The 72,089-nt window shown below is 42.4% G+C and overlaps 1 long non-coding RNA gene across 2 annotated transcripts; it reads right to left on the reverse strand.

Moving 5' to 3' along the window:
- Nucleotides 1–28,529: 28,529 nt before the first annotated feature.
- Nucleotides 28,530–59,338, reverse strand: LOC137379858 (uncharacterized). 2 transcript variants are annotated; one of them, XR_010976928.1, is made up of 3 exons: nucleotides 59,260–59,337; nucleotides 41,472–41,576; nucleotides 28,530–31,524 (listed from the first exon to the last, which is right to left on the reverse strand). It is a non-coding gene; the product is annotated as an uncharacterized lncRNA (long non-coding RNA). The 2 variants fall into 2 exon arrangements; XR_010976927.1 differs by lacking the exon at nucleotides 41,472–41,576 and having other exon boundaries at nucleotides 59,260–59,338.
- Nucleotides 59,339–72,089: the final 12,751 nt, after the last annotated feature.

Raw genomic sequence — 72,089 nt, forward strand, 5'->3', positions numbered from 1 at the left:
GTTTTAGTTATAGAGATATAGCACTGAAACAGGCCCTTCGGCCCACCAAGTCTGTGCCGACCATCAACCAGCCATTTATACTAATCCTACACTAATTCCATATTCCTACCATATCCCCACCTGTCTCCATATCTCCCTACCACCTACCTATACTAGGGACAATTGCTAATGGCCAATTTACCTATCAACCTGCAAGTCTTTGGCATGTGGGAGGAAACTCCACACAGGCAGTACCCAGAATTGAGCCCAGGTCACTGGAGCTGTGAGGCTGCAGTGCTAACTACTGCGCCACTGTGCTGCCCTGTCCCAGCAGCATCCTTGTAAATCTCCTCTGTACATTCTCTAGTGCAATTACATCCTTTCTGTAATGAGGTGACCAGAACTGCACATCTTTAGATACATGGGTTGTGATACTGGAGAATTGGAAATGTTACACCCTTGTTCAAAAAAGAGTGTAAGGATAAACCCAGCATCCACAGACCAGTCAGTTTAACCAAGGTGATGGGACAGCTTTTAGAAACAATAATTCTGGATAAAATTAACAGTCATGTGGACAAGTGTGGATTAACTAAGAAAGCCATCACAGATTTATTAAAGACAAATCATGTTTAACTAAGTTGATTGGGGCTTTAGATGAGGTAACAGAGAGGGTAATTCACAAAACTTGGAGGAATTGTGAATTGTGAGGAAGATAGTGATGGACTTCAAGAGGACATACACAGGCTGGTGGAATGGACGGATATGTGGCAGATGAAATTTAATGCAGAGAAGTGTGAAGAAATACAATTGGTAGTAACAAGGACAGGTGATATAATCTAAATGGTACAATTCTAAAGTGGCTGCAGGAGCACAAAGGCCTGGGTGTATATGTGCATAAATCATTAAAGGTATAAGGACAGGTTAAGAGAGCGCTTAATAGAGCATACAGCATCCTAGGCTTCATTAATAGGGACGTAGAGTACAAAAGTAAGGAAGTTATGTTAAACTTGTATAGAACATTAGTTCGGCCTCAACTGGACTATTGTGTCCAGTTCTGGCTGCCACACTTTAGGAAAGCCATGAAGGCATTGGAGAGAGTGCAGAAAAGATTCACGAGAATGGTTCCAGGGATGAGGAACTTCCGTTACGTGGATAGATTGGAGAAGTTGGGACCAGTTTTCCTTGGAGAAAGGAATGTTGAGAGGAGATTTGATAAGGTTTCAAAATCATGTGGGGTCTGGACAGAGTAGATAGGGAAAAATTGTTCCCATTGGTGGAAGGATCGAGAACATGAGAGCATAGATTTAAAATAATTGGCAAAACAAGCAATGGCAACATGAGGAAAATCTTTTTCACGCATGGAGTGGTTAGAATCTGGAATGCACTGCCAGACAGTGTGGTGGAGGCAGACTGAGTCAAGGCATTCAAGAGGGAATGGATTATTATCTGAAAAGGAAGAACATGCAGGATCATAGGGAGAAGGCAAATTGCTCCTTCGGAGAGCCAGTACAGACACGATGGGCCAAATGGCCTCCTGTGCTGTAACAATTCTGTGATTTTGTGAAGTATAGCCACATGTCTATGACTGTGATGCTTCCTCTCACCATCTGTCATACAACTGACGCTTCGATGCACTGAGTCATGCCTCTTCTGCCCCTTTTGCCTGATGCCTCCATCTTCCTGCTGCTGTTTCGTGGTTCAAACTCATGGATACGCATTACAGGGACCCAATTTAAAAAAAAAATACATCTGACCTCACATTTACGAATCCCTCATTCCTCTAAGATTCTTCTTGGCCAAAATCAGACCTTGATTTGCCTATTATTGAGCACAAAACAGGTCCACAAGTAGCCAATTTTAGTCACCGAATGTGTGTGACCGAAACGTACTTTGATTTTCTGAAGAATAAATTTGCAATTTTTTGTCAATTTCATTCACAAACACGTAATGCAATGACATAAGCCTCATTGAAATACCTTACTGCATTCAATGACATTACCATATAACTTGTGTTACTTTATCACAAAAAAATGCTGATTTTTGCTCCAGTTCTGCAGTGATAAAGATATAATAACTCCTTTAAATAGATGTAAAATCACAAGTACACTGAAGTATTTCTCATTTTGTCGTGAAATCTGGGAAAGGACCTTACCTTACCTGAACACTTTTTTCAGGGCAGGTACCCTTATTTGTGCTGATGTTCCTTCACTTTATGAACGTCCTCCCACACCATTCACCTTCTATGTCCCACTGTTGATGTGAGTCATTGCTGCCCACCAGAAGACCATCCTTCTTTCACTCTGTACTGCTGAATGTTCATTTTGCATTACACAGTTGTATCATACCATCTTTTTCATCTCATTCTTATCCTATTTCTTTTTGTGGATTTGATCGAAATGATCCAATACATCGATCAGTGCCATTCTCCAACCAGTTTCTAGTAGGTGTATGAAAAAATGCACTTTTATTTTTTTGATTTACTTCATAGCCAGGGCATTAACATTCCAGTGTGACGTCTGTTTGGAAAAATATCAACAATTTAATTACTGTTTTTCAACATTTACCTTCTTTCTCTTCCTGTCCTGAAGGTGCCAACTCTTGTAGGTGTGCAGTTCAATGGGCGGCAGCTGCCCTCCATCACCCCATTCAAGTAGCTTGGATAGTAAGCGTTAGCACGCAATTCAACCATAGTGGGCATCACAACTGAGCCTGATGCTATCCTTGCTCAACATCTACAAATGCAAGTTTTCATTAATACTTCTTTAACAGTAACTATTGCCATGGTTGAGGTATCAGTTATTTTCCTTTTTTATTATTGTTGCAGAAAAGGGGTTAAACGAAGGCATATTTAAATTGTGAGTACTTGATTGCAAGAGCAGAACGCAGCACAGAAACTGGCTCAGTATTTTCAACAGTAATCAAAATGGGAGTTGCCAGCTTTTAAAATGAGGTTTCCAGGGTAGAAATTACAACAGGAGTAGGAGACAAATACATCATATAAGGCTGTATTAAGAAACTATGTACAGTGAAATGTGCACGGCCTTACAGATTTCACAGAAGGGACACCTGCACTAATCCTCGTATTTTGTTAACAAAGGCTATGCACACTCTGAAAACCTTTAGAAGAGGTGCTGACAAGGTGATATACAACTAGGATTAAAAACATTCTTGGGCGTCCTTATACATGCCATGGTGTGAAAAATGAGTCATCTTAAATTATAGGTGGGGAGAAAAATTCCCAAAAATGCCACAAATGTGAGGTGCTGTCCCTTTTTGCTGAAGGGCCATGGGAATAGGAGGGCCAGAGGATGGTACCTTTGTGTTCCTTACAGGCACCTCCCTTGCAGCCTGAGGCTGTGCTAATTGAAAGAGATTTACTGGTTGTGATTTGACCCATCCAAAGCCTGTTCATGGTATTAACCCCCAACTGAGTCCCAGGGCCAGACTGAAAGGATCTGAATAATCAGCTAACTCAATGGTTGTGTTAAACAGGTATTTACACCTAAAGTACGGAAAAGAGTGCCCATCCTTAGCTTTAAGCTCAGGCAGTGGACATGCATCCTAGGGAGAAAATAACGAATGCAACAGTAGCTGCTACTTTTACCCACCCAGCAATAAGTCTTTTAAGCTGCTTCCACTTTCCAGACTAGGCAACAGGGTTGCAGTGACACAAGGCAATGTACATGCAGTACTACCAGACTTCTAAATTGAATTGTACTTAGATTATTTGTCATGGCATAATATGAAAGGTAATGCCAGCATGTTCCTAGGTCCAGCACTGGTATACTGAGTGATTTTTAAAAATTCAGTCATGGGATGTGGGCATCGCTGGCTAGGCCAGCATTTATTGCCCATCCCTAATTGCCCTTGAGAAGGTGGTGGTGAGCTGCCTTCTTGAACTGCTGCAGTCCATTTGGGGTAGGTACACCCACAGTGCTGTTAGGAAGGGAGTTCCAAGATTTTGACCCAGTGACAGTGAAGGAATGGCGATACAGTTCCAAGTCAGGATGGTGTGTGACTTGGAGGGGAACTTGCAGGTGGTGGTGTTCCCATGCATTTGCTGCCCTTGTCCTTCCAGTTGGTAGAGGTTCCGGGCTTGGAAGGTGCTGTCTAAGGAGCCTTGGTGCATTGCTGCAGTGCATCTTGTAGATGGTACACACTGCTGCCACTGTGCGTCGGTGATGGAGGGAGTGAATGTTTGTAGATGGGGTGCCAATCAAGCGGGCTGCTTTGTCCTGGATGGTGTCGAGCTTCTTGAGTGTTGTTGGAGCTGCACCCATCCAGGCAAGTGGAGAGTATTCCATCACACTTCTGATTTGTGCCTTGTAGATGGTGGACAAGCTTTGGGGAGTCAGGAGGTGAGTTATTTGCCTCAGGATTCCTAGCCTCTGACCTGCTCTTGTAGCCATGGTATTTATATGGCTACTCCAGTTCAGTTTCTGGTCAATGATAGCCCCTAGGATATTGATAGTGGGGGATTCAGCGATGGTAATGCCGTCAAGAGGAGATGGTTAGGTTCTCTCTTGTTGGAGATGGTCATTGCCTGGCACTTGTGTGGCGCGAATGTTACTTGCCACTTATCAGCCCAAGCCTGGATATTGTCCAGGTCTTGCTGCATTTCTACATGGACAGCTTCAGTATCTGCAGAGTCGTGAATGGTGCTGAACATTGTGCAATCATCAGCGAACATCCCCACTTCTGACCTTATGATTGAAGGAAGGTCATTGATGAAGCAGCTGAAGATGGTTGGGCCTAGGACACTACCCTGAGGAACTCCTGCAGTAGTGAACTCCTGAGTGAGAGAGAATTTAAAATGTAAAAGGTGCCTAAAGGTGCAGTCATACATGGTCACATTTTAAAAGTTAAAAGCACAATCTTCCCCTTCAACTGCCCTTTATCCATTGATGCAAATGCCTGAGGCTTGCAGCAGCCATTTTCCTGCCTCCACCCAAATCAGGTGAGAATTCCCAATAGGAGCTCATCAAAATCATGCAAATGAAACAGACCCTGGAATATTCTCCACTATCAGTGGCGGAGAAGGTGCAAATCCTAAAAACAGCTTTAAATTCATGTGCTTGCTCAGTTTTATTAATAGTCCTTGACTATTTTTTCCGTATATTGATCCACATTATCCTTCACTTGAGACAGTTTATAGTATTGGATGATTTGTGCTTTATCCCTAAAAGAAAGACTTACATTTATATATTGCCTTTCACAGCCACCAAAGCACTTTGCAGCCAATATTTTTGAAATGTAGTCACTGTTGTAAAGAAGGAAACACAGCAGCCCATTTGTGTAGAGCAAACTCCCATAAACAGCAATGTGCTAATGACTAGATAATTTGTTTTTCTGATGTTGATTAAGGGATAAATACTGACCAGGACACCGGGGATAACTCCCCTGCTCTTCAAAATAGTGCCATGGGATTTTCTACATCCACCTTGTGAGAGCAGATGGGGCCTCAACAAAAGGGCAGCACCTCCAGCAGTGGAGTATTAGCCTTGATTTTTATGTTTAAGTCCTGGAATGGGACTTGAACCCACAAGCTCCTAATTCATAAGCAAGAATGCTACCCACTAAGCCACAGTTAACACATAACAAAGGCCTTATCACACTCAGGCCTTCCTTTCCTACTGTTTTATTGATGACGTCTCAAACCTCCAAAAAAAGCGCAGAAAGTACAAAGCCATAAGGTAAAGCTACATATCAAAGTACAAAAATGAGTGTGTAATTTACAAATTCAATAGACAAATTAATACAGGCTACATGTAGCAGCAGGTATGGTTGATGAAATTACAATAGTTGTAATTTTTTGTTTTAATTTTAATTTCTTTGTTGCCCATGAAAACTCACTGCAAATATCAGTAATGTTTTAGTACTTCCACATCATAAATCAAAGAAATATGTGCACAAAAATAGATTCTGATTCTAAAAGTCAAACATTTGGTATCCATTCTCTTTTTAAGAATTTCTGGAGGATATATTCAAAAGCCAAAACTGAGTGCCATCCTCTCTGTGAAATTCTGGGTCCTTTGAGTGAAGTGCAGAGAACAGACCTAACTTAAAATATTCCCAAATCATTGAAACTTGACATTGTGAATTATTGCAGAATGCCATTTTTCATTCTTAAACACGAAGAGGTCTATTTTAAAAGTTATGGCTATGCTGTCACAGTTTTGTACAATTGTGTATAATTGTTCTTTCAGAAAGGTTATGGTCATTTTCACAATTGCAGACAATAGTGGCAGATTAATCAATATTCTATTTCTGTGGAATCGACATATTAGGGGGTAAATGTGTCATTTGTGTGTCAAAGTAATTAGGAAATGTCAAATTTGAACGATGCTTGAAAATGACATTTTGCAGAAAAAAATGAAAATCAGTGGTGAATTCCCTGCAAGTCAATTTCAGTTGAAAATATCCCATACGAGAAGAAAGCTTTTTGTACCTGAGTCTCCAAACATGGTAGATGTGCAGACAATTCCAAAATAGCAGCATTATGGTAATTATTTCCTTCATTCTAATAAGGTTTACCAGATATAGTTTGTATGTTTTATAATCCAATGAATTTTGGATATATATGATACATAAATATAATAAAATAAATATAATAAAATCCTTAAGTTGGTAATGCTGTCAAACTCCCCCAGTCTACTGAAACCAATGGGCAATGCTGTAATAGTAACTGTTGAAATTCTTACTTCCTCCAGATGCGGTGCTACAACCTGCATATTCAAAATAAAATGAGGACCTATGAGCAGTTCTAATGAAGGGTCACTGACATGAAACGTTAGGCTGAATTTTAGTTCCAGGGTCCCAATCCAAACACCGGGCTAGATTTCAGGTCAGCAGCCCAGAGGTGGCCGTGGTGGGACACGGGAGCAGATTTTTGAGGAGGCAGCCAATTAAGAGGCCACCTCTGGGAGCCCCGCCCAATTAGGATGTTGGGCGAGCTCTGCAACCAGGAGGGCCAATAGGTGAGGTGAGGTGGGCATTGCCTCTGTAGGATGGAGACCACGAGGACGTCTCAAGGTGGAGGTGCCCTCTGAAGACTTGTAAATGGATCAAAATATCCTGTGGCCACAGCTGCCAGGCCATCATAGTGGAGGGGGATCTCCTCCACAGGGTGGCCTGTGGCTGCCGCTGTGGCTCTTCCAGCCCAGCAGACCCATGCTGGGTTTGCAAGATGCGCCTCTGACCCTCCCCCCGGCCTGCTACCGGGAGGCCATCACCATGCCATCTACAGGCTGCAGCCACATCGGGGTAGGGGGGGCGGGCTGCCATCTGCTGTCTGGAAAATCTAGACAGCATGTGAAGAGTGCCCTCAATTGGCATTTCTAATTGGCAATCTGCTGCTGGCGGGTGGATAGCCATCAACCCCCCCCACCGCCCCCCCCCCCCACAGATGCTGCCTCCCTGAAAATTGGTCAAAGGCGGGAACATGCCAGCAGACCAGTATGTTAGCTGGTAGTGCAAAACTACTGGCACACACAAATCCAAACCCGCCTCCACCTCAGGATGAAAATTCAGCCTGTAAACTCTGTTTCTCTCTCCACAGATGTTTCCAGACGTCCTGAGTATTTCCAGCGTTTTCTGTTTGTATCTCAGATTTCCAGCACCCACAATACTATGCTCTTGTAATATGAGGATAATGCTTGTGATTCTTACTTGGTCTAGAAATGGAGCTGCCTCGCTCAGCCTGATGCAACAAACACAGTTAAGGCATGCCAGCAGCCTAGAAATTCATTGATGCACCGCTTCTTCCACATTATCCAATGTGATAGTGGCGCACACCCACCTAAACCACACCTGCCATATTGGATTGGTCTGCTCCATAGGTGTCCATGGCTTGTGCCACAAGTATTCAAAACAACATCAACTTGCATTTATATAGCGCCTTTGACATAGTAAAATATCCCAAGGTGCTTCACAGGAGAGTTATCAAACAAAATTTGACATTGAGCCACATAAGGAAATATTCAGACAGATGACCAAAAGCTTGGTTAAAGAGGTTGGTTTTAAGGAGTGTTATAGACATGCCAACCCCACTGTCTCATAAATCAAGAGACAAACTTTTAAAAATCAAGAGATTTGGTATAAAATTCATGTGTTTTTTTTCAAACATAAAACTATATAGTTTGACAGTTGGCTTATAAACCTTATTAGTGGCTTCTTTAATCTCTAACAGGTCAGAAATCTTTACAAAAACTATATTACTACATCTGAAAATGATTTACAAAATGTATTAAAAAAAATCCTACCTGTTATCTGGTTAATTGTGGTCCCACCTGAGGTGGAGGGGTCGAATGTCACATTCTCATCTCAGTGGTTAATGAGTCTGCAACAAAAGGCACTGGATGCAGAACTCAGGCCTCATTAGAATGATGTGATACCAAGGCAAGACCAGAGCCATAGAAACCAAAGAGGGCATGGGGAAGGAATGGGGACATTTTATTCTAACGATTCCAAGGCCCGTTTCTAGAAAGCTCCAGATGTTTCGATGTGATGAGGTGTTGTATATAATATTAATACATTCTTGTGTTGTATTGAACAGCAGGCTCTGAACCCTGAGCAGCAGTAACAAGGGCCTTGAGAGAGATGGCTTGTTTGGGTATGCTTTTACTTTATGTGCATGTAACATGTGCTGCCATATTATGCATATTTTACGCAAAATTTGGGTGTATGAAAATGTATAAACTATTCAGTAATTTTGATGCTGCAATTGTTCATATGATTAGTGTGTGCTGTAACAATAGCACACAATAGCGGAATACTGCCTCTTTAAAAGTGATGAGTGTTGTTTTGTAGGAAGCAATCCCTTGGCACGCTTCAAAGCTATGGCTTGAACATGAACGTCCGAGTCATGATGAGGAGAAAGAACGTGTGATCTGGGGCTAAGTGTAATATATTAAAAAAAAGGTCAGCAGCAACTTCAGGGACTTGCAGAGATGCTCTCTGTAACTAAGTCACCAAAGAGCAGACAGTCAGCAACACAGTCCAATCCGGCTTCCTGTGTAAATGTCAGCAGTAATCGAGAGGAAATCACTGGTAAATGCAGAGTGAGTAGCTACTAGCTCGTTTTCATTTCAGTTCTAACCCAGTGTAAAGATGTAGAGATTGTGCTGAAGTCAACACTAAACACCTTGCGTATGACAGGGGCTCGGCCTGAAACATCCAGTCTAAGCTTGCAACCTATACCTGAGCACTGACCCAATGCCACCGACAATCCAGGACTCTGTCTCCATGCTCCATCCAGGGCAGGAGCAGGGCGTAGAAGCCTAAAAAGGCACATTTTCGAATGCCTGTGAAAAATCCCGAGATTTCAGAGCCCCCTTGGGAGATCCCAAGTGAGGCTTAATTTTATTGAGAAATCACTGCTCTTGCAATAAATTTGTGAGAGTTGGCATGTCTGCTTAAAGGAAGTTTTGTAATTTTGTTTTATAATGCTCCTGTGAAGCACCTTGGAACATTTTATTATATTAAAGAAAATTTGTAAATACAAGTTGTTGTTGAAGGTAGAGAGATAGAGAGGTTTAGACAGGGAATTCCAGAGTTTAGGGCTTAATTAAATGGTAATTAAAATATTTAAGTAAGGCCCTATTCTTGTTGTATGACCCTTTCGTGAAACTAGGTTGCTGCAGATGCCATAGATTCCCATTGACTTGCATGCTCCCCATCACCATCCTGGTATATTTCTGAACAACAGGTGATTCCACTCCTTCAGCAAGAGGACGCTGCCACCAGAAATATCATTCAGCAGAGTCGACTTGCTCAAGGAATGCTTCCACTGTGTTAACTTTTCAGGAGCAGCTTTGCAATACAGCCCTGAGTGGTTACCCAGATTTGTGATCATCTGTTCTGTGTTCCATAACTTTGCCATCATGAGAGACCAGTCCTTACCACTACCTGGGTAGCAAAATGTAAAGCAGGAACAGGAGGACATGAGGAAGAGCAGCAGCATGAAAATGAGGGAGAGCAGGAGCAGCACTGGCCATCAGCCCTCAGAGAGCAGAGTGCTTCACTTGAACCATTCCACCTATCCCTTAGTTAGTCCTCACTTATGCTGGCCAGAGTGCTACAATGTCTGCTTTCAATTTGCTGTATTGCTGCTCTTCCTTGAATCTGGGGACTTGGAAACTCTTGACCTGGGAGTCCCCTGTCACTTCCTCTGATGGGTGGGAGCTGTTTGGAGTTGGCAGAGACTCTGCCCCAGACAAGGCCCTATGAAAGTGGTCAGAGAAGGACGACAACAATAACTTGCCTTTAAAAAGTGTCTTTAACATAGAAAAGCATCCCAAAGTAGTTCTCAGAGGCATAATCAGCCAAAAATGGATACTGAACCAAAGAAGGAGACATTGGGAGGAGTGTACAAAAGCTTGGTCAAAGAAGGTGGGTTTCAGGAGAGCCTTAAAGGCAAAGAGCCTTAGGGAGGGAATTCCAGAGTGTGGGACATAGTCAGCTGCAAATGGGGGACTTGGCAAATCTGGGACTCATCTTAACTTGTAGCCCTGTTGCCCCAGTCCTGCCGGATTTATGACGGAAGGCTCATGGATTTTTGGTCCATTTTGTTTGGAGTCCTAATCAATTGGATGACTGAGCTAGGAAGATTGAAAGTGTATATAATTTGACAGGGGTGTATGATTGTATGACATTGGTGCAAAGAATCAAAAATTGAGATTTAACTCGCAAATATTTTCTGGAGAGTTCCTCTGTCTGAGTTCTGCCCAGCTCCTATTCCATAAACCCATCGCTCAGAGTTGTCACATTAAATATCAGAGCATGAACACACTGGTCACAGTTTTCTTTTCAACACAGATTAAATGTGGCTACAAAGTAAACAAACAAAAGGTAAGTAGACCGAAACCCATTGTTTGTCACGTCAGTTGGGACCAGCAGGTCCTGATCGTCTCTTACTAAAACATTCTCTGGGTGCTCCCCTGCAGCTTTAGTCATGTAGAAACATGTTCCCATAGACAGACAAAATCTAAACAATAAATAATACTGTCAATTCTATGGCTAGTTCATTTATATTAGAAGGCCACGCTTAGATCTTGACTTTGTGCGATAATGTAAATTGGATGTCAAGAAGTCGGGATTTTATTTCCATTGAAGTCAGTGGAAATAAAAATCCAAAGAGATGTAAAAGAGGATGCCAACTCACTATCATCCATTTTATACTATCACACAAAGTCAAGATTTATGCCTTCTCTTCTAGATCACATGCTAGACATTTTCTCCTGAGTTGGAATTTTTACTTCTGTTGAAAAGTAGTTGGCTCAGACCATGGCCATAGCTGCTTACATGAAAATTTCCTTTTTCTGTTCAAGGGATTGCTTTATTTTTTTTATTTTAGAGCACTGAAACAGGCCCTTCAGCCCACCGAGTCTGTGCCGACCATCAACCACCCATTTATACTAATCCTACACTAATTCCATATTCCTACCACATCCCCACCTGTCCCTATATTCCCCTACCACCTACCTATACTAGGGGTAATTTATAATGGCCAAGTTACCTATCAACCTGCAAATCTTTGGCTGTGGAAGGAAACCGGAGCACCCGGCAAAAACCCACACGGTCACAGGGAGAACTTGCAAACTCTACACAGGCAGTACCCAGAATTGAACCCGGTCGCTGGAGCTGTGAGGCTGCGGTGCTAACCACTGCGCCACTGTACCACATGTTTTTGGTCAGACTGAACTCAGTGGGTACAGGTACACAGCTGAAAATTAATTCCAATGTGGTACAAATTGGCAACTTCACTAAAAGAGATTATAAGGATGGGTCGTATAAGGATGGAAAAAATTCTCACCGAAGCAGTGTTGGGTGGAACAAATTGACTTTAGTTTACATCTGTCCTCTGGTATACTTGACCAAGAGTGTCAATACTAGATGCAAGTAGTGGAAAAAATATTCCATTTCATGCCAATGATATGATTTTTGTTCTATTTTATTCATTTACAGAATATGGACATTACTGGCAAGAATGGCATTTATTACCAATCCCTAGTTGCTCTTGTGAAGATGGTGCTGAACCACCTTCTTAAACTACTGCAGTCCATGTGGTGAAGCTACTCCCACAGTGCTGTTAGCTAGGGTGTTCCAGGGGTTTGACCCAGTGGTGATAAAGGAATGGTGATATATTTCCAAGTCAGGATGGTGGTGACTTGAAGGGGAACTTGTTGAAGAAGCCTAGGAAAGTGTTCATTGTATATTAGTTGTGTTTAATTATATATAGGTGGTGGGCATTACTTTATGCCCTTTGGAACAAACTGAAACTGTGGTTGTGTGGTGAGGAGGTGCATGTTTGTAATGTGTATCTCTGTAATTGATACAGTGTAAAGATTGGCTCCAGTGCAATCCTTCATCATCTGGTTTTCTGGATTATAAGCGAGTCGCTACAGTGCATCTTGTAGACATAGTGCACTGGCAGTGGAGGGAGTGAATATCTAAGGTGGTGGATGGTTTGTCATTCAAGTGGGCAGCTTTGTCCTGGATTTTGTTGAGTTTCTTGAGTGTTGTTGGAACTGCACTCATCCAGGCAAGTGGAGAGTATTCCTTCACACTCCTGACTTGTGCCTTCTAGGTGGTGGAAAGGCTTTGGGAAGTCAGGAGATGGGTCACTTGCCACTGAATACACAGCCTCAGACCTGCTCTTATAGCTGAATATTTATGGTCCAATTAAGTTTCTGGTTGATGGTGACCCCCAGATGTTTGATGATGGGAGATTCGACGATGGCAATGGTCATTGCCTGGCACTTGTGTAGTGCGAATGTTATTTGCCACTTATCAGCCCAAGCCTGAATGTTGACCAAATCTTGCTGTATGCAGGCATAGACTGGTTCATTATCTGAGGAATTACGAATGGAACTACACATTGTGCAATCATCAGAAAACATTCTCACTTCTGACCTTATGATGGAGGGAAGGTCATTAATGAAGCAGCTTAAGATGGTTGGGCCTAGGACACTACCCAGGACACACCCCTGCAGCGATGTACTGGGGCTGAGAAAATTGGCCTCCAACAACTCCATTGTGCGAGATATGACTCCAGTCAGTGAAGAGTTTCCCCCTGATTCCCATTGCCTTCAATTTTCCTAGGGTGACGCCACACTCAGTCAAATGCTGCCTTGATGTCAAGGGCAGTCACTCTCACCTGGAATTCAGCTCTTTTGTTCACGTTTTAACCAAACTGTAATGAGATTTGGAGCCGAGCGGCCTTGGTGGAACCCAAACTGAGCATCGGTGAGCAGGTTATCATTGCCGTTTGATATTACTTTGTTGATGACACCATCAATCACTTTGCTGATGATTGAAAGTAGTCTGGCGGGGCGGTAATTGGCCGCTTGGGATTTGTCTTGTTTTTGTTAGATCTATTCTTAATCTAGCATGGTGCTTGTGCTTCACAACATGATGGAGGATGTTCTCAGTATGAAAACAGGATGCTGGATGTGAAATTTGGATCAGCAGTTCCACTGAAGATGGTGCTACTGAAGCTGATTGCCCTGCTGGGGGTGCACACTATGCTGCCATCTGCTTCTGGCATGTCCCGCATGGCACATCACCTTAAGAAGGGCACTTGTACGGGTGTCCTCTATGACCACTGGAAGCGACTGAATGTATACTATCATGATGGCACATGGCCCTACTGGTTGATTCAACAAATTCGCATGTCACTCACAAAAGATCAAGCGTTCAGCTGCAAGATTCTATGGCGTTTCTGTGGCCACAAACGTAACTCCAGAATGGTATATTGCCTCCCTGGTGCTAGGGACAAGGATGTCTCGGAGTGGCTGCAGGACATTCTGTAAAGGGGAGGGTGAGCAGCCAGAGGTCGTGGTCCATATTGGTACTAACGACATAGGCAGGAAGAGAGATGAGGTCCTGCAAAGTGAATATAGGGAGTTCGGCAGAAGGTTAAAAAGCAGGACCTCTTGGGTTGTAATATCAGGATTACTCCTGTGCCACGTGCTAGTGAGGGTAGGAATAGGAGGATTAGGCAAATGAATGTGTGGCTGAAGAGCTGGTGTAGGCAGGAGGGCTTCAGCTACTTGGATCATTGGGATCTCTTCTGGTGCAGAGGTGACCTGTACAAGGAGGACGGGTTGCATCTAAATTGGAGGGAGACCAATACCCTTGTGGGGAGGTTTGCTAGTACTACTCGGGAGGGTTTAAACTAGTCTTGCAGGGAGGTGGGACCCAAAGTAGGAGTCTCTCAGATTAGGTAGTTGAAGCAAATGTAGAGGTTAAAGCAAGCAAGTTCAGTAGGCAGGCCGGGCAGGGGCAGGACTGGGAGCGTGGAAGGTCTGGTAGGCTAAACTGCATTTACTTTAATGCAAGAAGCCTTACAGGTAAGGCAGATGAATTCAGAGCATGGATCGGTACATGGGATTGTGATATTATAGATATTACGGAAACGTGGTTGAGGGATGGGCAGGACTGGCAGCTCAATGTTCCAGGGTACCGATGCTTCCGGCGTGACAGAGGTGGAGGTAAGAGAGGAGGGGGAGTTGCACTATTGATTAGGGAGGACATCACGGCAGTACTTAGAGAGGATATCCCGGGGGGAATGTCCAGCGAGGCCATCTGGGTAGAACTTAGAAATAAGAAAGGGGTGATCACGTTGATGGGATTATACTATCGGCCCCCCAATAGTCAGAGGGAAGTGGAGGAGCATATATGTAGGGAAATCACAGATAGGTGTAGGAATTATAGGGTTGTATTAGAGGGTGATTTTAACTTCCCTAATATTGACTGGGACTGCCTTAGTGCTAAGGGATCAGATGGGGAAGAATTTGTTAAGTGTGTCCAGGATAGTTTTCTGAAGCAGAATGTGGATGGCCCTACTAGAGAAGGGGCTACACTCGACCTCCTCTTAGGAAATGAGGATGGGCAGGTGATTGATGTGTCAGTGGGGGAGTACTTTGGGACCAGTGACCATAACTCTATTAGCTTCAAGATAGTTATGGAAAAGGATAGGACTGGTCCTCAGGTTGAAGTTCTAAATTGGGGGAACGCTAATTTCAATGGCATCAGACAGGAACTCTCAAATGTTGAATGGGAGAGGCTGTTTACAGGTAAAGGGACATCTGGCAAGTGGGAGGCTTTTAAAAGTGAGATAGGAAGAGTTCAGAGCCGGCATGTTTATGTTAGATGGAAGGGCGAGGCTGGCAAGTTTAGGGAACCTTGGTTGATGAGGGATATTGAGAGTCTGGTCAGGACAAAGAAGGAGGCATATGTCAGGAATAGGCAGCTGGGATCGAGCGAGTCCCTCGAGGAGTATAGGGGATGTAGGACTACACTTAAGAAGGAAATTAGGACGGTGAAAAGGGGCCATGAGATCTCCCTGGCAGATAAGATAAAGGCGAATCCTAAAAGATTCTATAAGTATATTAAGAGTAAAAGGGTAGCTAGGGAGAGAGTAGGTCCCCTTAAGGATCAGTGTGGCAATCTATGTGTGGAGCCACGGGAAATGGGCGAGGTCTTAAATGAATACTTCTTGTCCGTATTTACCGTGGAGAAGGTCATGGGTGCTAGTGAGTTCAAGGGAGGGAAGAGCAATATGCTGGAGCATATCAACATTACAAAGGAGGAGGTATTGGAGGCTTTGAAGCGCATTAAGGTGGATAAATCCCCAGGGCCTGACCAGTTGTATCCTAGGATGGTATGGGAAGCATGGGAGGAGATTGCTGGGGCCCTGGCAGAGATTTTTGTATCATCGTTAGCCACGGGTGAGGTCCCGGAAGACTGGAGGATAGCTAATAAAAACAAGAAATGCTGGAAATACTCAGCAGGTCTGGCAGCATCTGTGGAGAGAGAAGCAGAGTTAACGTTTCGGATCAGTGACCCTTCTTCGGAACTCAAGTTTGAACTTGAGTTCCAAAGAAGGATCACTGACCCGAAACGTTAACTCTGCTTCACTCTCTACAGATGCTGCCAGACCTGCTGAGTATTTCCAGCATTTCTTGTTTTTATTTCAGATTTCCAGCATCCGCAGTATTTTTATTTTATTTTATTGGAGGATAGCTAATGTTGTGCCTTTATTTAAGAAGGGCAGCAGGGATAAACCAGGGAACATATACAGTGAATGGCAGGGCCCTGGGGAGTGTTGTTGAGCAGAGAGACCTTGGGGTGCAAGTACATAGTTCCCTGAAAGTGGCAATACAGGTAGACAGGGTTGTGAAGACGTTGTATGGCATGCTTGCCTTCATTGGCCGATGCATTGAGTACAAGAGTTGGGACGTCATCTTACAGTTGTACATAACGTTGGTTAGGTCACATTTGGAGTACTGTGTGCAGTTCTGGTCGCCGCACTACAGGAAAGATGTGATTAAGCTAGAGAGGGTGCAGAAAAGATTCACAAGGACGTTGCCTGGTTTGGAGGGTTTGAGTTATAAAGAGAGATTGGATAGGCTGGGTCTGTTTTCCCTGAAGCGAAGGAGGCTGAGAGGAGACATGATAGAGGTATATAAAATTAGGAGAGGTACAGATAGGGTAGATAGCCAGAGTCTGTTTCCCATGGTAGGGGTGACTAAAACTAGAGGGCTTTGATTTAAGGTGAGAGGGAGGAGGTTTAAAGAGGATCAAAGGGGTAAATTTTCACACAAAGAATAGTGAGTATCTGGAATGAGCTGCCTGAGGAGGTGGTGGAGGCAGGAACAGTAGCGACATTTAAGAGGCATCTGGACAGGTACTTGAATGAGCAAGGCATAGAGGGATATGGAATTAATGCAGGCAGGTGGGATTAGTATAGATAGGCATTATGGTTGGCATGGACGTGGTGGGCCGAAGGGCCTGTTTCTATGCTGTACGATTCTATGACTCTCTGACTCTAAGATGGGCCCTGCACGAGTGCTACTTAAAGGTCAGGCACCCAACTTGCAGATAAGGTAATATTAAAGAACTTCTGCTGTTGAAGGTGTCTGAGAGTACTCTGGAATGTTTTATGGAGGTATTGGTGAGTTACTGGATTTGGCAGTGAGTGTTGCTGCCAAATCACAGGGCACAGGATTAGATTGACTTGCCCACACAAAGGCCGCAATAGGTATGAGGGCAGCAGTGCCTCTGGGTCTGCTGCATGACAGGGAAATGGAGCAGAGAATGCCGAGAGGGCAAGCTCTATGTGATACCCTCTGCCAAGTTGGAGCTAGACTCCTCAATGCTCCTTGACAGTGATAGGAGGCTGCTGGGCAGGCCAGCCTATGCTCCCAACAGCTCAGTGCAAATGCCCATCAGGGTTCTCCTGTATGTCACCCCATCGAGGTCCTCAGCTGGCACACAAGCCATCCTTTACCTCTGGCCTGGCTGCAACCTAGCCATGCTCAGCAACTCAGCATTTGCTGATCCCAACTCTATACTAGCCTTTAAGATACACGCAGTGCCAAGACCTGAGCTGGTGGCTGAGTGCATCTGATCAAGTGAAGGTGCTACTTCATCAGTATTGCGCTCCTCCTACTGGGACTGCTGTGGCTGGGAGGGCAGCAGTTCTTGGGTGTCTGAAAGCAGAAAATCAGAAGGGGAAAATTGGGGTGAGGGAAGACAGGATGGCGTGAAAAACAAAAGGTCCATGGTCACACCATCAGCAGCTTGCTCGTCGTGCTAGATAGCAGGATGAGGGTGAGTTGGGGGTTGAGAAGGGGCATAAGGCAAGAACATTCCATTGTTCTCAATGTTCTAAGTGATTCCAGATGCCATGGGCTCTGTCGCAGCCAGCCCCATGATGTGGAGAGTCATTTCCTCTGTCGGGCTCAGGAGGTGCAGGGGTCCTTGTCCCCTGCTGGTTCTGCTCTGCTCCCTTCTGTTTCGTGCTATCTCATTTTGCAAAAGAGCGGGAAGAGGTCAGTGGTTGTGTGGCACTGTGTTTGGGTGTTTTTCCTCCACAACTGAATAGCTGGAAGCATGTGGAGATAATGAGAGGTGGATATGAGGCTGGCAGCATCAGTAGATCTGTGAGGGTGAGGTAGAGTACGTGGATGTTATGCGTGAGTCCTGAGCATCAGGGAGTGCTGATAGATGAATAATGGGAGTGTGGTGCATTGAGAAACATGAAAGGTTGTTGGTGTGGTGGGTAGATGTCATGTGAAGATGCATTCATTGACTTTGACCACCCATGTGAGGTCATTAGACTTCTTCTGGCACTGCTGCCAGATCACAAGTCCAGGAATTGACTTCCTTGTCCACCTGATCCTTTCTGAGGATTGTCCTTGAGGATCTTCTGCCATCCCATGGAATCATGGCATCTCCCCTTCCCTCCATCTCTACCACTAATGTCTCCAGCACCTCATCCATGGCCCTAGAGACCTCTCTTTTCCCTGGTGTTCCATTTTCCTTGTTGAGAATTACAGTAATAGTATTCAAAAGTAGCCTCCTGTCATTCAGTGTAACTTCCCATTAAGAGTGACAGACTATCTTTAAGAACAGAAGGCTGGTTGCACCATGTGCTATTAGCAAACGCTGCTCGGCTTCCTGCTAAGTGCAGAGGCAGCCAGCAGCGCAGGAGCCGCTCAGCCCAATGCTACTATCAGGTAAATAAGATGTCAGCACCAAATTTGCATGCCGCTACCTCCACTGGAACAGGCATAGGCAGGTCGTGAATTGTGCCCCCTGTGCATGAATAACGGCACAGATCAATTTTTAACCCTCTGTTTCCCCAAGGGCTGTACAGCGGTCACTCTTACCAATACTGTCATGGACAGTTGCGTCTGTGATAGGTAGATTGATGAAGACAAGGTCAAGTAAGTTTATCCCCCTTTTGCTGGTTCACCACCTGCTGAAAGCCCATTCTGGCAGTTAGGTCCTTCAGAACTCTGTCAGCTCTGTGAGCTACTGAGCTACTCTTGGTGATGGACATTAAAGTCTTCCACCCATAGCATTTTCTGTGCCCTTACCACCCTCAGTGCTTCTTCCAAGTGGTGTTCAACATGGAGGAGCACTGGTTCATCATTTGAGAAGGGTGGTCGGTGGTAATCAGTAGGAGGTTTCCTTGCCTATGTTTGACCTGATGCCATGAGACTTCATGGGTTGCAAAGTAAATGATCACTTAACTTAATGAGCACAAAATAAATCCCCAAACAAGAAAACGTTATTTTAAAAAATGTCTCAAAGACAGTGTGATTTAGTCATATGAAAATAACATAATGTACTGCAGTCTCACCACAGGTTAGGTAAACTATGAGGAAGTTAGGATATTAAAGGAATGGGCGAAATGGTCTTTTCCAGTTTTTGACCTTTCTAATCTAATATGCTGCAAAATTCAAAAATCTGATATCTAGTGACCTGGCACTTGTCAAATGACCGTGAAAGCAGCCAAATTGTTGTAAAAATCTAATTGGGTCACAGTGTCCTCGGGGAAGACCCACAACTCCCACCCAGGTCTGGTCTATATTTGAATCTGTTCTAATTGGTTGACCCTTAAATGACTTGTGGTTACCAGGAATTGGCAATAAATACTGCCTTGTCAGTGTTGCCTGCATCCCAAAAATTTCATTTAAAATTATATGCAGCTGAGAAAGGGATTAGATAACTTGGTTGTTATAACTAAGCCAAGTTGCTGCTATGGATCCCAATATAATAGTGAATTGTACCTCCACTGATAAATGTTGTGAATGCCTTTACTTTAAACATCCTTTGGTTATAATTATTATTTAATTTATGTTAATTGTAAATATACCATCTTGCACAAAAAAAAGAAAGAGAAAGGAACCTAATTTAGGACCGTTATGCATTAGACTGTTCTGCTGTGGTGATTCCAGGTAATATTCCAGGTAATAATGTTGCATGTTTGGGTACTCAGCAATTTAACTTATTATGGCAAAAAATCAAGGTAGCCATTCAGATGTTACTTGAAATCACTCACATTTACTATTTCAAGGAAGAGGAATGTGGTTTGTCTTAACGTAAGTAATATTACTGATCATCCTTTCAATTTCCTGTTCTGTTCTAACAGAAGGGCAGTGATCCCCAACAGCAGCGCACATTCGGACAATACATGCTGTCATGCAGACCCCCACCTGCCAAGAATGAGGCATATTAATTTTGTCATATGAACATTGATTTTAAACTGTTGCTGGAGCGAGGAAATGACTTGTTAAACAGATCAGCTGTGGCTGGAAAAAACATATACATACTAACAGACAGTGCTTTTGCAGACAAGGGACCATTCCCTGACACATTCAACCCATAATGGACTTTGATCACCAGACATTGAAGGTGAGGAAGTTCACATTCCAGGCAGACTGCTAAGATGGCCGAATCCACAAGCAGACATGGTCAAACCAGATAGTCACATGACTAACCTGCTGGGCAACCTGAGTTTTTTTGAATTGTACAAACAGCTTGAGAGAGAGACTGTTTTGCTCCTGGACTGAGAAGACCTCTCCTGTCTGCTCCCACCTCTTTCTCACAAGCCTCTGGACCCACTGAGGATACATGACACTCAAGAGAAAAAAGCCTTCACAAGCCATCGAACAAGGTTTAAGAAGAATACTGGGCCCCAACAAAAAGCAAGATTTACCTACAATCAAGGACTCTACAGCGAGCTCGAAGAACAGTAACCAAAACCATCTTCAGATATTGTCTCCAACTTTCTCCTTTATTTCTTCTGCTCTTTTCTGTCTCTATCTGCATGTGCATATCACATGTGTATGCTAGCGTGGGCAGGTCGCATATCCGTAGGCGTTAACCGAATTAGAGTTTAAGTTTAATAAAATTCAACCTTTCTTCTTCAAACCTAAGAAACCTGTTTGGCTGGTTTCTTTGCCTTATAATCGGAAAGCAGTAAACAAGGATTCACCAAGGGGGAGCTAAAAACACGGTGTGTTTAAAATTAAATTCTGTTACGGTAAGACCAGGTGAAGGCTAAGAGGGAACCCTAAACCCCTTTTCACCTGGTCGTAACAACCTTGATAAATTTTACCTTGCTGACTAGGTGTAAAACTGGAGTTGTGGGTAGGCCGCCATTATAGATGTGGCCTGGTTTTCATTGACATTGATTTTAATAGAAAAGAAAATGAGGCCATTCCTATAACGGGTGGCCGACCCACAGCACCAGTTTTGCACCTAGTCAGCAAGTTGAGAATCTAGAACAAAGTCTCCTCAGATTCTAAATATATGTGACATCAAGATTTTTAAACAAATTACCTGTAGAATTAAACAACATAAACCAAAAGCAACAACAAAAACTTCATATGCTAGAAATATGAAACAAAAATGGTGGATATACTCAGCAAGCCAGACAGCATCTGTGGAGCGAACAGATTAAAAAAAGAAAGAAGGTAAGACTTGCATTTATATAGCATTTTCAGGACCACTGGACATTGATATAAGTTAACATTTCAGATGTAAAGTTTGACAACCTATCCCAGAGTTTGATAGAGGAGGAATATCACCTCATTTATAAGGTCATTAGCAATGTCCATGGCATTTGGATGGGGCACAGTTGAGAGAGCAGGCCGGTTTACAAGTCTGGCAATGGCAGCACTCCTCTTAGCTGAAAGAAAGAAATATCATGTAATATGCTTGGTGACATTCTGAGGATGCGATATAATTGTAATTTCTTTAGTATTGCTGAAAATAGAGACATGTTGTCGAAGCTTTTCGTCTTGCACTCATCAGGACAATCCGCAAGAATACCAATGTAAGGGAAAACAACAACTTTATACTGTATGAGAAGAAAGTTCTGATTGGTTGGCAAGTGAACTCTGATTGGTAGAGGTGTTGCCATGGAGAATGCACAAGTTTACAAAGCTTGACAGTTGACTGCCAAGCTTTGTTTGAAATTTACACCAGGCAGCTTGACTCTGATTGGTCAAGGCATTGCCCTGAGAAATGAACCAGCGAATGGCTGTCACTTATCTTGTTTAGCTGAAACAGGCGCAATGTTTGTGCATGTTCTTTCTGTCTGCAAAGAACAGGGCCCTGTGTATTAATATATGTAGCTTCCAGTACTCGCAAATGCGCCACACTGCAAGCCCGACTGACAATCTTAAATTGGTTGTCAGTGTAATTCTTAGAACACTGAGCATTATTTAGCAAATGTTGTCCAATTGCGTAATAACATCTAATGTTAGACACTGTGTTTTGAGTTTTGCAAGCACGGGCTGGTTTGGTACGGCCTGTACCTTGCCCATTACGAACAGCAGAAGGGACATGTTGTTTGATACGATCCGCCAGTCTTTGGGACGCATGGCCTATATACCTAGAATCACACTGGCATTGAAATTCATATATCACATTGCTCATTTGTGTGATAGGCAGGACATCTTTTTGACTTGACGGCAGCATCCTGTTACTGGTGAATACCACATGTGTTGCTACTGCATAGTAGCAGTGTGAAACAGCTAGCTTCACCTGTTCTGTACTACCAAACAACTATTTGTAATTTCTTTCTTTACCTGGCAATGATTAGACATAATTGCTGTTGCAAGCCGTGAGTCAATATGAAACCAGTTGCAGAGCTGTGCCATCTTCTGCTAGAACACCTACAGGCAATCTCAGTAAAGGGCATTGTCTTTCTCAATTTTTCATCCTTGATCTCCTTTCAGACCAGCATTTCAGTATCAACTGCTGTATCAAACACATGACAGATGCATTATAACAATGGCTTCCACTTACATCTCTTTTTTCCACTGAGTTGCAACTGCAGCATGATACAGCTGTCCAATTTCATTGTACTATTATGTTATCCAACGTTCAAGGAGTCATGGATTGCAGCCACGTGGCAATCCAGGCAACAGATTCTTACTCTTCCTCTGCCAGCATCACTTTAAAAGAAAAAAAAGGCATAATTTTACCCCTTTATCTGTGCCTTGTAACTCCCCCAATGCTACCTCCTCAAACTCATTAACTGCGTCCTCTGAGCTGCATGTTGCTATGCTGGCAAGCAGTGCAGGTGCTGTGAGGAGTTGTCTTATTCTGAGCTACTGACAGTGCTGGTAGGCTGCTCTTCCAGGCCTATAATGACAGCAAAGTATACAGTTGATTTTGTGAATCATGCTACTGGTGGAGAGCCCCACCTGTCAGCCACCCACATTAGGAAATCATAATTATGTTGTCCATGATTTTCTCTCCACTTATTTTAACATTGATAATTGGTCTTTATGTTTGTTTACCTGTGCACATGCGAGTGAGAAAGGAAAAATAGAAGAACAAGACCTGGGCACAAACTTGGGGTGGTCTCTTGTTTCACCTTTCCCTATTCCCTCAGTGCTCTCAGAAACATAGGAACAGAAGCAGGCCATGTAGTCCCTCAAGACTCTTCTGCCCTTCAATGAGATCATAGCTGATCTGTGACCTCGAACTCTATATACCCGCCTTTGCCCCATATACCCTAATACCTGTGGTTGACAAAAATCTATCAGTCCCAGATTTAAAATCAACAATTGATCTAGCATCAACTGTCATTTGTGGGAGAGAGTTCCAAACTTCTACCATCCTTTGTGTGTAGAAATGTTTCCTAACTTCACTCCTGAAAGGGCTGGCTCTAATCTTTCGGCTATGACTGGAATCTTCCTGGTCCTTTAGAGACGGCTTTGGAAATGGTTGGTGGGGTGGGAGGTCGGGGACGGGGGGTGGTGGGGGGTTGGTACTGGGAAAGTAGTGGAAAACCCTATCGGGATGGCTCTTCTACATGGTTCCACTTCCAGGCAGGTTTCCCAGCAGTAGGCTGCCTCTGGAATCAGCAATCAGCTCACGGAGGTGGGTAGGCAGTCAATGTAATTAAGGCTTCAATCAAGGGCCATTTTCTGATATTAATGGCATTTTCCCAGTGTCGCATGTGCCCTCCGCTGTGCCAGGAGCCCAGCAACACATCAGAGCCAGCCTCTCAACAGGAGGTCAGAGGGCCATCAGAGGCTGAATGAAATGCTGGTATCAGGGAGCCGCAAGGCTCAGTAGTTCAATTGCAGCCACAGGCATTCTTGTGGAGGGGTGCCCCTTCACTCTGAGGCCTCTCACAGTTCTGGGCCTTGCTTTTTTAAACTGACTTTGGAACCTTGAGTGCCTCCATTTTGAGGCACCGCCAGGTCTGTCTCTTCTTCAGCAGTGGTCATCTCTCCTGGTGGGGCTGCCAGCTGGACATACTTGTAGGCTCTCCCATTGGCCTTCCCACATTCCTGGTCTCGGTGACCAAAAATATTATATGTGAAGAAGATTCTGCCCGTTGTCTCCTGGTCCTAGATTTACAAATGACATAAGGGGATATGAGGATAGTGTGGGAAAAAGGCACTCAAGTGGAAGATCAGCCATGATCATATTGAATGGTGGGGCAGGCTCGATGGGCTGAATGGCCTACTCCTGCTCCTATGTTCCTATGTCTCCTAATCGACAGAAATAGTTTCTCTATATCTACCCAATCAGTTCACCTTAATATCTTGAAAACTTCAGTCAAATCACCCCTTAAGCTTTTAAATTCCAGCAAATACAGCCTTAGTTTATGTGATCTCTCCTCATAATTTAACTCTTGGAGTCCAGATATCATTCTGGTAAATTAATGCTGCATTCTCTTCAAGGTCACTAAGGTGTGGTACCCAGAACTCCACAGAGTGTGATCTAGCCAGGGCTTTGTGTAGCAGTGGCATGACTTCTACCCCCTTGTATTCTAATCCTCTAGATATAAAGGCAAGCATTCCATTAGCCTTTTTGATTATTTTCTGTAACTGTCTATGTCATTTAAGGATCTATGTAAGTGGACACCAAGCCTCTTTGGACCTCCACTGTTTGCAGCTTTTCACCATTTAGAAAGTACTCTGATCTATCCTTTTTAGGTCTAAAGTGGATGACCTTACATTTGCGTGCTGTGACGGAAACTACAGCTGCCAAATGGAAACATATTAATTTCACCATATGGAACACTACTTGAAATTTATACTGGACATTGAACATAACTTGTTTAAAAGGACCACAGAGCTGAACAGCTAAAACATGGCTGCACATTTGCATTCCGAGAGACAGTTGCATAGAGAGACAATGGGAGTGTTCACTGATTCAATTAGTGAGATGGGTTTTGTCAATAGTGGTGATCAAAAGACATTGAGAACCACTGACTTTCTAAGAGACAAATCTCCACCCCTCCCCCACTGAGTGTGACTGAAGAACTTTTGAAATCAACAATCCTCGCAGACAATGCTGTTTCAAACAAAGAGCTGGTCACATGACTTACCTGTTGGTCAGACTGGGAATTGATTGAATTGTGCCTCACAGAAAGGTTTGGGGCAGACTGCAACTTGAAGACCAAAGAGAAGGACAGTCCCCCTCTCTCTCTCCCTGTCGCTCTCTTTCAAGCAACGTCCCACGGATCCACAGAAGCAGCTTAAGTCTCATGACAGAGGACCTCTTCAGCCTACTGGTACCGGCGAAACAAGTTTGAAAGTGTGCACTGGGCCCCCGCAAGAACTGCAAGATTTAACTCCAATCAAGGACATTACATCCAAACTAAATACAGTAACTGAATTCTATTTACTACTCCAAACACCCCCCTATATTCTTTCTCCCCCTCTTTATCTATTTGTATGTGTGTTATCTTGTATGCATGCTAGCATGGTTGCGGCGTGTATTTTTAGTGATTTTAACTGAGTTAGAGTGATAAGGTTAATAAACTTACACCTTTCTTGTTTAAACGTAAGAAAGCCTGTCTGATTGATTCATTTACAATTACAATTAGAGAGCAGTGTGTAAGGACACACTGAGGTGAAATTAAATCACTGTGTTTTTAAAAGTTGAACCCTATTACGGCCAAACCGGGAAAGGGGCCAGAGGGGAGCCTGAGACCCCTTCCTCACCTGGTCGTAACAGTGCACAGAAATCCATTTGCCCCAGTTTTGCCCATTCGCTTAATCTAATAATATCGCTTTGTAATTTTACGCTTCCATCTACACTGCTTGCAATGCCGCCTCTCTTTGTGGAATCGGCAAACTTGGATATGTGGCTTTCTATTCCATCATCTAAGTCATTAATAAATACAAAAAATAGTTGAGAGCCCAACATAGATCCTTGCAGGACACTACTAGTCACATCCAGTCAATTAGAGTACCTGCCCATTATCCCACTCTCTGTCTACTGCCACTCAACCAATTTCCTAACCAGGTCAATAATTTGCCTTCAATTCCATGAGTTTCACTTTAATATAACAGTCTCTTATCTGGGACTTTATCAAATACCCTTTAAAGGTAAGGAGTCTTTGGTAGGCTTCTCCAAGGGTGACAATATCTTGTAATTCCTGGGACCTCTTTGGTTTGGATTTGTTCCCTTTCAATTGTGCAAGGAGAAAAGTGATTTTGTAAGTTGAAGGAGGATGTACAATGATAGCTGTGGCCAATTTGCAGGCTATCCTCTGTGACAGTAATTGACAATAAAACACAAAACTGTGTTTTTTCAGAATGATTGGCTGTGTTAACTTGATTTAGAATATCAATATACCAAGATTTTCAATTGTACATTGAAGCTTGAATGTGTGCCTTTGTAGAATATGGCTATGCCTGGTAAACAATTAAAGAACTTTAAGGTTGTCTTTAAAGGTTGGCAGGGGCCAGCAGTGAATATATATATCATGGTGACAGACAGCACTTTGCGGCATGAATACTTGGGCCATTGAACTGGTATATGGTTATGTTGTATAGTTGTATCTTGACATTCCAAGGCATCAAGGCATTCCAGTATCTTCCTTGTCTGTTCCCAGATTCTACAGTACTGACACTGGATGCTTCCTGTCAGACACTCTCTGGGGAGGGTGCTCTGGAGTGCCAAAAACGGGCAATCTTGCTTGCACCCACTTCATGCAGCGGTCAATAACCAGGATGTTTGGGTGCTGGACCATTCCATCATTTGCCCACCAACTCTATTTTCTATCTGTACATTTCTTTTCCCCAAAACTAGTGTTTATCAGACACTGCTTTTGTCACATGTGGTCACATACTTTTAAGTGCCGGCATGGACATGATGGGCTGAATGGCCTCCTTCTGTGCCATAATTTTTCTATGGTTCTAAGTGGCTACATCTCTTTTTTAAACCTCAGCTACAGCCCTTTAAGGCTTGTTCTTGGGATGTGGGTGACAGTGACAGTATTTACTACCCATCCCTAGTTGTGGGCATTAAGAGTCAACTATATTGTGTGGGACTGAAGTCATATATGGGACAGACCAGGTAGGTTGGAAGGTTCCCTTCCCTGAAGGGCATTAGTGAAGCAGTTGGGTTTTTACAATAATCCAGCAGCTTTTGTGGTAATTAATTTTGATACTAGACCACAAATCAACAAATACATTAAATTTAATTTCGCAATTTGACATATTGGGATTTGAATTCATGTTGTCTGAGATGCAATCCTAGTACCAGAACCATTAATTTATCGTACTGGTCAGTTCTACCATTCATTTTGACAAGCTCTCAGTGCTTGAATCTAAATCCTAAATATTAAGTAAGAGCTGACACTGGAAGATCTGGTGGTAGTGGCCATTTCCAGCTTCTATGGGACTGCAAACTTTGCAGTGCATCAGCTTCAATACTGCAACTGGAAAAATGTCCTTTTCTTCATTGTGTGTGTTTATGTGTGTGTATGTAGATGTGCCTTAGTGCATATGTATGTGCTAAATCTGTAGGTTTCCATATATGTAGCTGCTGCAAACTTGTTCCAGAGTATCCAAATCATTACTTATTTGCACTTTTTTTTTTGAGTTGATCTGCCAAAGTTCATTGCTAGTTATCGTCTTTCTGGTCAAACTAAAATCCTAGAGGAAAGAAAATCTGAAACAGTTACCTTTTAGTGGAGTTAGCTGTCAGTAGGAGTGATAAGCGTATTTAACAGAGAATCACCTTGGAAAGAAGCCTTTAAACTCCTCATCCACACACAGGTGTCTTTGATGCCTATGGGACACACAAACTACTTGGAAACACCAATGCTGTGCATTGTCTCAGTTTTTTCTAAGCTTATGTTTACACGTTTCAACATTTTCCCCCAATAATTATAATAATGATCCACCACATTTGTTGATCTACAAGGATTTCACACTGGGCTTTTAAGTGAGACAAAAACAAAATCTAAACTATGGTGGCATTTGCATGCAGTGTCCTCAGGGCAACTACTGTGCATTATTTGAACAGCTGCTACCTTGGCACAATGTTTCCATGCAGCAAAAGTACTCTTTCAACACTGTGCATCTTGATTTCTTTTCTGAGGTGAGCATGTGCCAAACCTGTTTTCCTCTACTGGTAATAATTTTTTAAATTGCAGGTCATGGAGCTGTGAGCCTTTCAAGAGTTCAGTCTTTTTTTCAGGTCAATGCCACTGAAAGGGTCAAAGTTTCCTGAACTTGGAACCAGATCTGAACAACTACATATTTTCAGAGGTCAACCAGTAAGGGTTTCCACTTTATGTTTAAAAGGGCATTCTGTATTCTCTTTAAAACAGAAATAAGCCTTTTCCTTGACTTTTCATAAACTCTTACTGAAATTTGAAGAAATCATATGGGCAAAAAGTTGCTTATTACCAGGATTGTATTTTACAAGAACCACTATTCCATTCTACAACCAAGAGATAAATAATCTTGAAAAAGACTTGGGTCTATCAAGAATTGACTTTTATTGGATTTGCACACAAATGGATATCAATGTACAATATTCCCTGCTTGTCATTCTGCAATCATTTATTCAGAAATTTTTATTTTTTAATTTCTGCTTTTCTCCTCTATTATCCCCTTCTGTTCTGTGGGGGGATTGTTTCAGCCTCTGGTAGCCCACTTCAGTGGCCAGATTCTCCATGAATGCCACAGTGAATGTTGGTAGTGTATGGGAATGTGGAGGGCATCACAACCAAGTCCAATCTTAACTCAACTGTCATCTACACAGACGCACTTTCCATCACGGGGTAGCAGCATGGAGTGGGAGCAGACCAAATTTTGCTTTAATAAGATGACTTAAACTGTACAGTGTCCATTTCCTGTTTTACATCTTAATCATATCTAGTGTACAGATCATTTCTTGTCCAGACTCTGAATTTATGTAATTAATAAGAAGCTAACAAAAAGTTAAGTATACACCATCAAAGCTCCCTTGATAGTTCACTTGATTAAGACAGTTGAGCAACTGAGCCATGCAGATGGGGAAGATCCTAAGTTTTGTCTCCTGTCCATACTGAACCAGTGCAATTATATGCATTTAATAATTGTTCTCAGCAGCCCTGGGGAAATTCACATGGTTCCACTCCTAATCACTAGCTCATGATCCTGTTGGAGATACATCTGTAGGCATCAGTTGAGGACAAGCTTATATTCACTGTCTAGACACACCTATAAAGCATAGACATTGACTATTTTCTAGAGGGGGGGAGGCATCTGCGGAAGCATATCCCAGAAAAAAGTCAATATCATCCGGAAGGAGGAAAAGAATGGAAAAATAAGCTACAAAAGCACACAGCATTGTGCTAAGATAATTAAATGTCTATAGTAACATGAAATTAAACTAGAAAAGTGAGCACTTCTCATAGCAGTTGCCCAACTTCCTCTGTGTGAATCATATCTTCTTTTGGGCAGTAACAGAAGTGGACAACAGCTGCAGACTATTCTGGCAACATGGCAGGAGAGACAGTTGAGGCAGAAAAATGATGTAACTCATGCTAAGGAGGAGAGTACCTTTTCTGAATTATTTTATTTGAGGTCAAAATCATTCCTTTATGTTTCTTCAGTTTTCTTCCCGTTTTTCTCATTTCTTCAAGAGAATGAAATATGTTCCATGGATACCAACAGTCTTCCAGTACACCAGCTAAGTTAACCAGTCTTCATAGTTAATTAGTCCAATCGAACCATTCAGGAGATAGTTTTTTGCATGCCTAGCCTCAGGATAATGAGTCCCTGCTGAGATTAGCTAATTTATCACAAGATCATTAAATAACTATTTGTTCTATATCAATTCATCCCTTAAGTCCCCATTTCAGCATCCAATTGTTTCTCAAATGCATTTAGGGTTGTCGCTTGCTCCGCTCCACTGGGATAACCATTCCAAATGTTGATCACTCTCTGTGTGAAGGAGAACGCCCTCATTTCAGTCCTAAAGCTATCTTTGAGTAGGTTGAGCCTGTGTCTCTTTGACTTACTCCCATCATGTAAAGTAACATTCCAGCTTAACCTTTTCAAAACCATTTACTATCTTAGATATCTCTATAGGATCATGTCTCAAACATTTCCCTTCTAAGCTGAAAAGGCAGCGTCTCACCAGTCTTTCCTCATAATTCAGAGCTCTGACCCCAGGCATCAGCCATGTGGCCCTTCTCCACACTAGTTCCAAAACAACAACAACTTGTAAAGCATCTTTAAAGCATTAAAATGTCCCAAAGTGCTTCACAGGAGTGTTATCAAACAAAATCTGACACCGGGTTACATAAGAAGATACTCGGGTTGAAGACCAAAAGCTTGGTCAAAGACGTAGGTTTTAAGGAGCATCTTAAAGGAGGAAAGAGAGGTGGAGAGCTTTACGGAGGAAATTCCAGAACTCAGGCATGATTGCCAATGGTAAAGTGATTAAAATCAGGGATGCTCAAGAGGTCAGAATTGGAGGAGTGCAGATATCTCAGAGGATTGTAGAGCTGGAGGAGATAGGGAGGAGGGGGACCATGGAAGGATTTGAAAACAAGGTTGAGAATTCCAGTATTTGATGTCTCCCTTTGTCTCAGTTTCCAGAAGTAGGCACAGTCCTCAAGGTGTTGTCTGACTAGAGCAATGTACAGCTTGACAACTTTCTCTGACTAATATTCAACTGTTGTGACAATACATTTCAACATTTTGTTGCCTTTCTGGATTGGTGGTCTGCATTTGTTAGGCAGGCTTAGTGTTGCAGATACTAAGAATCCTTGGCCTGATTCCCTTTGATCATTAGATATTTTAACACCATTCATGGAGTATGTTTGTTGCTTATATTTCTATCCCATTTCCAGCACTTTGCATTAAAATTAAAATTGTTCTGCACGTATACTTATTTTGCCTAACTCACTGCAATTTCTGATCTGCTATTTCCACTTCTCTATTGAATTTGGTATCATAGAAAAAAGATAGAAACATAGAAAATTTATGGCACAGAAAGAAACCATTTGACCCATCATGTCTGTGCCAGCTCGTTAGTAGAGATATCCAATTAGTCCCACCCCCTGCTACTTTCCCCATAGTCCTGTAATGTTTTTATTTTCAAGTATTTAGCCAATTCCCCTTTGAAAATTGCCATTGAATCTGCTTCCACCATCCTTTCAGGCTGTGCATTCCAGATCATAACAACTTGCTGGTTTGTTCTGAGTTAACTAAGAGAAAATTCTTTTGGATCATGCTATTTTCATACAAAGCACTGTAGCTTTTTAACAGTATAACAAGAAAGGAATTACTGCCAATAAATAGTTATAGCTATTTTCTGAAATAATTGCTTTTAACAACAAGAGCAGCAGGGAAGAGTAATTGTGCAATGGGATGGTGGGGCACTGGAGATCTTGGTACTCTGCTAGACTGTTTACTAAGGTCAAAATATCCAAATGCTTTATTTTCATGTGTTCCTGGGTTTCTCAGATAAAATTTTTTGGTTCTGTAAGAGATAAAACAAACAATATTACCATCAAACAAACTAATGATAGACCGTATTAATGTCTTTAATCATAGCCTCCCTTACTGTCTGCTAAGTCATCACCTATGGCACACCTGCTAATGTATTTCACAGACATGACTTTTAACATATGTTTCCTAATTAATGGTTTTAATATCAACACAAAATTATTTTGGTGACATTGTAACATAGCACAAAAGATTCTTCCATGTAAGAAAGATTTATCTATCTTCAAACATAATTACAAACATACAGAAAGAAGAGTAATACGTCCTTGTTGGCCAAGACTACCTATTGATGAAGAAACATCCAGATTAATAAATTCATACACTTCCATGTAATTTTTGATATTTGCAACCTATGTATTATAGTTAGGATACTTACATAACAATATGAAAACATAGGAGTGTGCAAATAGTGGAGGGGGAAAGGACATGGGAGACATCTAACGTCCTTCACCTTGATGAGCACAAACACTTACAAGAAAGTGCTGGTGGATTTTACTCACAGTGAGGTAAAGGATATAAAAACAGAAAATGCTGCAAATACAGGCAGGTCAGGCAGCATCTGTAGTGGGAGAAACAGAGTGAACGATTCAGGTTGGTGACCGTTGATCAGAACTGGAAAAAGTTAGAGATGTGACAGGTTTCAAGCAAATACAGAAGCAAGGAACGGGGGAAAGAACAAAAGGGTAGATCTGAAATAGGGGACAGCAGGAGTGATTAAATGACAAAACGGATGATTGTCCAAGGCAAAAGGGGGTGGTAATGAGACAAGTAAAGAAACAAAAGATGGATCTAAAAGATGTGTAAAGGGGAAAAGCAGAATCATTACCAACAGTTGTGGTCTGACAAAATGGGGGAAGTGGTTATAATCTGAAATTATTGAACTCAATATTAAACCCAGAAGGCTGTGAAGTGCCTAATTGAAAAATGAAGTGCTGTTCCTTGAGCATATGTTGAGCTTCATTGGAAGAGTGAAGGAGATTGAGGACAGAGTGGGATGAAAAATAAAAATGGCCAGTGACCTGAAGCTCGGGTTCATGCTTGCGGACTCAATGGAGGTGTTCTGCAATGCTGTCACCCAATCTCACAGAATCACAGAATTGTTACAGCACAGAAGGAGGCCATTCGGCCTATCATGTCTGCACCAGCTCTCCGAATGAGCATTTCACCTAGTGCCATTCCCCCATCATCTCCTCGTAACCCTGCACATTCTTCCTTTTTATATAACTATCTAATTCCCATTTGAATGCTTCAATTGAATCTGCCTCCAACACACTCTCAGGCAGTGAGTTCCAGACTGTAAACACATGCTGCATGAAAAAGTTTTTCCTCATATCACTTTTGCTTCTTTTACCATTACGTTAAATCTGTGCCATCTCATTCTTGATCTTTTCATAAGCGGGAACAGTTTCTCCCTATCTGCTCTGTCCAGACCCCACATGATTTTGAATGTCTCTATCACATCTCCTCTCAGCCTTCTCTTCTCCAAGGAAAACAGTCCCAACTTCTCCAATCTATTTTCATAACTGAAGTTCCTCATCCCTGGAATCATTCTCGTGAATCTTTTCTGCACCCTCTCGTCCTTCCTAAAGTGCGGCGCCCAGAACTGGATGCAATATTCCAGCTGAGGCTGAACTAGTATCTTATACAAGTTCAACATAACCTCCTTGCCCCTATTAATAAAGCTCAGGATACTGTATGCTTTATTACCTGCTCTCTCAACCTGCCACCTTCAATGATTTAGTTTAGTTTAGTTTAGTTTAGAGATACAGCACTGAAACAGGCCCTTCGGCCCACCGAGTCTGTGCCGACCATCAACCACCCACTTATACTAATCCTACTCTAACTCCATATTCCTACCACATCCCCACCTGTCCCTATATTTCCCTACCACCTACCTATACTAGGGGCAATTTATAATGGCCAATTCACCTATTAACCTGCAAGTCTTTTGGCTGTGGGAGGAAACCGGAGCACCCGGAGGAAATCCACGCAGACACAGGGAGAACTTGCAAACTCCACACAGGCAGTACCCAGAATTGAACCCGGGTCGCTGGAGCTGTGAGGCTGCGGTGCTAACCACTGCGCCACTGTGCCACCCTAATATATGCACATATACACCCAGGTGCCTCTGCTCCTGCACTCTCTTTAGATTTGTACCCTTTATTTTATATTGTCTCTCTATGTTCTTCCTACCAAAATGTATCACTTCAAATTTCTCCGCATTGAACTTCATCTGCCACCTGTCCTCCCATTCCACCAACTTGACTATTCCTTTTGAAGTTCTACACTATCCTCCTCACAGTTCACAATGCTTCTAAGTTTTGTATCATCTGCAAACTTTGAAATTGTGCCCTGTACACCAAGGTCTAGGTCATTAATATATATCAGGAAAAGTCAGGCTCCCAATACTGACCCTTGGGGAACTCCACTACAAACCTTCCTCCAGCCCGAAAAACATCCATTAACTACTACTCTTTGTTTCCTGTCACTCAGCCAATTCCGTACCCAATGTTGCTACTGTCCTGTTTATTCTATGATCAATCTGCGTTTGGTCTCCCCAGTATAGAGGAGACCGCATTGTGAGCAGCAAATACAATATACTAAATTGAAAGAAGTATAAGTGAATCACTGTTTAACCTGGCAGAAATTTTTGGGGACAGTGGGGAGGGAGGAAGTAAAAGGGCAAGTGTTGCTTCTTCTGAGCTTGCATAGGAAGGTGTCGTGGAAAGGTAAGGGACTGTTGAGAGTGATTAAGGAGTGAACCCGAGTGTCGGGGAGGGAATGGTCCCTTCAGAATGCTGAAAGGAGAGGGGAGGGGAAGATGTGTTTGGTGGTGGCATCACATTGGAGGTGGTGGAAATAGCAGAGGATGATCCATTAAATGTGGAGGTTGTTGGGTGGAAGGTGAGGACAAAGGGATCCCTATTGGGAGGGAGGGAGGGGAAGGGATGAAAGCAGAAGTGTGGGAAATGGTTGGACACAGTTGAGGGTCCTGTGAACCCCATTAGAGGGGAATCCTCGAGGTAAAAGAAAGACATATCAAAAGCACTGTTATGGAAGGTGACATCATCAGAACAGATGCTGTAACTAGTGGCGTGCACAGTAACTAGTGGGGTGCCAAAGGGATCAATGCTGGGGCCTCAATCATTTACAATCGATATTAATGACTTGGATGAAGGGACCAACTGTATTGTAGCCAAATCTGCTGGCTATACAAAGATAGGAAGGAAAGCAAGTTGTCAGGAGGACACAAGAGTCTGCATAGATAGGTTAAGTGAGTGGCCAAAAATTTAGCCGATAGAGTATAATGTGGAAAAATATGAGGTTGTCCACTTTGGTGGGAAGAATAGAAAAACTGAGTATTATTTACGTGGAGAGAGACTGCGGAATGCTACAGCACAGAGGGATATAGGTGTCTTTGTACATGAATCACCAAAAGTCAGCATGCAGGTACAGCAAGTAATTAGGAAGGCAAATGGAATGTTGGCCTTTATTGCAAGGGGGATGGAGTATAAAAGTAGGGAAGTCTTGCTACAACTGTACAGGGCTTTGGTGAAACCACACCTAGAGTACTGTGTACAGTTTTGGTCTCCTTATTTAAGGAGGGATGTACTTGCATTGGAGGCAGTTCAAAGAAAGTTCACTAAGTTGATTCCTCAGATGAAGGGGTTTTCTTATAAGAAAAGGTTGAGCAGGTTGGGCCTTTACTCATTGGAGTTTAGAAAAATGAGAGGTGATCTTGTTGAAACATATAAGATTCTGCAGGATCTTAACAGGGTTGATGCTGAGAGGATGTTTCCCCTCATGGGGAATCTAGAACCAGGGAATAGAGTTTCAAAATAAAGGGTTGTCCGTCTAAGATGGAGATGAGGAGGAATTTCTTCTCTCAGAGGTTGTTAATTTTTGGAATTCTCTTCCCCAGAGAGCTGTGGAGGCTGGGTCATTGCATATATATTCAAGGCTGAGCTAGACAGATTTTTGAACTATACTGATTTTAAAGGGATATGGGGTGAAGGCACACAAGTGGAGTTAAGACCACATCAGATCAGCCATGATCTTATCGATTGGTGGAGCAGGCTCGAAGGGCCAAATGGCCTACTCCTGTTCCTATTTCTTCTGTTCTTATGCAACAGAGACAGGAAACCTTGGAGAATACAAACATACAAACATGGAATAGTCCTGACAGGATAAAGTAAAAGTTAATGGATATGCTATTTTATAAGGAGTCAGTAAGGCTGATAGTAAACAGAGGAATCTCAGATGAATGTATTCAGCCATTATTATTGCCAACAGTAATTTCTAGATTAATGTTTCAAATGGTAATATGGAGTTCAGGATGCAAATAGATACTGTGCAGTCCACTAGATAGGGAAGAAGGAGACACTATTGGCTAAAAGTTTCACTTTCCTGAGATCATAGATATAGTTATCACTTTAATTTTCTAGGGTTAGAAAACAGGACTGATGAAAGAACCCAATGTTGAAGATAGGGAACAGGAGTTCATGAAAGCTACAGTATGACTGACAACAGAGTCAATTTATCAGTGCTTAAAATGTCTCCAAGGAAATAAAAAACAGGTGTGCTGCATGTCATTTACTGTGATTGCTGTACCATAGAGAACCTACACTAAGAATTGGAGGGTAGCCTCAGTATAATGATCATTCCTGAGGAAATCATACTCCAGCATATTCATTAGTGCCATGATGCATTTCTATCCCAAAGTTGTAAACATTTAATCAATTCATTTAAATTAGAAAGTGGATTATGTATCCAGTTTTAGTATATTAAAAATTCTTAAACTGCATGTATTAAGTAATCTTTTCAGAACTTACTCTGAGTTTTGTAAGTGTATTCTACGAATACCTTCCAATTTCTCAATGCTTTCCAATGGCTAAATCATTTTATTGGATGCCTGGGCAAGAATTCACTGTGATTTACCACAGGAAAGAACTCAGGGCTGAGATCTATTATTAAGTACTTGAGAAGGGGACAGGTGATTTGTTCCCAGGGGGGGTAAATACGTACCAACATACTATATAGATGTCCAGAGGATACTACTGGCAATCCCAAGGTTTCAATCTTCAAAAAACAATAGTTATGGTAATCACTGTTGCAAGAGAATCTTTAACCTTCAGGGCTAAATAAGGGTGCTGTTAAAAGAGGTGGAACTGATCAGAGGTGCATAAGAGGGGTACAGCTTCATTCACCCTTTAATTGCCACTCCCTCTCTCTCTGGGAAAGGATTCTTCCCTTCCTCAGTAACTCAGCATGTGGGAAATTGGGAATAATCCATTTCTAACTACTGACTACTGCTAATGAGTTCGTAGCTCATTGACTAAGGTGCTGCTTGAAAATCTACAGTGGGGCAGTTCTGAACGTAACTCCTGAGAAAAGTTCACCAGGAATCTCCACCTGTTGAACTTGCCAGGAGGAGGTTACATAATTTGTGTCCCAATGGCCTATGTCCACACAACTGGGGACACATCTAGAGCACCCACTTGGAAGTCTGGCCAAAGATTGCTTAGCTAGGGGAGTGCTGGATCCCCGCTCCCACCCTGATATCAACAGGGAGGTGCCCCTGCATATCACTTTGTACTGCCAGGTGGTCCCCAAACTCACCAGTACTCAGGAAGTTACAGCTTGGCTGGACAGGCATACCTCTACTGACCATATGCCAGGTCCCACTGGAAGGGTAGGGCTTTCACTCTTAGCCCAGCATCTTGATACACCAATAACCATGTTTGGGACAGGTGGAGGCTCTATCCTCAACATGAAATAGAGAAATCCCTGATATAAGGGTGGGAGGTAGAGGGAAAGAACAAAAAGAAAATAAATTAAAGTGTATAGGAATGAACACTGTCGTTCAGCTGTGGTGAAACAGAGAGTTGGAGGAAAGCTTAGACAAAAAGATACATTTTAAGATAGTTTGTAATAGTGAAAACAGAAACAGAGAAGAGGGATGAATGGAAGGCAATTCCAAAGTGTAAGGTCAAGGCAGTTTTAGGTTTACACACTAATGGTGGAGTGAAGGGAAGGGGTGATGTACAAAAGGCCAGAATTGGAAGATGAGAAGGTGAGAGGGGTTTTAAGGCTGGAAAACGTTGCAGAGAAATGGTGAATGGGGTCATGGAGGGATTTGAAGACTAAGATTAGGATGTCACATTAAGTTAATTGGGGGATAGGTAGCCGATGTAGGTCAGCAAAGATGGATAGGCCAGTGGGATTTACTTTGTCATGGGAAACAGTTGGCTGAGCTTTGAACAAGTTATGGTTTATGGAGAGTGGAGGATAGGAAGCCAGCAAGGCGACCTTAGAGAAATTGAGTTTAGAGGATACAAAAGTATGGATAAATATTGGAATTGTGCTAGGGGCGGAGGCATAGAAGGTTGTGGAGCTGGAAATAAATTATCTTGTCGATAGATAGGATGTTAGGTTTGAAACTCGACTCTGGGAAAAATAGGATGCCAAGGTTTTATGCAGTCTGATTCAGCCTGACTGAGGGGTGGAGGGAGAAGGCAGAACCAGTGGCAAGAGAGCAGAGTTTATGTCAGAGATCAAAAATAATGACTTCATTCTTCCCAATGTTCTGTTGAAGTAACTTGTAACTCATTTGGGATTTGGTGAATGTCAGCTTGGCTCTGTGGTTGTACACTTGCCTGAAGACCTAGGTTTAAATCCTATTCCAGGACTTGAGATAGTAATCAGTGCAGTACTGAGGATGTGTTACATTATCAGAGCTGCTATCATTTCAATAAGGTATTAAACCAAGGCATTGTTGCATTTATCCCTCAACCAATATTACCAAAACAGAGTAACAGGACATTTGCCTTACTGCTCTCCACAGGATCTTGCTGTGTGCAAATTGTCTGCCATATTTTACCACCTAACAACAACATTTAGATTTCTAAAGTAATTTATTGGCTATGAAGCACTTTGGGATGTCCCAAGGACATGAAAGGTATCATATAAAGAGAATGACAAGGGATCATGGGAATAAGAGTTGTGTGTCATCAGCATGTGCTGAATCTAGTTCCATGCTGTGGGTGACGTCACCGAAGGGCAGCATGTAAATGAGAAAGTGGAGAGGCCGGATTGTCGAATTTATTGTTGCTGTCCTTTTTGTGTGGCTTGTTCTCCATTTAAGTTGAAACTTGAGTGGTCTGGTAGAATTGTTTCCAGAAGGCAACAGCGGGGTTGAGCTAAACTTAGCAAGTCACAGATATGGAGAACATTTCTCTCAGTACAGTATCGTTACATCTGTGGAGTTTATCAGATGTATATATGATATTGTTTGTATAAAAAAAAGCATGTGATTCCTCTGTAACAAGCAGTTTGTTCCAGTTCTCAATTAAAACCTTTTTTGAATAATCAAAAAAAGTTCTAAGAATATAAAGAGTGTCTATTGACATTTTGTGGCAATTTATAGATCTGATAAGTAGGTTTTTTAAGAACGAGAGTTGGGTTTGCAAGTGTTCCTGTTTCTGATCAGTGGTGATAGCTTTTTGTATCTGGCAGATATTTGAATAAATTGGTATGATTAACTAAATTTGCTAAAGCACTCAGAAAATCGTAAAAGATGATTTTTAGTGCTAGATGTGTGATATTTTAGTGTAATGTGTACATTGGTTTCATATGCTGGACTTTTAATTATATAGATGCCAAAATTTTAATAATTGCCAATTGTTATTAGCCTGTAGCTCTCACAGTCAATACATAGATAATAAGTTACTTAGGCAACTAGGCAAGGTACCTGGGCATTGTAATGTAATAGTCTCAAGAAATTCAATATTCCAGAGGTAAAGTTAACAGAGCAGGAAGGGAGGAGTGAAAGGAAAGGCAGTCTCATGGAGATTATGTGGTTGCTTTCTAACATAACATAGGATTAAGTATTTAACAGTCCACCAGAAATTATTAGTACCCTGGAAGCAAGTTAAAACAGTTTCTAGTGAACAGCACTAGAAGCATCACCAAAAAAAAAAGCATTGCATCAGGAGAAAAAAACTTTAAAAATTAATTTCAACAAATATATCAGAAGAATAAAATAGCAATTGAAAGACAGTGGGCGAATAAAGGAAACCAGGAAGCAAAGTTAAGAATTATTTTGAAAGATTAACAACATTAAAATGTTTAAATGACAGGCAATCACATGAAGACAAGTTGATGATCATTAAAATTAATTCTGGAACATGTAAAAATGAAAGGCAGCAAGAATCATCTGTGGAACTTTTTGCAGTTAATTACAAAGTAGGCAGAATGTCAAAGCTCAGCTAGGTCCCATAAATGGGATGTTAAATAGAAATGAGTTCAATAATTTAGGCTGAATAGGAAATCAGGAAATGGCAGATGTGTCAAATTAATTATTTATATCAGGCTTGGCAAATGAAAACTGGACAAATTCCAGATTCAGTCAAACTGGTTTGGGAAACTATAACATATGTGGAGGTCAGTAAAACATGTGTTGTGAAGAAACTTAAAGAATGTCCGCAGGGCACTAGGACCAGATGGGATTCGCTTTTGAATCTTTAGGGAAATGAGTTAAAGGAAAATGTGGGACGCTGATTAATATTTTTATGAGTTCCATTGATATGAGGGTGAACTTGAATGCTCGAGGATAGCAAATGTAATACCACCATGCAAAAAGAAAACAGATCAGTTGATTTGAACATGAATGCTGCAGAAATGCTCAAGACCATCCTATTGGACACTTTTTGCATTTGTTTAACTATCACAGCCTTATAATTAGTAGTTATATTGTTTTGAGAAGCAACAAGTTGTGCCTCATGAATTTACAGAATTGCTTTGAGGAGAGACCAAATTATTGATGAAGATTATCCAGTGGATTTAAAATATAAAGGACGATTTTAACCCTACCTGCCTGTTGAAAACGGGACCGACAGTTAAAATCAACTGGTGACTTATCTGTTGATGTCCCGCATACATCCTCCAATTTTCCTTTTTAACCTGCTCTTCTAAGCAGGTGACAAGGGCACCTGCCTGCAACTGATAGGGTCCTTCGTTAAATATGCAGATCAGGGTCTGATAATATAATTGGGCCCAATTAATCTTAAATCTGCTCGGATCGGATGGGCTGGATTTTATGGCCCTCTGAGGCGGGGTTGGAGGTGGGGGGGGCCCATAGAATTGCGATGAAAGGTAGGGAGTGGAGGGCCCATCGCCAAGTGATTTTCTAGGGGCGTGATAAGCCAACAACAGCTTTCCCACCCAGGAGCTAATTGAGTGCTTTAAGTGGCCTCTTAATGACCACATAAAGGCCTCTTTCCGCCCACCACTGGGATTTAACCAGCGACGGGGGGTGTCTCTGCCATGTGGAGAGGTCGCCCAGTAATACGAGGCACCCTCCTTGTGGGCTTGGGGGAGCGTCCCTCCTCTGTGTACAATCTGTGGCCCATGGAGGACTCTCGCTGGGAAAACTCCACCTCCCTGGATCCCCTCACCCTCCACTACACGCTGACTGCCACCCCCCCCACCCCACCTCGCCAGGGCCTTCCGGACTGACCCCGGCAACCCTGCCTCACTTACCTGAGGTAGTGCTGGTCTGTGATTAGCCGGCAGCTCTTGGAGGTTGGGATTCCCATCTTTAAAGGGACAAGGATCCTGATGCCGGCCACTTAAGTGCTGGAACAATGCAAGATTGCACCGCAGGGGGTCTCGGAAAGGCTGAGGTAAGGCACCTCCAATCTTTTCTTCTGGCGTTGGGAGGCCTGCTGGCACCACGAATCCTGCCCAATAAGCTAACATGGCTAACCCACAAAGTGAACAAAGCAGGAAGAGGATCCAGGACTGGAAGAGGAACAGGGATTTTTTTTTACTTTGGCCAGGAGATACAAGGATGCTCTACACCCCCACTCCCCCAGCTTCCCTCTCATGAGACCATCCTGAAACCCCCTATCTGCAACATACCTGAGTGCTTGTGAGCCTCCCATTGATGGATTCTCGCGTTGCTTCAACAGGTGAGTGTTCAGTAAGGAGAGTGGTTGTTCACCGTCTAGGTTGGTGTCGGCTTACCTGTGATGTTAAACAAAATCTTGATTTGCATCTCCAATTGCAAATATTACATATGAAGTCACTGTTGGAGGGGTGGGTGAAGGCACTGGCTTTGCAGTGTGATCATTTGTCCGGTAAGGACTCTGTTCTCCTCAAATGTTGAGATTACTTGATGACAGAGACTTCTCCATTTGGATCTGTCCATGTTTCTCCTGCTGTTCACTTCTCTCCACTGGATAGCAGCGGCTTCCCACCCATTTTGGGCTGGCAGCTGACTGGCAGCATCCAAGTGAGACCTGGAAGTTAAAATGATCCGTGCCTCCTGCTCACCATAACCAGCAACCCCACCCCCACTGTCCGTCTGATGACATACTCTACATGGTCTGTTGTAGATCTGATGATGTTCATGTTAATCATAAACTATGTGTCAGTAACATTATTATAATTACATAGGAACATAGGATTATTTGGGATCAGAAAAGACCATTTTGGTTCCAGCATTTAGGAAAAGCATATCCTATGATAACTCTCATACGCTTTATTAAAGTTTTCTTCAGATACTTGTTTAACTCTTTTTCAAATTTGCTGATACAATCAGTCCCAATGCCTCCTTTGCAGTCCATTCCATGTATTCACCATCCTCTAGATATAGTTTAGTACCACCACCTGATGGGAACTAAGAACGTGGGCGTTAAGTTGGAGGGGTGAGTTCGTGCCGTGTTCCCATCCTCCACCATTTTAACTAACCTGAAATCAGGCATGGGAAGGACATGTGACCTCCCCAAAGGAATGAGGGCCAAATTTAAATAGCAAAGTCACATCCTGTCCAGATATCTGGTAGAATAATACTATTTTAATTATAGTACCGTTGTTTATTATCCTTTCTGAATCTCATGACTTTGCATTTGCTCACATTAACAGTTATCTGCATTCGCCAGCCAGGCTCCAGAATCTTAAAAAAAAGACTTGCATTTATATAGTGCTTTTTACCTCCTCAGGATGTCCCAAAGTGCTTTACAGCCAATTAAGTGCTTTTGAAATGTAGTCATTGTTGTAATGTAGGAAATGTGGTCATCAATTTGTGCACAGCAAGGTCCCACAAACAACTATGAGATAAAAAAAAGCGAATCTGTTTTTGGCGGTGTTGGTTGAGGTATATATACTGGCCAGGATACAAGAAGAAATCTTCTGCTCTTCTTCAATAAGTGCTGTGGGATCCTTTACATCCACTTGAAAAGGACCTCTCCTGAAAGATGGCACCTCCAGCAGAACAACAATCCCTCATTACTACACTGGAGTGTCAGCCTAAATTATGTGCTCTCTGAAGTGGGGCTTGAACCTGCCAGCTTGTTCCCTGGATTGAGTCTCTACCTAGTTAATATCATCTGCAAATTTGGGAGTGTTTAATTTCTGTCCCCACCTCCAAGTCATTCATGTACATTTTAAACAGCTAGTTACCTCCTTCCATTCTGATCTATCCCCATGTACAACCATCCGTTGCTTCCTATTTGAGCTAATTTTTCAATCCATTTTAGAAGAACTCCATCTTTTAACTTTGTGCACTAGTCTCCTGGGTGGCATTTTCGCAAAAGCTTTGCTGAAATCTAGGGAAAAAATTCACAGTGTTCCCCTGGTTCACAAGATTTTTCTTCTCCCAAGAACTCCCAAGAGATTCATCAGGCAAGCCTGCAGTGCATTTCCTGTTTTGATTTGAGATTTCTATCATTTGCCATTTTTCTTTTAACTACTGGTAGGTGGCCTGCTTTCCTTCACCTGCTCACTTTCTCCTTTCAATGCTATTTTGCAGTTAGATTGAGTGTTGATGCAACAAATAAGAGGGAGCCAACTAACCTTTATTTAGTATTAAATCAAGTTCCATCATGTTTTCCATCTGCTTGAGATTTCTGTACTATTGATTATTTATAGCTTTGCAGTGCATCCATTTGTGATTGGAATTAGGAATAAGAGAAGCCACCTACAAAGTTTAACATGTTTTAACTTATTGATGTGACATGTAATTATTAGCAAGCTGATGATAGATAAGAACTACAGAATGCCATAACAAATACCTCTCCTTCACCACTACCACCCCACCTTTTCCCTCCTGGCTTTTTGCCATGTGTGCATGTTTGGGGGGAAATTAAGGATGAAATTTGACACTTCTTTGCTACACTTTCAATACTGAAGCAAAGCAACAAATCCTAAAAGCTTATGGATCAGAACAGTCAGTTCCCAAGTTCTAAGGAGGAGGAAGTATTAGCAAAGTCACACAAGGTGCTCTGAAAATTCTTAAGTGACATCAACCGCAGCTCATTAAATAGGAGGGTGGTAAAGCTGATATTCACAATACTCATTTTAACCAGAACAGCTCCTCACTCCACAAAACACCTTTTCATGAGCAATGAATTGGCACCTGCTGTGTGGCCTGAGAATGCACTTGCTCCACTGGGGAGTGGGCAGACCCAGGCAGGATGGAAGAGCAACAGCAAACAGAAGCCACATGCTGAGAATACCTTTGTTTCCAAAGGACTCAGCAAAATCATAGTGACAAAAACCAACATCCGCAGCATGTCACTTATCAAGCAATGATCTTCTTTAAAACCTTTGAAAGAGAGGAAATGAACCTCTGCTCAATTGTACACTGAATAAGGTTAGTTGTAGTGCGAAGACAATGAAGTCCAAAAATGATCGTGATGTCAGATACCAACTTTCTTGAGCTGCAATGATGCAGCTTTACTTTAATATCAGTCTCAGCCACTGGCATCAGGTGTATTGACAGATGGTACTAAAGAAAATGAGGTTTCACAGCGCTTGGTATGCCAGAAAAGAATGTAATTTAATACAGGTCCATCTGAGGCCCTTTATAGTACTTTAAAGTATGATATGTGCGCAGTTTACAGGTGCAGTCATAGCTGCATCTAGTGTACTAGCTTCCAAAGGCTGATGCTAACTAATGCTTTTACAAGAAACCAGAGCATTAGCACATTTTATACATTGTAATGAATTTATCAGTTATAAAGCAAAAAAGGACAATACTGATCAACATTTACTTTCTACTTCAAAATTTCAAAAAATAGGAAATGTAGGCCACACTTCAAAATATTAGTAAGTAATACAGTGTACATGGTGTCAAACATCTGTACATGTCCCGGAGCAAGAAATGAGTGTGATGAGTAAGTTGAGAGATTATGGTTAGTTCAATGAGAAATTAAGAAGTCTTGTTCACACCAGAAAGGAACATTTTTAGAATGCAAATCATCTTTCTTCTGTGAAATTTGAATGATATCCTCTATTTTATTGCCATTGAATGCAATTAGTTTTAGTTTAATTTTTAAAAAATGAGAAAACAAATGGTGAATGAAAGCTGTTCCTGGTCATCAATTATCTTGTGGGAAAAAACAATATTGTACCTTTAGAAGTACAGTGTGACTGAGAGCACTAAATGTGTGGGTGCAAATAACCACTCCCCAGCACTGTGGACAAATAACCACTTCATAGACGTCAAGATCTCGCAAAGTGCTTTATAGCCAATTAAGTACTTTTTAAAGTGTAGTCTCTGTGTAATTTAGGAAAGTCACAAGCCAATTTGTGTACAGCAAGCTCCCACAAATGGGAACCATCTTCTTAAACCCCTCTCTCATGACTCTTTCACCCTCACCTCCAACAAGTGTGAGGAGCTCTTGGATTTCTTTGTCACTAAGATAGAGACCATCTGTTCAGTGGTCTCTGCCAATTCTCTCCCTTCCCCTAGCCTACCATGCCAAACTTCCTCTAAAGCTCCCCCATGCTTTAACCCTGAACTCACATCATTCTTTAGTTTCCTTGACCCCATTCCCAATAAAATGCTAACCCCTGAACTTACCTTTCTAGTTCCCAATTTACCTGATATTGTTAATGGTTCTCTCTCGTCAGGATCTGTCTACATCCCGTACAAATCTGCCATCATCAACCCTTCTCAAAATAGCCACCCTTGACCTCCTTGTCTTTTCAAACAACCACCTCCTCTCCAAGCTCTGTTCCTTCTCCAAAGTCCTTGAACAGTTGTCACCTCCCAAAGCCATGACCAGCTTTCCTGGAACTCCATGTTTGAATCCCTCCATCAGGTTTTCGCTCCTGCCACAGTACTGAAACGCCCCTCATCAAAGTCACAAATGACATCCTACGTAACTGTGACAAAGGTAAACTATCCCTCCTCATTATTCTCAACTTTTCTGCAGCCCTAAACATAGTTGACCACACCATCCTCCTCTAACGCCTCTCGCTTGTCTTCCAGCTAGTTGGAACTGCCCATGCCAGGTTCTATTCTTATCTATCCATTCATAGCTACAGTATCACCTGCAATGGTTTCTTTTCCCGCTCCCACATTGCTACCTCTTGAGTCCCCCAAGGACTTAACCCACTTCTATTTCTCTATTTCTTCTATTTTTTGTGGTATATATTCACGATTTGGATGTAAATGTAGGGGGCATGATCAAGAAGTTTGCAGATGACACAAAGATTGGTCGTGTGGTAGATAGCGAGGAGGATAGCTGTAGGCTACAAGAAGATATTGATGATCTGGTCAGATGGGTAGAAAAGTGGCAAATAGAATTCAAACCGGAGAAGTGTAAGCTGATGCATTTGGGGAGGTCAAACAAGGCAAAGGAATACACGATTAATGGGAAAATACTGAGAAGTGTAGAGGAAGTGAGGGACCTTGCAGTGAATGTCCACAGATCACTGAAGGTAGCAGGACAGATTGATAGGGTGGTTAAGAAGGCATATGGAATCCTTTCTTTTATTTGCTGAGGTATAGAATATAAGAGCAGGGGCATTATCCTGTAACTGTATAAATCATTGGTTAGGCCAAATCTTGAGTACTGTGTGCAGTTCTGGTCACCTCATTACAGAAAGGATGTAATTGCACGAGAGAGGGTACAGAGGAGATTTACGAGGATGTTGCCAGGACTGGAAAAATGCACCTAGGAGGAAAGATTGGATAGGCTGGGGTTGTTCTCCATGGAACAGAGAAGGGTGATCAATTTGAAATGTACAAAATTTTGAGGGGCCTGGATAGAGTGGAGGTGAAGGGCATATTTTCATCAGCAGAGGGTCAGTGACTAGGGGGCTTAGATTTAAAGTGATTGGTAGAAAAATTAGAGGGGAGATGAGGAAAAACCTTTTCAGCCAGAGGGTGGTGGGGGTCTGGAACTCACTGCCTGAAAGGGTAGTTGAGGCAGAAACCCTCAACTCATTCAAAAAGAGACTGGATGTGCACCTCAAGTACCGTAATCTGCAGGGCTATGGACCAAATGCTGGAAGGTGGGATTAGGATGGGTGGATCATTTTTCGGCCAGCACAGGCACGATGGGCCAAGTGGCCTCTTTCTGTTCCTTAAACTTTCTATGATTCTGTGATTCTATCTATTTTCTGCCCCTTAGTGATTCCATCCAAAAACACATAAGGTCTCCATATACATCGATGCCACTCTGCTCTACATCACCAGCATCTCCCTTGATACCTCCACTGTCTCTGATTTGTCATACTGCTTATCCGACATTCAGTCCTCAATGAGCAGAAATTTCCTCCAATTAAATAGTGGGAAGACCGAAGCCATTGTCTTCTGTCTCTGCCACAAACTCCATTTCATAGCTACCAAATCCATCCCTCTCCTTGGTCAATATCTGTGTCTTACTCAGACATTCACAACATTGGCACCCAATTTGACCCTGAGATGAGTTTCTGACTACACATCCACTCCATCACCAAGACAGCCTACTTCCACATAGCATCCATCTCCACTCCACCTTGTAAGAAATGGCTGTCTAATAACCTTATAAAATTTTAAGAAATTAACTGCATATTACAGAAATAGTTCTTTCTCTCTCTTATTAAGAAAGATTCTATAGTAGTCTGCTGGGCTGACAGACACATGACAGCGTAGATCTGTTATCTCTGCCAAGGACAAGAGACTAGCACATGTTCTGAAACAAGACATTCCTAAAGTTTGAAAAGGTGGGAATCTCATGACCCATATCTAAACCAACTGTCTGAGTGTAGGTTAAACAGGATGGCCTAGCAAGTAAAAACAAGAAATGCTGGAACCACTCAGCAGGTCTGGCAGCATCTGTGGAAAGAGAAGCAGAGTTAATGTTTTGGGTCAGTCCGATGTGCACATCTCTGTCCTGGGATTGCTGCAGTGCTCCAGTGAACATCAACGCAAGCTCGAGGAACAGCATCTCATCTACCGATTAGGCACACTACAGCCTGCTGGACTGAATATTGAGTTCAATAATTTCAGAGCATGACAGCCCCCCATTTTACTTTCATTTTTAGTTATTTTTTCTTTTTTACAATCTTTTTTTTGCATTTATTTCATTTCATTGTAGTTTGTTCAGTTTGCTTACCCACTGTTTTTTTTCAGGTTTGCACTTGCTGCTGTTCAATATTCAGTCCGTTAGCACCTAATCTGTACTAATGCTTTGTCTTTCAACACACCATTAACATATTGTTTGCCTTTGCTCCATGACCTTTTGGTCAGCTATGTGGCCTTGTCTAATCTACACCTTCTCCTTTGTTATCTCTTGCCCCACCCCCACCTCACTTGCTTATAACCTGTGACTTTTCTAATATTTGTCAGTTCCGAAGAAGGGTCACTGACCCGAAACGTTAACTCTGCTTCTCTTTCCACAGATGCTGCCAGACCTGCTGAGTGGTTCCAGCATTTCTTGTTTTTATTTCAGATTTCCAGCATCCGCAGTATTTTGCTTTTATTTTTGTCCTAGCAAGTGATATGCCACAAGATGACGTCATGGACTTCGGACAGGAATAGGAGGGATGACCTTGAATATCTGTCCCTTGCTAATGGACAATTGAATAAGTAATTGGCATGTGACAACCACCAGTTCCCTAGAAATAAAATATAGAAGCAGGTTCTCAGGAGGGAAAAATCATTTCAGACAGAAAAGAGCTTCTTGAGATCAATCCATGCTGGCTCCGGCCTAACATCTTGGTTAGCTCAAGAAGACATTGTACAAAGGAAAGCTTTTTTGGGATGGAACTATGCTAGCTATGGCCTAACACCCTGGCCAGCTCAAGAAGACCAAGAGCAGAAGTGACTGCCACCACCAGCTACAGAGAACAGCATCCCCTGCCTCATCCGTCCATTCGTTCAATCTGGAACCAGTAAACTGTTCCGAGGAGACTGCTGCTGCTAGTTAAGGAGAACAGCATTCTCCTGCTTCCCCCATCCGTTTGTTTGATCCAGGACTGGTAAACCATTCTCACCTGTTACAAGTCATATCTCTTTTCTGCCTTTTTAGCTTACGTATCATATCTAAACTCTTGCTTCTTAATAAACTGCTTGAAAACCACCTATATCTTCGACTGCCTTTTTGGGTAATCTGTGACTCCTGGACCAAATCTTACAGCCTCAGCTCATCTGTTGCTTGAACCCTCATCCAAGCCTTTGTTATTTCTAGACTTGACTATTCCAGTTCTCTCCTGGCTGGCATCACATCTTTCATCCTACGTAAATATGAAATCATCCAAAACTCTGCTGCCTGTATCCTAACTAGCACCAAGTCCTGTTCACCCATCATCCCTGTTCTCATTGACCTACATAGGTTCCCAGTCCACTAAAACCTCAATTTTAAAATTATCATCCTTCATTGCAAATCCCTCCATGGATTTGCCCCTCCTTATCTCTGTAAGCTCCTCCAACCCTCCAAGGTCTCTGTGCTCCTCTAATTCTGGCCTTTTACATATTCCTGATTTGAATCATTTCACCATTGGCAGTCATGCCTTCAGATATCAGGGTCCTGGGCTCTGAAATTCCCTCCTTAAGCCTCTCTGCCTCTCTTCCCTCCTTTAAGATGCTCCTTAAAACTTATCTCTTTGACCAAAGTTTTGGTCATCTATCCTAATATTTCCTCAGTGTCAAATTTTATCTGATAATGCTCTTCTGAAGCACCTTGGGACATTTCACTACGTTGAAGGCGCTATATTGTTGCTGTTGTTATGATGTAAATACCCAAAGGTGGATCAACCTGCTGTTGGAACTTATGAATCTATGCAGTATTCTTAATGCCTGGTTTTGCAAATGCCCAAACAATGAAATCACTAGTGACTGATGGGATGGTGACTAAAACAATAACACCTTGTCCTGAATGAAATTGAAAAATGAATTGAGATAGTTTTGTTGCATGAATGCTATGGATCTATCGTTTGGGATCCCACACCAAACAAGAAAACATATAATTCACTAATTCTACAACCAAAAATAAGGTAATCAAAAATCTCTGGATGACTACTTGACTTATGAGTAAATTCACATAGGGACAAATGAATTAGAGCTCTAAATGTGTGGCTGAGAAAGTGGTGTGGGAATTGGGGGTTTCAAGCCTTGGGGCACTAGTATAGGGAAAGAGGGAGTTGTTCTCTAGGGACAGATTCTACTTAAACTGGGCTGGGACTAGTGTCCTAGTGAATCAAATAACTAGGGTGGTATATAGGACTTTAACCTAATAAGCGGAGGGAGGGTTCAAGTAAGGGTATTGTCAAGGCTGTTGAGTAGTGATTTAGATAAAATTAGGCAGATTGTGTCAGGAAGGACAGAGAGTTCAACAATGGTAATAGGGCATTAGTGACTAAAGCCACAGTAAAAGAAAAATGGTAAAAACCTAAAATTAAAGGCACTATATCTGAGTGCGCAAAGCATTCAAAACAAGATAGGTGCATTACTGGCACAAGTGGAGATTGTTCTAGTAGGCATTACTGAATTGTGGTTGCAGGGAAAACCAAGTTTGGGAACTAAATATTCTAGGGTACTTGACTTTTCAAAAAGATAGTGTTTTGGAGTCCATGGTTTGAGAGACCAGTGGAGCAGTGTGTGCAAGCTGTTTTCTGAACAGATGACTTGTTGAATTTTCGGTTAGGTGCACTGAGTCTGGTTTCAAAGTTTTTTTTTGAGACAGGCCCTGACTAAAAGTCAAACTAAAAACTTCAGGGTACTGGGGAGACAGAACTGGTTGGAACTAGATAAGAGACAGAGTCATCTGACCAGAGTCATGCCTAGATCACAAGATTACAGAGTTCAAGCAGACTGCAGGCAATGTGTGTGCAGGAAGTGTTTGCAGAAAAGCTGCAGAGAGTGGAGGCTAAATCTGGGAGCTTGCCATTGGCAAATACAAATAGTTGCAGCTACATTAGGTGACTTAAAGAAATGCTGGTGGATCTGCACCATCAAGACTGCCGTGAGCAGAGTGAGGACATTCGGGAGTAGTGTGCCATTTTGGTGAAGTTCCGGTTGGAAGGGGAACTGCTGTTGGATGAAAATCGGTGACTGCATCTCAGATTACAGAAGCTGGAAATCTACCTAAAGAAGTTCAGAGTTTTGAAGAACTTTGTGGCTGCTCGTTGCCTTATTTGCTGAGTGGATTGCCCAGTATATCTGTGAGATCTATCTTTTAGTATCTGATAATTAATGTGTAATCTGTAAACTATATATGTTGACTGTGATTTGTCTGTTATTTCATGTTTAATTTATGTTGATTTTGGTTTGATTGTTAAGGTAAAAGTTATAAAAGTGAAATTGTGTCCTTTTTTTTAATGTAGTTGTTCGGTAAATTTGTTTTTTTTTTGTTAATCTCCACAGGGATCATAATAAAATTGGGGGCTCGTCCAAATTAGGCTGTGAAATGGGTTCACTGGAAGTTTCCAGAATTTAAATGAACAAGATTTCACATTTACTTTTGCTGTATTCAGTGGGAAATCAACATGAGTACCTTTGATGCTCAGGCCTTTGCAGAGAGAGAGGATTTGTCTCTTAGTGCCTTGGAACAATTGACAAAAGTTAAGTTGATTGCTGTAGCAGAGCATGTGAGTGTCAGTGCAAGCCCAGGAACCAGGAAAGCAGAGATAGTCTACAAATTTGCTCGTCACTTGAAGCTTGAGAAAGAAAAGGATGTTTCTGCTAATGCTCAGGTAGAACTAGACAAAATTGAATTAGCAAAAGACAGGGAAATGAGACAATTCGACATAGACAGGATGAAATTAGAAAGAGAAAAGGAAAAGGAAAAACTTGAATTCGAAAGAGAAAGGGAAAGGGCAACGTCAGAAAGAGAAAGAGAAATGAAAAATCTTGAGATAGAACGAGAAAGGGAAAAGGAGAATTTAGAAAGGGAGAAATTAGAATTCGAGAGAAAAACTCAAAGTCCGTGTACGTGCACTGGAACTGAAAGTTAAGGAGGACCCAGAGCAAACTCCTTGTAGTTTTGATTTGGCAAAGAATATTCACTTGGTACATAAATTTAGTGAGGAGGGAGTAGAAATTTATTTTGTGTCTTTTCAGAAAATCGCCATGAATCTGAATTGGCCTAAATAAGCCTGGACAATACTCCTAAAGACTGTTTTCATGAGGAAAGCTTTGGAAGTGTACTGGTCTCTTTCAGAAGAGCACTCATGAGTCTATGACTAAGTAAAGACTGTTGTTCTCAATGCCTACGAATGGGTACCGGAGGCCTACAGACAGAAATTCAGAAGTTTAAAAAGGAAATATGGGCAGACATATGTGGAATTTGCTAGAGAGAAGGAAATGGTATTTGATAGGTGGTCTAGATCGATGAAGGTTGCACAAAATTTTGAGAGCCTGAAGGAAGTGATTCTGATGGAAGAATTCAAAAATAGTGTCCCTTCGGGAATAAGGTCCCGCTTGGAACAACATAAAATTCATAAAGTAAGGGAAGCTGCAGTAATGGCAGATGATTACGATTGATTCACAAAAGCAGAAGTCACAGGTCCCAATTTGGAAACTTTCAGAGAAATTGGAGAGCTAATGAAAAGAGATCTGGTTCTATTGAAAAAGATGGCAAAGGTAATGACAGATACACCTCAGGTGAGTATAAGAGCAAGTCCGGAGGACAATTTGTTTTGAAGGGACTGACATGCTATTTTTGTCATAAAAGGACATACGAAGGCTATATGCTGGAAGTGGAAAACCAAGCCTGTCACACGTATACAGTCAAATGGTGATTCCCCACCCCCACCCCCACCCCAAGGAAGTACTATCCTAACAGGTAATGTTCACAACAAGTAGGTAGTTTCTCCCACATTCACTGTTACAGTGAATCAGATTGCAGAAAACTATAGAAGATTTCTGTTGAGGGTGAAGTATCCCCACTTTTGTCTGGTGAGGCAGGCAAGTTAATTGATATCCTTAGAGATACAGGGGTGGCACAGCCACTGATGTTGGCAATTTCTTCCCCAGCAGATCGCTGAAGGTGAAGGTGTTAGTTCATGGTATTGATGGAACATATTTACCCGCTCCTTTATATAGCGTTGATTTAAAATGTGACTTATTCACTGGTCCTGTTACCATTGGTGTCATTCCAAGCTTTCCTATTGAAGGTGTGGATTTTTTGCTAGGACATGACTTGGCTGGGAATAAGGTATTGGCATCTCCAGTGGTTTCAGGGAAGCCAGCTGAGGTTGCTGGAACTGAGATCTTGCAGGAAAGATTTCCCGGACTATTCCCACAATGTGTTGTGACCAGATCCCAGGCTCACGGGGTGAAACAAGATGGGATGGATTCAGTTGTTGTGGAGGACAATTCAGATGTTTGGTTGGCTGAAACCTTTTTCAAGGATTTGGATAGGGATACTGGTGGCAAAGGCTCCAAGGCTAACAATGTTGAATTGTTTAGCAGATCTTCTGTGGTTGAGGCACAAGCGACAAACCCTGATTTGAGGAGCTTGTCTCAGATGGCGTATTCTGAGGCAGAGGCTGAAAAGGTCCCTGAGAGTTATTATGTAAAGAATAACATTTTGATGAGGAAGTGGAGACCTCCCCAGAGGCCCGCTGATGAGGATTGGCCTGTTGTCCATCAAATTGTTGCCCCTCCTTACTACTGCAGTGAAATTCTGAGAATTGTCCATGAAATTTCAGTTGCAGGTCATTTGGGTATTTGGAAAACTTAGGATAGTGTAATGGCATATTTTACTGGCCAAAGCTGCATAGGGTTGTGGCTGATTTTTGTAAGACATGTCACACATGTCAGATGGTTGGGAAGCCACAGCCTTTGATTAAGCCAGCCACATTCATACCAATACCTACATTTGGACAACCATTTAGTAGGGTTCTTGTGGATTGTGTTGGACCCTTACCTATGTCGGAGTCAGATCATAAATATCTCCTGACCATCAAGGATTTGTCCACTCGATTTCCAGAGCCAAGAGTGGCTTGGTAATACCACTACTGACCGAGCTGGCAGAGTCCTAAAGTACGTAGCTGATAGACTGGGTCTGTGACAGGTGGTGAGGGAAACAAGAGGGAAAAACCTGCTTGACCTCATCCTCACCAATCTGCCTGTTGCAGATGCATCTATCTGTCCATGACATTTTTGGTAAGAGTGGCCACCGCACAGTCCTTGTAGAGACGAAGTCCCATCTTCACCTTGACGATACCCACCATTGTGTTGTGTGGCACTACCACTAAATGGAATATGTTTTGAACAGATCTAGCAACTCAAAACTGGGCATCCAAGAGGTGCTGTGGACCATCAATAGCAGCAGAATTGTATTCAACCACAATCTGTAATCTCATGGCCTGGCATGTCCCCCACTCTACCATTACCATCAAGCTGGGGGACCAACCCTGGTTCAATGAAGAGTGCAGGAGAGCATGCCAGGAGCAGCACCAGGCATACCTAAAAATGAGATGTCAGCCTGGTGAAGCTATAACCCAGGATTACTTGCATGCCAAACAGCATAAGCAGCATGTGATAGAGCTAAGCGATCCCACAACCAACGGATCAGATCAAAGCTCTGCACTCCTGCCACATCCAGTCGTGAATGGTGGTGGACAATTAAACAACTAACAGGAGGAGGTGGCTCCACAAATGTCCCCATCCTCAATGATGGGAGAGCCCAGCACATCAATGCGAAAGATAAGGCTGAAGCATTTGCATCCATCTTCAACCAGAAGTGCCAGGTTGATGATCCATCTCGACCTCCTCCTGAGGTCCCCAGCATCACAGATGCCAGTCTTCAGCCAATCCGATTCACTCCACGTGATATCAAGAAATGGCTGAAGGCATTGGATACTGTAAAGGCTATAAGCCCTAACAACATTCCGGCAATAGTACTGAAGACATGTGCTTCAAAACTTGCCGTGCCCCTAGCCAAGCTGTTCCAGTACAGCTACAACACTGGCATCCGCCCTGCAATGTGGAAATTTGTCCAAGTATGTCCTCTACACAAAAAGCAGGACAAATCCAACCTGGCCAATTACCGCCCTATCAGTCTACTCTCGATCATCAGCAAAGTGATGGAAGGGGTCATCGACAATGCTATCAGATGCCACTTGCTCAGCAATAACCTGCTTACTGGCACTCAGTTTGAGTTCCGCCAGGGCCACTCAGCTCCTGAACTCATCACAACCTAGGTTCAAACATGGACAAAAGAGCTGAACTCCAGAGGTGAGGTTAGGGTGACTGCCCTTGATATCAAGGTAGCATTTGACCAAGTATGGCATCAAGGAGCCCTAGCAAAATGGGAGTCAATGGGAATTGGGGAGAAAACTCTCCGCTGGTTGGAGTTATACCTAGCACAAAGGAGGATGGTTGTGGTTGTTGGAGGTCAATCATCTCAGTCCCAGGACATCACTTCAGGAGTTCCACAGGGTAGTGTCCTAGCCCCAACCATCTTCAGCTGCTTCATCAATGACCTTCCCTCCAATATAAGGTCAGAGTGGGATTGTTCACTGATGATTGTACAATGTTCAGCACCATTTGCGACTCCTCAGATGCTGAAGCAGCCCATGTTCAGATGCAGCAAGACCTGGATAACATCGAGGCTTGAGCTGATAAGTGGCAAGTAACATTCGCAGCACACAAGTGCCAGGCAATGACTATCTCAAACAAGAGAGAATCCAACCATCTCCCCTTGATGTTCAATGGCAATACCATTGCTGAATCCCCCAATATCAACATCCTCAGGTTACCATTGACCAGAAACTGAACTGGACCAGCCATATAAAATACTGCGACTATAAGAGTAGGTCAGAGACTGGGAATTCTTTGGCAAATAATTCACCTCCTGTCTCTCCAATGCCTGTCCATCATCTACAAGGCACAAGTCAGGGGAGGCGGTGGCCTAGTGGTATTGTCACTGGACTCGTAACCTAGAGACCCAGGGTAGTGCTCTGGGGACATGGGTTCAAATCCCACCACAGCAAAAGGTGGAATTTGAATTCAATTAATAAAAGTAAAATATGGAATTAAAAGCTAGTTTAATGATGGCCATTGTCGATTGTTGTAAAAATCCATCTGGTTCACTAATGCCCTTTAGGGAAAGAAATCTGCTGTCCTTACCTGGTCTGACCTACATATGACTCCAGACCCACAGCAATGTGGTTGACTCTTACATGCCGTCTGAAATGGCAGAGCAAGCCACTCAGTTGTATCTACCGGCATCGACCCACCCCAAATGGACTGCAGCGTTCAAGAAGGCAGCTCACCACCGCCTTCTCAAGGGCAATTAGCGATGGGCAATAAATGCTGGCCTGGCCAACGATGCCCACATCCCATGAATTAATTAAAAAAAAATACTCTCCACTTGCCTGTATGCTTCAACAACAATCAAGAAGCTCAACACCATCCAGGATAAAGCAACCCGCTTGATTGGCACCCCATTCACCGCCTTCATCATTCACTCCCTTCACCACCAACGCACAGTGACAACAGTGTGTACCATCTGCAAGATGCACTGCAGCAACTCACCAAAGCTCCTTCAACAGCACCTTCCAAACACGTGACCTCTACCACCTAGAAGGACATGGGCAGCAGGTGCATGGGGACACCACCACCTGCAAGTTCCCCTCCAAGCCATATACCATCCTGACTTGAACTATATCACCATTCCTTCACTGTCACTGGGTCAAAATCCTGGAACTCCCTTCGTAACAGCACTGTAAACCATAGAACCATAGAAAAGTTACAGCACAGAAAGAAGCCATACAGTCCTTCATGTCTGCGCCGGCTGAAAAATCTAGCTGCCCATTCTAATCCCACCTTCCAGCACCTGGTATGTAGCCTTGCAGGTTACAACACTTCAGGTGCAGGTCCAGGTACCTTTTAAATGAGTTGAGGGTTTCTGCCTCTACCACCGATCCGGCCAGTGAATTCCGGACACCCACACTCTCTGGGTGAAAAGTTTTTCCTCATGTCCCCTCTAATCCTTCTATCAATCACATTAAATCTGTACCCCATGGTTGTTGACCTCTCCGCTAAGGGAAACATCCAAGGTGTTTGCAGAGATCACCAAAGCCTAAAGTGTATGATTTGTTTTGAGTATCCTCAGGATTGGGATAAAGAGATATCATTTTTGTTGTTTGAACAGTTCTATTGAAAGGTCACAGACCTGAAATGTTAACTCTACTTCTCTCTCCACAGATGCTGCCAGACCTGCTGAGTATTTCCAGCATTTTCTGTTTTTATTTCAGATTTCCAGCATCCGCAGTAATTTGCTTTTACTTTAAGTCTTGTAATGGCTCTACAACAGTTTGTGGTATATGTAACCACAAATCAAGGGGAGATACTGGTCTGCACAACCACAACCCACTTGCGTTTCGAGAAGAGTTCAGAACAAAGAACCTTAGACTGATGAATGTTACAGCCATTTACATTAAAAAATGTGTATGTTGCAGGGAAAAAAATGTAATTACTGAGGCTCTGTCCAGAGTTTAAAGAAGGGGTGTAAGAGAGAAGCAAAGTTCTGAGTTATGATATTTGTATCCTGCTAATGTTAATTGTCACATTTACTTTGTTTGTTATTGGTTAATCCCTTATGATTTTGCATATACGATATGTATAATTGTGGAATATGAAAATGTTACCTGTACAGTACATAATAAACTATTTGTTAAAATGTTTATGTTAAAAACATGCTGTATTTCTAAACTGTTGCAAAGAAAGCTTTACTATGGTAAAGCGTTAATATAGTAAAGTTATCTTTTTCACAAGGGGGTAATTGTGATGGAGTCCGCAGTTTGTGAGACCAGTGGAGGAGCGTGTGCAAGCTGTTGTTTGAACAGATGACTTGTTGAATATTCTGTTAGGTGCACTGACTCTGGTTTCAAAGCTTGTTTCTTTTTTAGACAGTCCCTAACTAAAAGTCAAACTAAAAACTTCAGGGTTCTGGGAGACAGAACTGCTTGGTACCAGATGAGAGACAGAGTCATCTAAACAGAGTCATGCCTCGATCACACGATTGGAGTGTTCAACCAGGCTACAGGCAATGTGTGTGCGGAGGAAGTGTTTACAGAAAAGCTGCAGAGAGTGGAAGCTGAATCTGGGAGCCGGCTATTGGCAAATATGAGTTGTTGCAGCTGCTTTTGGTGACTTAAAGAAATACTGGTGGATCCACACCATCAAGACTGCCATGAGCAGAGTGAGGAGATTTGGGAGTAGTGCGTCTTTTTTCATGGAGACTATACACGTGGAGTTTGGGATTGCAGGGGAACTGCTGCTGGGTGAAAATCGGTGACTGCATCTTGGAATACAGGAGATGGAAATCTACTTAAAGCAGTTCAGAGTTTTGAAGAACTTTGTGGCTGTTCAGTGCCATATTTGCTGAGTGGACTGCCCAGTACATCCTAGAGATCTATCTTTGTTGTTTCTAATATTTAATGTGTAATCTGTAAAACTATATATATTGAATGTGATTTGTCTGTTATTTCATGTTTAATTTATGTTGATTTTGGTTTGATTGTTAAAGTAAAAGTTACAAAAGTGAAACCTTGTCCATTTGTTTTTTTATTGGGGTCGTTTGGTAAATTTGGTTCTTTTGGTTTGTTGATTTCCACGGGATCAAAACAATAGACAAACAATAAAAGGATATGGGTGGCCCTGATAATAAAGGTTGAGATAAAAGCACTAGTGAGAAAGAATCTTAGGTGATAAAATCAAGATGCAGAATCAGTATGCGTGAAGCTACAAAATGACAAAGGATAGAAAACATTGGTGTGAGTAGTGTATATGCCCCCTAACAGTAATTATAGTTCCGGACAGAGGATGCATCAGGAAATTAGAGCAGCATGTAACAAGGGTACAACAATAATCATGGGGACCTTGATCTTCATATTGACTGGGCAAACCAAACTGGCAAAAGTAGCTTGGAGGACAAGTTCATGGAATTCATTTGAGACAGTTTTCTAGAACAATAGATCAAAGAATCAACTAAGGATCAGGCTAGTTTAGGTATAGTATTGTGGAATGAGACAGGGTGACTTAGTAATCTTATAATAGAGGATCCTCTGGGGAAGATTGTTCATAATGAGATAGAATTTCATATTACGTTTGAGAGTGATGTGGTTGAAACTAGGACCTTAAATTTTTTTTAAAAAGTCAATTATGGAGTTACAGGGCGAGTTGGCTAAGGTAGATTGGGATGTTAGATTAAAAGATATGACAGTAGAAAAGCAACAGCAAAAATTTAAAGAAATAATTCATAATTCTCAATGAATATACAATCCCTTGAGGAATTAAAAACTCCACTGGAAAATTGGCACAACCGTGGCACACTCGAGAAGTTAGATTAGAAGAGGCTTATAATGTTGCCAAAAAGTAGCAAGCCTGAGGATTGGGAAGGTTTTAAAAATCAGCTAAGGATAATCAAGAGATTGAAAAAGAGGGAGAAAATAGAATATGAGAAAGACTTGAAAGACTTACATTTATATGGTGCCTTTCATGACCACCGGATGTCTCAAAGCGCTTTACAGCCAATGAAGTACTTTTTGAAGTGTAGTCACTGTAGCAATGCAGGAAACCAGCAACAAATATAAAAACAGATTATAAAAACTATTATAAGTATGTAAAAATGATGCAATTAGTGAAAGTAAAAATACATCCCTTGCAGGCAGAAACACAAAAAATTATAACAGGGAATAACAAAACAGCAGAGATGTTAAACAAATATTTTGTATCTGCCTTCACAGTAGAAGGCACAAAGAACGTACTGGAAATTGTGGAGAACTGAGGGTCTAATGAGAGTGAGGAACTTAAAGTAATTAATATTAGCAAAGAAAAAGTACTGGAGAATTAATGAGATAAAAGCCAACAAATCCCCTGGACCTGATGGCCTATATCATGGATTTTAAAAGAGGTGGTTGCAGAGATAATGAATAAATTGTGTCATACAGGCCCCCACCTGCCAAGAATGAGGCATATTAATTTTGTCATATGAACATTGATTGTAAACTGTTGCTGGAGTGAAGAAAGGACTTGTTAAAAAAAGTCACCAGCCACTTGACTGGAAAGACATTTGCCTACTAGCAGACAGTGCTTGTGGAGACAAAGGACTATTCCCTGGTCCACTTAACCCACAATGGACTTTGATCACCAGACATTGAAGGTGTAAGGAAGCGCATTCCAGACCCTGCTAAGATGATACAATCCACAGAGCCAGGACTGGTTAAACTAGCTGGCCACATGACTAACTGGCTGGTCCAGGTTTTTTTGAACTAGCCACAGGATAGTTTGAATTCAGAAGGCTGTTTAAACTGGAACATGGAACAAGGAAGCCTCTCTCTCTCTCGCTTTCTCCCAAGCCACTGGACCCAAGGAAGACATGTAAACCCAAGAGAGAAACAACCCCGACCTCGAAACAAGTTGAAACGTGCACTGGGCCCCAACGAATTGCAAGTCTGACCGGCAACTTCACAGCAAATTCAAAGGACAGTAAAATAGAAACCCATCTATTGCCTCAAACCTTTTCCCCTTTATTCTTTTCTACTTTTCTGTCTCTATCTGTGTATGCATGCTAGCATGCTAGCGTGGCATATTCGTAGTTGGTAACTGGATTAGAGTTTAAGATTAATTTACTTCTTCCTTTCTTGTTTAAAATCTAAGAAAATCTGTCTGAATTGATTTCTTTGCCTTACAATTGGAAAGCGGTGAACAAGGATTCACTAAGGGGGAGCTAAAACACGGTGTTTTTAAAATTAAACCGTGTTACGGTTAAAGCAGGTAAAGGCTGAGAGGGAACCCTAGATCCCTTCTCACCTGGTCATAACAATTGGCTTTGATCTTCCTGAATTCCTTAAGATTCCAGAATGGTCTTCGTGGATTTGAAGGTAGCAAATGTAACACCACTGTATGAGAAAGAGGGAGAGAAAACAGGAAACTACAGACCAGTTCGCCTGACATCAGCTGTTGAGAAAATTCTGGAATCGATTATTAAGGATTTGCTGATGGTGTAGTTGGAAAATCACAAGGTGATTAGGCAGAGTCAACATGGTTTTATGAAATGGGAAACCATGTTTGACAAATCTATTCAAGTTTTTTGGAGGTGTACCCAGCAATGTGGATAAGGAGGAATCAATGGATGCATACTAGGATTTTCAGAAGCCATTTGATAAGGTGCCACACAAGAGGCTGTTACACAAGATAAGGGCTCATGGGATTTGGGGTAATATTTTAGTATGGATTGAAGATTGGTTAGTGGACAGAAAACAGAATAGAATAAGTGGATTACTTTATGGATGACAGGTTGTAACTGGTGAAGTGCTGCAAGGATGTGCTTGGACCTTAGTTATTAATAACCTATATCAATGACTTACAGGATGGGACCAAGTCTAATAGATCCAGGTTTGCTGATAATACAAATCTAGATGGAAAGTAAGCTGTGAGGAGGATGCAAAGAGGTTGCGAAGAGATATAGAAAGATTAAATAGTTAAGCAATAAGGTGGCAAATGGAGTATAATGTGGGGAAGTGTGGAATTATCCACTTCGGAAGAAGAATGGAAAAGCAGAATTTTTTTAAAAGGTAAGGGACTGATTAATGTTGATAGTCAGAGGGATTTTGGGTATCATTCTACATGAATCACATGAAGGTTCACATGCACAAGCAATTAGGAAGGCAAATAGTATGTTGGCTTGTATTGCAATGGGGTTGGATTTACGAATAAGAAAGTCTTGCTGCAATTATATAGGGCTTTTGTTATACCAAACCTGGAATACTGTGTATAATTTGAGTTTCCTTACCTAAGGGAGGGTATACTTGCTTTTGATGTGGTGCAACAAAGGTTTACTAGATTGATTTTGAGGATGTGATGGCTGCCCTTTGAGGAGAGATTGAGTAGAATAGGCCTATGTTCTCTGGAGTTTAGAAGAATGAGAGATGATGACATTGAAATATAAAACATTCTTAGAGGGCTTGTCAGGGTCATTGTTGAGCAGCTGCTTTGTCTGGCTGGAAAGTCTACAACTTAGCATCATATTTTCAGAATAAAGGGTCGGCCATTTAGGACTGAGGTGAGGAGAAATTCCTTGACTAAGAAGCTCGTGAATTTTGAAATTTTCTGTCCCAGAAGGCTGTGGTTGTTAAGTTGCTGAGAATATTCAAGACTTTAACTGCTTCAATATAGTATGCATCATCATAGGAAGTGATGTCAACCGACAAGTGATATAACAGTTGGAGTAGTGTTTGTCTATGGTCAGTTTGTGTGTTACAGAGCTCTCTGGTACATCAGTTACTTTGCAATAAAGAATCTTTCATTCAAATTACCATTCAGCTTAAGAATGTTTAGTACCTTATTGCTGAGAAAGCAATAACACATTATGGTTGTAAGTGGAACACATTGGAGTAGCAATAGTGCAGACAGGCTCAGCGTGCCAGTAACAGTGTTGCTGTGGGACAGCAATCTCAAGCAAGACATTGGTTATGGTGTTAAGATCAAGGTGAGAGGAGTGCACTGTCCTTTCTAATTCCACTTTGCCACAGGTCACAACATATATTTAAATATTTACCCAGTTACCAATACAGTCAATCATAGACTCTACTCTTTATCCCAGAATAAAATACACCAACCAGGTTTCTTTAATCAACAATAAAATTATCAGTTTATTATAAAAGAAGACATAACCAGTAACGAAGCAAAGCATTAACACACAGATTGAAATAGGAACGTTCCCTTTTACCTTAGCCCCTCACACACACTCACACATATATCAGTTAACCAAAAAAAGAGATTTTCTCTTTAGAGCTCTGTTACAAAAAAAAAGACAAAAAAGGATACTTTGGTCAAATACTTGCGAAATCTTGAAGAAAAAAAGAGAAGATATGGAAAGATGTCAGTTGTCCCTTTTTAGTTTGATGTCCCAAATATGCATAGATGGTTGTCACTGGGATCTTTCTAGAACAGTTCTTTTCAGGCGACGTTGAAGATCAGTTTGGCAGGCTTTCCAGGAGAAATGCAGAATCAATTTCTCTATTTCTTATACTTGATTCTCAGAAAATTCTCAAAAAGATGGAAGACGGTACTGATGGTGACTGCTCTGTTGGCTGGTTTTCTCCAACTGCCTTCTAAACAGTTCGTTCAAAGCGAAACCAAAAACAATATCTCAAGTCAAGCCTCCTGACCCCTATAAAACTTGATCTGTCACTTCTCCGTAAACATCTCCCCCAAGTCAAAAAGTCCCTGCTGGTATTTATCTGAACACAGGTGACTTCCAGTAAATGTTGATTTCAAACAAGACCTCTCAGTGTCCTTTCAATGACCCCAGTGAAAAAACATCCATGGAATCCTTTTCAGTTTTCCCAAATAAAACAATGTCCATAATTCTAAAATATGAGTCCTTAAAAAAAAAACTTAACAAAAAATATAGAAGCACCATCATAAGAATGGTGATTTCTCCCATGATAATCCATTATGGTTTGGACAACACTGCACATCATTGCAGGAAGCGGCGGTGGCATAGTACTGTCAGATACGACGACCATTTTTCTTTATTCTTTCATGGGATGTGGGCATTGCTGGCAGGCCAGCATTTATTGCCCATCCCCAATTGCCCTTGAGAAGGTGGTGGTGAGCCACCTTCTTAAACTGCTGCAGTCCATTTGGGGTAGGTACATCCACGGCGCTGTTAGGAAGGGAGTTCCAGGAGTTTGACCCACTGACAGTGAAGGAACGGCGATATAGTTCCAAGTCAGGATGGTGTGTGGCTTGGAGGGGAACTTGCAGGTGGTGGCGTTCCCATGCATCTGCTGCCCTTGTCCTTCTAGATGGTAGAGATCGCGGGCTTGGAAGGTGCTGGCGAAGAAGCCTTACGGAGTTGCTGCAGTGCATCTTGTATATGGTACACACTGCTACCACTGTGCGTCTGTGGAGGAGGGAGTGAATGTGCAAGGTGGTGGATGGGGTGCCAATCAAGCAAGCTGCTTTTTCCTGGATGGTGTTGAGATTCTTGAGTGTTGTTGGAGCTGCATTCATTCAGGCAAATAGAGAGTATTCCATCATACTCCTGACTTGTGCCTTGTATATGGTGGACAGGCTTTGGGGAGTCAGGAGGTGAGTTACTTGCCACAGAATTTCCTGCCTTTGACCTGCTCTTGTAGCCACATTATCTGTATGGCTGGTCTAGTTTAGTTTCTGGTCAATGGTAACTTCCAGGATATTGATCAGGGTGTGTGGGGGGTGGGGGGGTGGGGGTGGGATTCAGCAATGGTAATACCATTGAATGTCAAGGGGATTTGGTTAGATTCTCTCTTGTTCATTGCCTGATACTTGTGTGGCACAAATGTAACTTGTCACTTATCAGCCCAAGCCTGCATGTTGTCCCGATCTTGCTGCATATGAACTTGGGCTGCTTCAGAATCTGGGGAGTTGTGAATGGTGCTGAACATTGTGCAATTTTCAGTGAACATCCCCACTTCTGACCTTATGATGGAGGGATGATATACTTTGATCCTTTGATGAAGCAGCTGAAGATGGTTGGGCCTAGGATGTTCTGGGACTGAGATGATTGAGCTCCAACAACCACACCATCTTCTTTTGCGCTAGGTATGACTCCAACCAGTGGAGAGTTTTCCCTCAATTCCCATTGACTCCAGTTTTGCTAGGACTCCTTGATGCTACACTCGGTCAAATGCTGCCTTGATGTCAAGGGCAGTCACTCTCACCTCACCTCTTCAGTTCAGCTCTTTTGTCCATGTTTGGACCAAGGCTGTAATGAGGTCAGGAGCTGAGTGGCCCTGGCAGAACCCAAACTGAGCGTCAGTGAGCAGGTTATTGCTGAGTAAGTGCTACTTGATAGCTGTCAATGACACCTTCCATCGAGAGTATACTAATAGGGCGTTAATTGGCTGGGTTGAATTCATCCTTTTTTTGTGAACAGGACATACTTGGGCAATTTTCCACATTGTTGGCTAAATGCTAGCATTGTAGCTGTACTGGAACAGTTTTGTTAGGGGTACGGCCTGTTCTGGACCATAAGTCTTCAGTACTATTGCCAGCATGTTGTCAGGGCCCAAAGCCTTTGCAGTATCCAGTGCTTTCAGCTATTTCTTGATATCATGTGGAGTGAATCGAATTGGCTGAAGACTGGCATCTGTAATGCTGGAGAGCTCAGGAGGAGGCCAAGATCCACTCGGCACCTCTGACTGAAGATGGTCGCAAATGCTTCAGCCTTGTCTTTTGCACTGATGTGCGGCACAGTGGCGCAGTGGTTAGCACTGCAGCCTCACAGCTCCAGGGACCCTGGTTCGATTCTGGTTACTGCCTGTGCGGAGTTTGCAAGTTCTCCCTGTGTCTGCGTGGGTTTCCTCCGGGTGCTCCGGTTTCCTCCCACATGCCAAAGACTTGCAGGTTGATAGGTTAATTGGCCATTATAAATTGCCCCTAGTGTAGGTAGGTGGCAGGGAAATATATAGGGACCGGTGGGGATGTTATTGGAATATGGGATTCGTGTAGGATTAGTATAAATGGGTGGTTGATGGTCGGCACAGACTCGGTGGGCCGAAGGGCCTGTTTCAGTGCTGTATCACTAAACAAAATAAACAAAAAAATGTGCTGGCCTCTTCCATCATTGAGAATAGGAATATTTGTGGAGACTCCTCCTCCAGTTAATTGTTTAATGGTCCACCACCATTCATGACTGGATGTGGCAGAGCTTTGATCTGATCCATTGGTTTTGGGATCGTTTAGCTCTATCATATGCTGCTTCTGCAGTTTAGCATGCATGTAGTCCTGCATTGTAGCTTCAGCAGGTTGACACCTCATTTTGAGGTATGCCTGGTGTCGCTCCTGGCATGCCCTCTTGCATTTAACCAGGGTTGATCCCCCAGCTTGATGGTAATGTTACAGTGTGGGATATGCTGGGTCATGAGGTTACAGATTGTGATTGAATACAATTCTGCTCTGCTGATGTCATCCATGAGGCACTGTGGGCCCAATTTTGAGTTGCTAGATCTGTCCAAAATCTATCCCATTTAGCACGGTGGTAATGCTATACAACACGATGGTGAGTACCCTCAGTGTGAAGATGGGGCTTCATCTCCACAAGGACTGTGCGGTGGTCACTCCTACCAATATTGTCATGAACGGATGCATCTGCGACAGGTAGATTGGTGAGCACGAAGTCAAGTTCTTCTTGTTGGCTCCTTCACCACCTGCCGCAGACCCAGTCTAGCAGCTATGTCCTTTAGAACTCTGGCAGCTTTGTCAGTAGTTGTGCTAGCAAGCCACTCTTGGTGATGGGCATTGAAGTCCCCCACCCAGAGTACATTCTATGCCTTTGCCACACACAGTGCTTCTTCCAAGTGGTGTTCTACATGGATGAGAACGGATTCATCAGCTGAGGGGAGACAGGGGAGGTGGTGATCAGCAGGAGGTTTCCGTGCCCATGTTTGATCTGAAGTGTCGACAGGGCTGGATTCACCATCGACGTTTCTGGTGCCTAGGTTGATGTGAGTGGTCATCCGGTTTCATTCCTTTTAGACCTTTCTCCAGCGGTTTGGTACAACTGAATGGCTAGCTCGGCCATTTCAGAGGGCACTTAAGAGTCATTGCTGTGGGTCTGGAGTCGCATGTAGGCCAGACCAGGTAAGGATGGCAGATTTCCTTCTCTAAAGGACATTAGTGAACCAGATGGGTTTTTATGACAATTGACAATGGTTTCATTGTCACCATTACTGAGACTATCTTTTTCTAAGATTCCAGTTTTATTAGTTGAATTTAAATTCCACCAGCTGCCATAGTGGGATTTGAACTTGTGTCCCCAGAGCATTAGCCTGGGCCTCTAGATTGCTAGTCTAGTGGCATTACCACTATGCCACCCGCCTCCCCATCTGTAGAAATCGGTGCTCAGGGAGAGCATGAGTAGAGGAAGGGGGTTGTTTGTTTGGATTGTGGCTGGCATAAAAGGCAGTAATTGGGCAGAATTAGGCTCATGAAAAGTGAACAATCAATTCAAGTCAGGCTGTGGTATGGCACCGCCATTATGCATCGAGGTTTTCCCGTCAGAAGTGCTACATGGGTGGAGTCTCCCCGATCACAGCCTGAAAGCCAGCACTGCAGGCACAGCAGACCTGCACTTTTTTTCCTTCGGGGAAAATTTTACAAATAAAAGGAAGCCATTAAAGGGGAAAGCTCCTGCAAAGATTTCTTGCAGACAAGAAACTTGGGACCATGACCACCAAATACCCATTGATGAACTGGAAAGTTGAAGATCTCCTCCACGAGTTCCAGCTCTTCAAGCAGCACATGGAGTTGTGCTTTTTGGATCTTGCTGTCACAGAACTTGACAGGCATATGTTCAAGAGAAGGGCTCCATCGTATCAACACCTCTGGACTAAAAGGACCTGGTGAAACTTTGGACTATATTAGAAGACCAGCTGAAGGTTAAGGTTAATTTTAGGATTCATCGTCTGGAACTGATGGCATACAGACAGCAGTTCAAAGAGACCAATGATTAATTTGTTAGCAAATGTCGCAAGAAAGGAAAAGTGTGAGATTTTTCGGGTGCAGAACTATCTGAAGGACAATGGAGTTAGTAATTGTGTCTACCCTGATAGAAGCATTTGAAAAAGACCTGCTGAACAAAGAAAAAGGATACGATATCAAAAGTCTCCTGAGGGAAGGCAAGAAGTACGAAGTCATAGCTGTAAGCATGCAGTGCATAGGAGCACTTGGAACAAAAATACGAGCTAACCAAGACACCTCGGCAGGGCAAGGTGTATGGCAAATGTGGTCTGATGCACCAGCCAATAAATTGTCCTGCTTACAGTGATACCTGTAAGGTGTGTGGTAAAAGGGGGTACTGGGCAAGACTGTGCAGAAGGTCTGGCAATGGAGAAGTAGCGAGAAGCTACAGCAAGCCACAGCTCGAGAAGAAACAGACACCGCCTTGTGGGAAAAACAGGAATGAATTTGCCAAATGTCAGTTCAACTGTAAGCATACCCATGAGATGGACAAGGACCCTTATGACAAAGAAGGCACTGAAGGTGAACAAACCTTGCACACCAGATGAATGCAGTTACCCAGCAGGAGCAAGGGAACGCATGGAGAGGAGACTACACCTGAGTGAGACATAGACAGAGTGTGTAGTTGGAAAACATGGGAATTTGATGCAGAGGGAGAAAGAGGTGCTCCTTTTTCTACCATTTTGCAGTCTCCAGTAGCTGTAGAAGACACAAGTTGCTTCCCAGAAATAGAGGTCAACCTAGAGACAGTGGCGAGAGTTTGAAGAGCAAGGGGGCAGGGGGGGGGGGGGGGGGTGAATCTGTGGTTGCCAATCGCTCCAAAGAAAATTGAAGTGTAACGTCATAGCAAAGAAGGTAAGTGATTGGTTGATGAGCATTTTCTCTTTTTCTCTTATCTAAACTAGGGAATTTTAATTGGGTTAAGAATAACATTATTTGAAATAATAAGAATAAGAATCTTCCGAAACTCGGGTAATTTATTAGGGTTTTATTAGTAGTAGCAAGGTTTACTAGCAGTAGTAAAGCTTATTTGCAGTAGTGGGGTTTATTAATTATAAATTAACAAAGAAAAATAAATAAATTAACATAATAAAGATGGCAGGGCAGGTTATATGTTGCGGCTGCAGTATGTAGGATGTCAGTGTGATCCACAGCAAGTAAACGTCTGCTGCTCGAGGAGATTTGGTTCAGAATCCATGAACTACAGGCTGAGCTACAGACACTATGATGCATCAGGGAGGGGGAAAGTTACCTGGACACTTTGTTCCAGAAGGCAGTCACATCCCTTAGGATAGGGTCTTCTGATATGGTCAGTGGTCAGCAACAGGAGGGTGTGACTGTGAGTAAGGCAGGTAAGGGGATTGAGAAGGTAGAAGTGAGGAGCTTCAGCCCTTGCAATTGTCCAACAGGTTCGAGGTTCTTGCAGCTTGTATGGATGAGACCAAAGGCTGTAAGGTGGATGAGTAAACTGACCATGGCACCATGCTACGGGAAGCCACTCAAGCAGGGGGAATAAATAGGAATGTTGTGGTAGTAGGGGACAGTATAATCAGGGGGATAGACACAGTTATCTCCAGCCGAGAGCGAGCGTCCAGTTGGAGGGGGAGGATGCAATTGTCATGGTCAACATGAGTACCAACGACATAGACAGGACTAGGAAAGAGGTTCTGTTTGGGGATTATGAGCAGCTAAGGACTAAATTAAAATGCAGAACCTCAAAGGTAATAATCTCTGGATTATTCCCTGAGCCACGAGCAAATTGGCATCAGGTAAATAAGATTAGAGAGGTGAATGTGTGATTCAAACTGGTGTGAAAGAAATGGGTTTCGATTCATGTGGCACTGACACCAGTACTGAGGAAAGTAGGAGCTGTACCATTGGGATAGTCTTCATGCAAACCATGTTGGGACTAGTGTTTTGGAAAATCGTATAACTAGGGCAGTAGAGAGGGCTTTAAACTAAATGGTGGGGTAAAGGGATTATGTAAGGGAGATGTGGTAAATTAAAGAGAAACGACAAGGTAACAGAGCAGGGTTATGATAACCAGAGTGTGCCAGCAAGGGACAGAGCATGCAAATTTAAGTGTGCACCAGTAGATAAGATTGAAAAAAAGGTAAAAAGACAGAGTTAAAGGCTCTGTATCTGAATGCATGCAGCATTTGAAACAAAGTGGATGAACTGTTAGCACAGATAGAAATAAATAAGTATAACCTGATAGCCATTATGGAGACATGGTTGCAAGGTAACTAAGACTGGGACCTGAATATTGAAGGGTATTTGACATTTCAGAAAGACAAGAAGCTAGGAAAAGGTGGTGAAGTACCTCTGTTAATTAAGGATGACATGTACAGTGGTGAGAGATGGCCTTAGCTCGAAAGAGCGAGATGTAGAATCAATTTGGGGACAGCTAAGAAATAGGAAAGGTAAGAGGTCATTTGCAGGAGTAGTTTATAGGCTCCCTAACAGTAGTTACACTATATACACTGTAGGACAGAGTGTAAAGGAAGAAATAAATGGGGTGTGTAAGAAAGGGACTGCATTAATTATGGGTGACTTTAGTCTACATGTTGATTGGGCAAACCAGATTGGCAAAGTAGCCTGAAAATGAGTCCAAAGAGTGTATTCAGGACAATTTCTTAGAGCAGGCTATTCTAGACCTGGTAATGTGCAATGAGACAGGATTAACCTTGTAGTAAAGGAGTCTCTAGGCAACAGTGATCAAAACACGATAGCATTTCATATTCAGTTTGAAGGTGAGAAGTGTGGATCTAAGACTAGGGGCGGCACAGTGGCGCAGTGGTTAGCACCGTAGCCTCACAGCTCCAGCGACCTGGATTCGGTTCTGGGTACTGCCTGTGCGGAGTTTGCAAGTTCTCCCTGTGACCGCATGGGTTTCCGCCGGGTGCTCCGGTTCCCTCCCACAGCCAAAGACTTGCGGGTTGATAGGTAAATTGGCCATTGTAAATTGTCCCTAGTGTAGGTAGGTGGTAGGAGAATGTAGGATTAATATGAATGGGTGGTTGTTGGTCAGCACAGACTTGGTGGGCCGAAGGGCCTGTTTCAGTGCTGTTTCTCTCTCTCTCTCTATGACTAGTATTTTAAACCTATAAAGGTAATTATATAAAGGTATGAAGGCGAGTTGGCTAAAGTGAACAGGGAAACTAGGTTAAAACTAGTAGAGGTGCAGTGGCAGAGTTTAAAGGAGATATTTAATAATGCTCAGCAAGGATTTATCCCAGTGAGAATGAAAGACTCTTTGAGAAGCATGCATCATCAGTGGCTAAATAAGGAAATTAAGCATAGTATCAAATTGAAAGAAACACTGTACAATTCGGAAAAGATTAGTGTTAAGTCAGAAGATTGGACAGATTTTAAGAACCAGCAAAGGATGGCTAAAAGAAATAATAACGAGGGAGAAATTGCAGTTTGAGAGAAAGCTAGCTAGAAATAGAAAAAACAGATAGTAAGAGTTTCTATAAGTATTTAAAAAGGAAAAGAGTAACTAAAACGAGCATTGGTCCCCTGGAGAGAGAGTCTGGAGAATTAATAATGGAAAACAGGGAAATGGCAGAAGTGTTGAACAGATATTTTGTGTCTGTCTTCAATATAGAAGACTTAGAAAATTTCCCAAAGATATTTGAAAATCAAAAGACAAAAGGGAGGGAGGAACTTAAAACAGTCACCAGCTCCAGGGAAAAGGAACTGGGAAAACTATTAGACCTATGGGCTGACAAGTCTGACCTGATGGCTTGCATCCTGGGGACTTAAAAGAAGTGGCTGCAGAGATAGTAGAGGCATTGGTTATAATCTTCCAAAATTCCATAGATTCTGGAAGGAGGGAGACAGAAAGCAGTAAACTATAGGCCAGTTAGCCTAACATCGGTCGTAGGGAAATTGCTAGAATCCATTATTAAGGAGGTTATAGCAGGATACTTAGAAAATCATAATGGGATCAGGCAGAGTCTTCATGGTTTTGTGAAAGGGAAATCGTGTTTATCTAATTTATTAGAGTTCTTTGAGGAAGTAACAAGCAAGGTGGATAAAGGGGAACCTGCACTTGGATTTCCGAAAGGTATTTGATAAGGTGCCACATCAAAGGTTACTACACAAAAGTATAATGTGGGAAAATGTGAACTTGTCCACTTTGGCAGGAAGAATAGAAAAGCAGTATACTATTTAAATGAGAGAGATTGCAGAACTTGGTGGTACAGAGGTGTTCTGTTACATAATCACAAAAAGTTAGTATGCAAGTACAGCAAGTGATTTGGAAGGCAAATGGAATATTGCTGTTTATTGCAAGGGCAATGGAATAAAAAAGTAGGGAAGTTTTACTGCAACTGTACAGGGCCTTGGTGAGACCACATCTAGAGTACTGTGTAGAGCTTTGGTCTCCTTATTTGAAAAAAGGATATAATTGCATGAGAGGCAGCTCAGAGAAGGTTCACTCGACTCATTCCTAGGATGAAGGACTTGCTTTATGAAGAAAAGTTGAACAGTTTGTGCCTATAGCCACTGGAGTTTCGAAGAATGAGAGGTGATTTTATTGAAGCATATAAATCCTGAGGGGACTTAATAGGGTGGATACTGGTAATATGTTTCCTCTTGTGGGGGAGACTAGAACTAGGGGACATAATTTAAAAATAAGAGGTCTCCCTTTTAAGACGGAAATGAGGAGAATTTTTTTTCTCTGAGGGTCGTTAGTCTGTGGAATTCCCTTCCCCAGAATACAGTGGAGGCAGGGTCATTGAATTTATACAAGGCTGAGTTAGATAAATTTTTGATAGGCAAGGGAGTCAAGG

Source organism: Heterodontus francisci, chromosome 2 (assembly GCF_036365525.1).
Source record: "Heterodontus francisci isolate sHetFra1 chromosome 2, sHetFra1.hap1, whole genome shotgun sequence".
NCBI lineage: Eukaryota > Metazoa > Chordata > Chondrichthyes > Heterodontiformes > Heterodontidae > Heterodontus > Heterodontus francisci.